At 40.3% G+C, this 71811-nt stretch overlaps 7 protein-coding genes and 1 long non-coding RNA gene across 8 annotated transcripts; 1 reads left to right on the top strand and 7 right to left on the bottom strand.

The window, feature by feature from the left end:
* Nucleotides 1–11318: 11318 nt before the first annotated feature.
* On the bottom strand, nt 11319–11852 carry LOC131255134 (major strawberry allergen Fra a 1.07-like). Its single transcript, XM_058255830.1, has 2 exons — nt 11735–11852; nt 11319–11620 (listed from the first exon to the last, which is right to left on the bottom strand). Exons 1-2 carry the CDS (start codon nt 11850–11852, stop codon nt 11319–11321), a joined length of 420 nt encoding a protein of 139 aa, XP_058111813.1.
* Nucleotides 11853–24900: 13048 nt separating this feature from the next.
* Nucleotides 24901–25574, bottom strand: LOC131256463 (pathogenesis-related protein STH-2-like). The gene is made up of 2 exons (XM_058257349.1): nt 25391–25574; nt 24901–25286 (listed from the first exon to the last, which is right to left on the bottom strand). Exons 1-2 carry the CDS (start codon nt 25572–25574, stop codon nt 24985–24987), a joined length of 486 nt encoding a protein of 161 aa, XP_058113332.1. The 3' UTR covers nt 24901–24984.
* A 12190-nt stretch (nt 25575–37764) lies between these two features.
* On the bottom strand, nt 37765–38376 carry LOC131255133 (pathogenesis-related protein STH-2-like). Its single transcript, XM_058255829.1, has 2 exons — nt 38193–38376; nt 37765–38066 (listed from the first exon to the last, which is right to left on the bottom strand). The coding sequence occupies exons 1-2, from the start codon at nt 38374–38376 to the stop codon at nt 37765–37767; spliced, it is 486 nt and encodes a 161-aa protein (XP_058111812.1).
* Nucleotides 38377–39129: 753 nt separating this feature from the next.
* LOC131256462 (uncharacterized) lies at nt 39130–39676 on the bottom strand. Its single transcript, XM_058257348.1, has one exon. The coding sequence runs from the start codon at nt 39639–39641 to the stop codon at nt 39372–39374; it is 270 nt and encodes an 89-aa protein (XP_058113331.1). The 5' UTR covers nt 39642–39676; the 3' UTR covers nt 39130–39371.
* Nucleotides 39677–42348: 2672 nt separating this feature from the next.
* LOC131255132 (uncharacterized) lies at nt 42349–42798 on the bottom strand. Its single transcript, XM_058255828.1, has one exon. It carries the CDS (start codon nt 42796–42798, stop codon nt 42349–42351), a length of 450 nt encoding a protein of 149 aa, XP_058111811.1.
* A 9871-nt stretch (nt 42799–52669) lies between these two features.
* On the top strand, nt 52670–53345 carry LOC131256461 (uncharacterized). The gene is made up of 2 exons (XR_009176829.1): nt 52670–52853; nt 52973–53345. It is a non-coding gene; the product is annotated as an uncharacterized LOC131256461 (long non-coding RNA).
* A 3888-nt stretch (nt 53346–57233) lies between these two features.
* On the bottom strand, nt 57234–58332 carry LOC131256459 (pathogenesis-related protein STH-2-like). Its single transcript, XM_058257346.1, has 2 exons — nt 58149–58332; nt 57234–58009 (listed from the first exon to the last, which is right to left on the bottom strand). The coding sequence occupies exons 1-2, from the start codon at nt 58330–58332 to the stop codon at nt 57708–57710; spliced, it is 486 nt and encodes a 161-aa protein (XP_058113329.1). The 3' UTR covers nt 57234–57707.
* Nucleotides 58333–65294: 6962 nt separating this feature from the next.
* LOC131255131 (pathogenesis-related protein STH-2-like) lies at nt 65295–65903 on the bottom strand. The gene is made up of 2 exons (XM_058255827.1): nt 65720–65903; nt 65295–65596 (listed from the first exon to the last, which is right to left on the bottom strand). Exons 1-2 carry the CDS (start codon nt 65901–65903, stop codon nt 65295–65297), a joined length of 486 nt encoding a protein of 161 aa, XP_058111810.1.
* Nucleotides 65904–71811: the final 5908 nt, after the last annotated feature.

Here is a 71811-nt window from a genome sequence, read left to right as displayed (position 1 = left end):
TCCCTTTTAATACATGCCCCTTTTACAAAGCTTTAATTTTTTGTTGTTGTTTCTATTAATTGAAATATTTTTACATTATTTGCTTGCATTAGTTTTATTTTAATGATCAGTTTTATTTTAAAAAAGTGCCCACTTTTTTGGAAGAAGTTTATGCATTTTTTCATGATTCTAAATTATAATGTTTTGTTGGTTTAATATTTTTTTAAAATGAAAGACAAAAATAAAAATAAAAACTGTTACTGATTTTTTTTCCTTTTTTTTATTTATGATGTTAAACTTATATGTATTTATGCGTGAGTGAATGTAACGTGGATAAGATTGTTTGTTTTTGGATGGATGTAGTTTATGTTTGGATGAATGTAATTTATGTTGGATTTACATAGTTTGGGTTTAGATGGATGTGAATGTGAATATGATGAAATATATTATATAACAGGTGTATATCAGGAAGAATACGATGAAATATATCGTAACAGGTGTATATTGACCCTCTCAAATTTGAAAGTGTGCTTTGAAGGCTCGTAAGGGACGGTCCATGACAGTCCTTTTTAAGGACGGTCCATGGCCGTCCTTTAAAGGCTCATAAGAGATGGTCCATGACAGTCCTTTTTAAGGACGGTTCATGACCGTGCTTTTAAAGGACGGTCTATGGCCGTCCTTTGAAGGCTCATCAGAGATGGTCCATGACAGTCCTTTTTAAGGACGGTCTATGACCGTCCTTTTAAAGGACGGTTGATAGCCGTCCTTTGAAGGCTCATACGAAACGGTCCATGACCATTCTTTTTTTGTGAATAAGAATGACGATTTTCGACCATCCTTTAAGTAATACGACACGTCAAAATTTGACGGCACATGCGACGGTCCATGACCATCCTTTTTGGTCATTTGAGATGGTTTTGGACTATCCTTTTTTCGCTGTTTTGGCATAGTGTGATCTTTGCATTCCACAACTTTTACGGTCAGGTTTCCAATATTGTTGTAGAAGCCCAATCGATGGTAGATGACCTCCAACTACGTAGGGACATGGGGCTCTCCAACATCATTGTGGAGACGGATTCTCGAGTGATTTACAAAGCGATTCTCAATCCCATGTCGCCCCTGCTGTTAGAAAGTTTGGTACAATCTGGGTAAGATTCATCAGCTTGTTCAGCCCATGCACATCCAATTCTCCCACACCCTGCGGGAGGGCAACTCAGTAGCCGATGGCCTCGCTAAATTAGCCAGTAAAGGGTCCCCCAATGCGTTTTTCCTAGCTCTGGCCGACCTCCCCAAGCCCATTAGAGGCTCTCTCTTGTTGGACAAAGCCTCCATGGGCATTTTCAGGTGCTCCAGGCAAAAAAAAAAAAAAAGGCATAGGCTAATTGGGCTTCTCCCTTAGCCTAGCAGGGCCTGTCGTTAACTCCTTGGCAGGGGCTGTGCAGCTCGTTTCCTCCCCATCAGGAGGGTCAAGGTTCCTTCGGGGCCTTTTTCCTACGTTTCCTTCGCCCTCTCCCATGTAGGCCCCGCTTGCTCTTCTTAAGCGCTCCTTTCCAGCTCTGTTTTCTTCACTGCTTCCCTTTTCTCCTCAGTTTGGTTTTTCTAGATTGTAGCTTACGATAGGTGTGGTCCCGTTCCTTTTTGTAGGGGCCCACCTAAATGGTTGTACATGCTCTTGATTTATGTAATTCAGTGGCAAGAGTCCACTTTAAAAAAAAAAAAAAAAAAAAAGTTCTTGTTGTAAAGGAGAAGGTTCTAACTTTTTCTTCTTCTTTTTTTCAAAAAGGAGCTGCCATAAATATCGTACAATTACAGCTTAGGATCTTCGGGAGGGAAACAGGGAAAAATTTCCTACCCCGCCTATCATATGCTATACAACAAGGGTCCCTATCACCCCGCAAACCACAGCCAGCAATCCCAACAGAAGAGAATAGAAAAGAGGGGCTAGGAAGAAAGGACTAAAAAGGAGGCTAGGGTGCATGATCTCTGATGGCCCCAAGGCCGGCTTTGTCTAGGAGAATCTGCCCTCTCGTGACACGGGGCAAGGAGGAAAGGCTCACATAGCGGCTGTTGATCTGCTACTTACTACTAAGCTTCGCCAAGCTGTCAGCTGGACCATTAGCTTCCCGAAAAACATGAGTTATACGAAAGGAGCCCCTACCCAAAAGAGAACCAATTCTGGATAGCCAATACACCCACTTCCAGGATGGGGACACAATTCATCTGAAGACAACGCACGACCTAAGCAGAGTCAGACTCCAGGATAACATTTTGAAGGTCTCTTTCCACACAAATATAGATACCATCGTGGTCTGCCCTCTCGTGACACGAGGCAAGGAGGAAAGGCTCACATAGCGGCTGTTGATCTGCTACTTACTACCAAGCTTCGCCAAGCTGTCAGCTGGACCATTAGCTTCCCGAAAAACATGAGTTATACAAAAGGAGCCCCTACCCAAAAGAGAACCAATTCTGGATAGCCAATACGCCCACTTCCAGGATGGGGGCACAATTCATCTGAAGACAACGCACGACCTAAGTAGAGTCAGACTCCAGGATAACATTCTGAAGGTCTCTTTCCACACAAAGATAGATACCATCGTGGACGGCCCTTAATTCGGCCAAATTATTAGAGGCATTACCATACCCGATGGCGAAGGCAAATATCATATTGCCCTGGTGGTCACGACAGATTTCGCCACCACCAGCAGGACCAAGATTGGACATATCTGATCCATCAACGTTAAGCTTGAGGAAGCCCTCTTTGGGCCTAATCCATCTGACTACGGAGACCGCGTGATCGGGCATAGGAGATCTGAGAGGAGACGATATCATGGGCTTAGCCTAGGCCGGAGGATGCATATATCTATAGAAGCCCGGGAATATGGTGAGCAAGCCATCATTTCATGCTCAAAAGCAGAACAGAATCAAAAGGTAGCTTATTGTCGAACCTAGCCGTATTTCTCGCTTTCTAATTCTCCCATAAAATGAACATCGGGGTTAGCTGAAATTTCCTACTGCTGATGGAATGAGGGAGGGAACGGAACCACCACCAGTTCAGGAGATCTTGAATGGACGAGTGTCGATACAATGATACCCCAAAGAGGGTCGTAGCTTGGTTCCAGAGGCAAGTAGCCACCGCGTTCTCCAAGAAAAGATGGCTGGGGGACTCTAGACGAGGGCCAAACATATGATCATCTGGATAGCAGGTGTATTTTGAAGCCAAATGGACCCCCTTCTGCTGGATGAGGACGTCGACGGGAAGGGAGTGGCTCTGGAGCTTCCAAACCAGAAGAGACAGCATAGGGGGAATCTTCGAATGCCAGACAAAATTCGACCAAGGGAGGACCATATCTCTCTCATGGATGATGTTCCAAACAGATTTAACCGAAAAATTCCCCGCATGGTCTAACGGCCAGACGAGTCTGTCTTCACCGTCGGTGGTGCAGAAACCTCCTTGGACTATAACCTCCCGTAACCATCTAGGAAGAGGGTCAGGGGTGACCAGCTTCAGCCCGTTGGAATCCAAGAACTCGGCAACACTTCTATCAGCCGAAAACTCTGGGATGTCGATGGAGTGTAAGGAGGCCAGTGGCCCTAAGCTAGACCAGTTGTTGCGCCACATGCTACAGGACCCGCGGCCAATCAGCAGCTGGGCATGGGTGTCCAGAATGGGGAAAAGACGCTGCAACGACTTCCAGAAAGGGGAAGACTGACCAGACCTGCTGGGAGAGTTGTCGCCAAACGGGACCGGTAGGCATTTCGAATGCATGAACCTGCCTCAAGGACTTGAACTGAAATCACCTTGTGTCTATGAAACTGAAATCACCTGCCCTCAAGGACTTGAACTCCTAATTAAGTTCAAGGAAACTGGCATTCATGGGTAGCACGATTCAAGACTAGCATTGTGATTGTGGGCCCAATTCAATAAATCACTAAATGCGGACTACATGTTTCATGTTCCAATGGTTTGAACTGTACATCACATGGGCTATCCCAAGTGGTCACAACCCAATGATTTTCTTAGGATACTATTCAAATGGGATCGATGGTCAGGATTATTCAATTGTTTCATTTTTTGTTGCACGGCCCATACAAAGCAGTGCCCACCAGATTGACAGTTCGTCTAATTTTTTATTTTATTTTTGTACTAAGTAAATGATGCGCAGAGAGTTTCTATCATAGTGTAAATTTAGTAAACGGTGCATCCATGCCATCCGCCTAGTGTAGTGATCTTTGTTGTGGAAGGCCCAAGCTAAAAAATATATAAAACCCCATTCCCAGAATCTATCAACACGTCCGGATGATTGGCACCCTTCGAGAATCTATCAATGTCCCTCTAATTTGACGTAAGCCGCATATAAAATATCTAAGATCATCAGGTCCATGTTATTTTTTAAGTGTATGCATGACCCACTAAGTGGAAGGCGTTGATTACGATGGAAGCAGGACCACTATCATATTATGATGAGAAATACTTGATGCTCTGGCGGAGTGTGTTAAATGATACTCAGGCACTTAGAAATTATTTGGAATTGGCACCCAAGTGATTGCTCAACCAATCTAATTTTGGGAGCTAAAGTGATTCCACAGTTAAGTAGGTTTAGCTTGAGTCAATGTATGTCAGGTTTGCAATTTTTGAGTTAACTGCGTATCAACCCTCATGCTCAGCCAGAGTATGAAAGGAACCGCTAATAACCCCAAGCTTGCTTCCCTCTCTGCTGGAAAAGGAATCATCGAGGCCCTCAATTCACAAACGGCAGAACTCGTAGTCCTAGGTATTTTTTACCACTGGCCTGTTTGGTTTTCCAATTACAATGGTAAATAGTTGTAAATGAGTCATGTTTATTTACTCAGTGATGTCACTTATATTTCTCTACAACGATAATTTTATTACATTGCTTGTTTCACCCGTAAATTACCGTAAAATCGGTAGATTTATAGTATGAAAATGTAATGATTTTACCTACTTCGATTTATGAGCCATAATTCCTGTTTAAACAAACACCTGTAAAATGAAAATGATGGCTGCTTACTTTACATTTCATGGAAAATTGGAAAAACAAACAGGCCCGGTTTCTATCTCGGGCCAGCCCTACTCCCTATTACCATAGAGATGCTGATTGGGCAGTTAATCAACATGTAGGGCTGCCAATGGGCTAGGCTAGTATATTGAGGTTTCATACTCGACCTACTTTAATATGGGCTTGGGTTGAAATACTACGCACGGGGTTGGACCTTGTCTTAAAAGCTGTCTATTAATTGGGCTGGGCTCCTGCTTTCTCTACGAGTCATCAGCCCAGCCCAAATTCAACTCAACCCGGCCCATTTAAAGTTTCAAGGATATTTTCATCGATATCATGCATGATTGGGCACAACTAATGAACAGCTCACACAAAAGAGGGTGGTTGGTCTGGAATCGGGCCAGCCTCAGACCTGGGCATACATAATCATCATGGTCCAAGCTCAGGCTGAGTGTTTTTTACTTTGTGGTCAAACTTGCACAGATGTCAGGCCAGCCCATTGGTAGGGGATTCGAGGCAGCTAATCGAAAGAGGTGATTCATGCAATTATCTATGGGCAACATCAAGGGAAGCGAAGAACCTGAAGTACTGATATGGAAGTCAGATGAGTTTTGTTGGTTGAAAGTTAGTGTGGAACGCTCTACGATAGCACGGCATTGAGGTATCGGCGGCAGACGGTGGCTTGACAAAACAAATCACCTTTGGTAAGCATTGTGCATTTGTTGAAGATTCTGGTGATTGGGAGGTGGTGATGACAAAATGGTGCAACCCATTTGACAGCTTTGGTTAATCTTTTACTAAGATAGAGATGAGAGGATTGTGACAAAATGATATCAAGAACAGGTAGGAAGAGTTCGATGTCAAATACAAGGACAATGCTGACAAATGTAGGAAGAATATTTTCATTCGTTGTGCTTATTTTCTTCTAATTCTTGTGTTTTTATTGTGCAAATTTTTTTGGCTATTTATTGAAATATTCTTATTTTTTACCTTTGTTTTTCTCTTAATGGTTATTAGTGAATACAACACTTTTTTTTTTTTTTCCATCCAATAGGATCCTGGCAGATCTGCACCAGAGTATAAAAACTATTTCCATTAATTTTATTTTTTTTCTTTTCAAGAGATCGGCCACAATTGATTTGAATACTATTTCTTGTTACTAGATTAACTGAGGAGGGTTTTGTATTACTCAATAAGAAAACAAGTCAGAGACATTTAATTTTAATACTATTCATATACAATCATCATAAGTGGTCTAAAAAGTCCAAATTAGCATCACATAAACTGATTGACACAAAGTCAATACAGTCATATCATTAATCTGGCCTAAAATTTCATTTACTGGATTAGGCGTAGCAGAAATAATAAAAGTTGATAGGACAATAAATGAATTCCTATATAGCAATAGTCAGGTAACACCCATAATAAATATGCTACATATAAAAAATTTTAATAGCTTCTTATATATATTAAAATAATGTTGTTAGGCTCGTGTGCTGCAGAGACAATCTTATGTCACAAAAATATGAATGTGGCATCTACTTAATATTACCATGTGGTACAAACTTTTGTGTAAGATGATGAAAAGGTCGACAACCCATTTCATTGTTCTCTCACTGCCAAAAAAATGACCAAAACCAATGGCCGTGTGGTGGTTTCTCCGACGGCCGTGTAAGATCTTGTTGAAATCATGTTGAAGGCCACTCTCATACCACTGATGGACGCATGCAGATAGTCACTCGGATACCACTGAAGGACTCATGCAGATAGTCACTCTGATCCCACTGATGGACGCATGCAGATAGCATGCATGGTACGTTGTATTATATTAGTATTAATATTATTATTATTATTTATGGAATGACATGATTATATGACCAAGACAAGGAGCAGAAACATGGAATTTTAGTGGCCCACTCAAATCACCTCCCGGGTCTAAGAACATGGTCTTGGTCAAATTAATGCAAATGGATGGCCCCAAATTACACGTCGCATTTCTTTCTTCTCTCACATCTTAGTGAAAGAGGGGCAAGCAAGTGGTCTACCAAATGGAGATAGGAGTACATAGCTCAACTAGACAAAGTTATAATTGAATAGTCCTTTGAGCAGGCGTGTCATGGCGGGTTGGGAAACGTCTCTCCCTAGTCTCTCTCTAACTTTCCGTTCCTTCTCTTTCGGAGTGGAGCACTCCTTTCTTGGCTTGGTACGTGTTCTGAGTGAGCCTTTGCATGATGCCTCTCTTACGTGTACAACTATATGCCCCGTACATACGGTGATGCATGTTAAAGCCTAGTCTCTCCTATGTCTTTTAAAGTGCTCTCTCAAATGGTGTAGTTTACATATAAAGAAGACCATTAGTAAATAGAGGTGATTCAATTCCATTTTATTCATCTTCTTTGTTATTCTTTGGTGTGGAATTCTTTATATGGGTGCGAGAGAGGTAAGCCTTATATTTTTATTCATCTTATTTCGAGAAAAGAACAAAGAAAGCTCTATTGTTATTCCATAGATTAGGCATATTTTTGAACCACGTAAATCATTATGTCTCTTATCCCTTAGTTTGGTTTAGCTCTTTTGGATTTTGTCTAGCCCTTTTTCTTTTGTATTTTGACCTCACTTACATTAATCAAGTGTCAATATTTTTTCGTAACAATTGGTATCAAGGCAAAAGGTTATGAAACTTTTTAGTACAAGATTGATGTTAGTTTTTATTTTGCAATTGTGTTTCAGATGGTTGGATCTAGTTTTATTAGATTCGATATGCCGAAGTTCGACGGATCCAATTACACATTATGGAAACTGAAGATGAACATGTTGTTGGTGAAGGAATGATGCACAATTACGATTAAAGGAAAAGAAAAGAAGTCTATGGAGATTAAAGACGGTGTATTTAAGAAGAAAATTTAATTAGTCAATGGTGGAACGCCCCTCCGCCGAATGGGACAACATCCACTCTGCACATGCTGGTCCCCTGTCTGATCCTGTGGGAAATTTGAAAGTCCAAGAACTCAGCTAGATTTGATGATGGGCCCCCTTTAGCTCTAGCAGTAATTGGTAAAGTGAGTAGGTGGCTGAATCTCTTGCATGATCAGCCTCCTCTTCATCCAAGGCAGTCCGGCGACGTGTCTAGTCCAGATTAGGGATGGGATGCTTCTCGCTCCACTCCATCCTCCTCTAAGATCGTGAAATGGGTTAGGCCTATACAAGGCTGGTCTAAGTTAAATGTTGACGGGTCGGCTAGGGGAAATCCAGGGTCGTCTGGAGGTGGGGGAGTCTGCAGAAGTGACAAAGGTGAATTTCTTTTTTTTGCTTTCTTAAAAGGTTACGAGATTAGTACAAACATCAATGTGGAATTTCGGGTGATTCATGACGGATTATTTATTTGTTTTACTGGAGGTCTCACCAAAGTGGTAGTGGAATCAGACTCTTAGCTTGTAATATCATTTTTGAATGGAAGTGTTTTTCCAAGTTGGAAATGGAGCTATTGGCTGGCCAGAATTGAGAGGATGAAGCTCAGGGGTCAGGTTTATTTTCTCCGATATCTTCAGGGAAGGTAATGCACCAGCCAATGGTATGGCCTATTTAGGTTACGAGTCTCAATCGTCCGTGTTGGTCCGTAGTCGCAGGGAGCTCCCGATCTAGGTTAGGGGTCTCCTTTTCCTGGATTCGGTGGGCCTGGGTGCTGTTAGGTTTATCTCTAGCTGAGGCAACCAATGACCGAGATGCGTTCTCAGTTTGCCTAGCCTTCGGATTTTCTATTTTCTTTTTCCTTCTCTGTTCATCCTTCATTTCTTCTTCGTTCTCCTGTTAGCTCATGATAGGCTTCGTACAGGTCCTTTTTTCTTGGGCTAGCCTGAATGTCTAAATCCATGTAAATTTTGCTTCGACGTTGAATGAAGATTTCATTTTAAAAAAATTTAAAAAAAATAGTCATGGCAGGCTTTCTTCTTACTATAGATTATTTAGTTTTGTTCAGCATGTCCAATCAAACCTCTGCAAAATGATTATGCGAGAAATTGCTAAACCGATATGAAAGAAAATCGATGTCAAACAAGATATTTATCCGATGGCAACTGTACAACTTGAAAATAAAGGAAGAGTCATCTTTATAAGAACACTTTAATCGGTTTAACACCCTGATTAGTAGATTGGCGATAATCAATGTAAAGATTAACGTCAATGAAGAAAAGATCACACTCCTACTCTATTCGATGACAGATTCTTGAGACGGTTTGATTATAAATCTCAACAATAGTCCAAATCTCTTTTTTTTTAAAAAAAAAAAAAAAAAAAAAAAAAAAAAAAAAACAGCTTTATATATCATAAGGGAGGAAAATATACAAAATATGGACATTCGGGCACCCCAGAGGTAAAATAGAACGGGGGCACCTATCATGAAAGCGGCCCCCAGCAGCCACCAATAGCCATCGAGCAGCAATGGTCTGAATCTCACTATAGAGTTAGTCATGTCCAATTGATTATTAAAGATTGACGTAAAAAAGTACATGAAGAATCTACTGGTGATGTTATGATGGTAAGAGGAAGATCTATAGAGAAGGGTACTGGTGAGAGAGATAAGACAAGATTCAAGTCGAAATGGTACAAAACGGATAAGTGTTGGACTTGCTAAAAAAAAAAATGACCACTTATGTAAAAATTATAAACTCAAGAAAGAAAACCAGGAAAATTATAAACATGATTTGCATTATCAAGCATCAAATTTAAAGGGTTCTCAAATAAATCTAGTTAAGAAAGACAATTCATCCAAAGATGGGGAAGTGTTATCTGTAATGATTCCATGAGAGAATCTAAGTCATCAGTGGATCTTAAATTCAGGTGCTTTGTTATATATGATTCCACATAGAAATTACTTTTATACATATCAGTCATGTGATGGTGGCACAATACAAGTGTGATGATAGAACATGTAAAACCGTAGGGATTGAAGATGCTAGAATTATCATGTCTAATGTTATCACATGTACAATTTCTAGTGTGCCGCATGTAGTACCGAACCTGTTGAAGAGTCTTATGTCATTGAGAAATCTCGATGAAAATGTCTATAAATTTTCTGGTGAAAAGAGTCGATTGAAGATTGTTAAAATGGTGATGGTGACGGCGAAATGAGAGTTAATGGGTAGTTTATATCATTTGATTGGAGATACTGCGATCGATGATGTTATTATTGATAATGTCAAGACAAACTCTGTTATAATCTAGCATAGGCAGTTGGGTCACATGAGCAAGTAAGGACTAAAGGTACTTAATCAAAATTTACTTCCTGATTTAAAGTCCATTATTTTATATTTTAGTGAGAATTGCTTATTTGGAAAACTCTATATAACTTGTTGTCCTTCATCCACGACCACAAGTAAGAACGTTTTAAATTTAATTCATCCTAATACTTAAGAAGGTCCAGATGAATCTTTAGAAGGTTCAAAGTATTTTATTTCTTTTAGTGATGATTTTTCCGAAAAAAGTATGGGTTTATATGTTGAAAAGGAAAAGTAACACATTTACTTATTTTAATAATTTTAAAGCATTAATTGAAAATCAAAAGAAAAAAATTAGGTGTCTGATAACTAATAATAAATGAGAATACACCGTAAAAGAATTTAAATTTTTTTAAAATGAGCATGGCATTAACAGGCACTACACAATCCCTAGTATACCACAACAGAACAGCCTAGTAGTTAAGCCCAAGCCCAAGTTAAATATGCCAATTATAAAAGCATGAAAAATTAACCCATCACATTTACAGCCCTATCTATTGGTTAACCGTCCAATCATCATCTATATTGTAATAGGGAGTCGGGCTTGCCAGCCATAGAAGCCCGAGTGAGGACTTCCTTAGATCCATTGAGAGGTAGAGAATACCTGGGACTAAGAAAAAAGCTAGGCACTATGCAAACGGAAATTGAAATCGTCTATTTGAATTGAAGGTGGTAGTGCATGGTTTCTTTCGCAGTATATAGGGAAGCACACGATGGATGGATGAATTTCATGCACACATCATAGTGGATGCCACACATTGTGTCGTAGGTTAAGATTAACCTAAAAGCTTTGTAGTGGATCCAACCTCAAATCACTAATAAAGAAAACAACAACGTGACAACCTCTTTAAGACACTTTTAGTTTTATATGGATGTACCGATACAATTACAATATAAATGAACAAAGATTATTATTATGATAGCAAGACATTTACTACTGAAAACAAACTGTAGAGCTTCCTATTCCCATGAAATCACAGTCAAAGGATATGGAACTTATTCAACAATCAACCAAAATCAAACGTGGAAGCCTCATAATCAACCAAAGCTATACGTATGCATTTGGATTTTCAAGGAGATATCCTTCGACTGCCTTGAACATTCCTGCCATGTTTCCCATCATCTCCTTGGTTTCATCTTCTTTCGGCAGGTTACCTTCAATCGTCTCAAACTCCCCGTGAAACTTGCATTTGCTTCCACCATTGACACCGTCTTTGAACTCCAGCGTAAATGTAGTTGATTTCACTTTCTTCCCAAGTAGGCCACCTTCAATAACCGAGTACTTGAATAAACGGTTATTGTCATCGATCTCATCTATGTGGTCCTTCCAGTAGCTGAAGTCCTTGATGGCTGCACATTAACAAAACAAACACATTTTTTTTGTAATTGAAGTATAATGCTGTTATCAAACTTATTTAAAAGCATATTAAGTATTAAAAAAGAAAAAGAAATTATGTTAGTTACCATCAGTGAAGTTGGACTGTCTGATCGTGCCAACCCCACCATCACCTTCGAGAATAACAATGCTTGATATGATTTCAGGCATGAGCTTGGGCATGAGGTTGTGGGAGTCCTTCACCATTGCCTTCCAGAGTCTCGATGGTGAGATTGGAGACAAGATTTCGTGACCCACCGTTCCAGCAACCATGATTTCAATACTATTAATGGATATAAACGTCTATGGTTGTGGTTTTTGAGTAAGTGGGTGGGGTTGAGGTTGTGAAAAGATGAGAAAATGCATGAAGATTTATAGATACTGATGGTAGAAGAGGAGTGGGAGAAGTGAGTTGTCTTTCATAGGATTTAGCTCCATCGAATACATTGAAAACACTCTTATATTCCAATCTTAGGTGTTGTATGTAGGTTCGAGACAAATGATAACGAAAACTGCAGAGATCCCTCGCTTTGTATTCTAGTGAGAGGATATTGAGCTTTGATGAGTGCACACACGTGTGGAATAAGATCATGTACATGTTACATACGTGCCAGCATGGCATATACTTGTGAGATCAATCCTTCCATCAGGTTTTTCTGCACTCTTACACGTTTTCCCAAAAGTAAAATCTGGTCCAATCACACGTGTGCTACAATATTGGAAACCGGTGGATCAACTGGAGTCTTTGGGGGCATCAAAATAGTGGTGTTTTTCTGATGGACGGACTGGATCCCGGACCTATCGTGCCCTGCAGGCACGTGTCGCGTGTACATCAGCTTCATTTCAAGCCTGTAACCTTTGCAAAGGTCTCAAATGTTCTAACTTTTAGATAATCTTACGAAAAGGTCACATTTTTTTAACGGTTGGTTGCTTTTACGCGTGCCATCAAATGAGTTGGCTGCTTGAGTAGGCCCACCAATATGTTCATGTAAAATTCACCACTGATCTAGGTGGATTACTTGATGTGTATAGGACAACCATATATCGCCCACCAAATTGTTTACCTTGGTATGGCCCACCTAAATCATGCATGGATGGGCCTGATTTAGAAGATGAGCTTTGCCTTTTACACTATTTCCAATCATTTGATCCATTGGAATTACTTATGGGGCTTATTGTTGGGTGCTGGGCCTACCATGGGATTACATATTGGATGGTTGAGGTGGATTTCACATTAAGGCCCACGTGAGCTGGCCACCCCTTTTCTTCTTTTCTATTTCTGAAAAGAAGTCCAACCAACTGGACTCCGAGACAAACCTGATGGATGGATTAGATCTCACATGTAAGTGCCATGCTAGCACTTGTGTGGCATGTACACGAGCTTTATTGCACATGTTAATTTGTGCGCTCATATCAATGCCCAATAATCCCTCATTACAATACAAACTAAGGGATTTTGTCTCAACCAACATACAATGCCAAAGAATGGTATATATGAGAATTTTCAATGTATTCAATGGAGCTAAATCCTATGATAGAGAACTCATTTCCCCCACCTCCTTTTCTACCATCAGCATGTATAAATCTTCATGCATCTTCTCATCTAATTTTCACAAGCTCAAGCCTACTTCCTCAAAAACCACAGCCATAGACATTTATACTCATTAATAGTATTGAAATCATGGTCTCTGGTACGGTGGGTCATGAAATCTTTTCTCCAATCTCACCATCGAGACTCTGGAAGGCTATGGTGAAGGACTCCCATAACCTCATGCCCAAGCTTATGCCTGAAATCATATCAAGTATTGTTGTCCTAGAAGGTGATGGTGGGGTTGGCACGATCAGACAGTCCAACTTCACTAATGGTAACTAACATAATTTTATTTTATTTTATATGCTTCGTATGCCTTTATAAACAAGTTCAAAAACAGCATTATACTTCAATTAAAAAAATGTGTTTGTTTTGTTAATGTACAGCCATCAAGGACACTACCAAAAAAAGTTCAAAGGCTACGGACTATGATATCTTTTAGCTACGGATATAGACCGTAGCTATATTACAACGGGTTAAATCCGTAGTTAAAAATAATCGAACCGTAGCTAAAAGATAACAGCTCCACTCATACCTACAACCTAACATGGCCCCATAAGGGAGTATATGATACACATTAAAATATGTGTGCTCCATCTAATACGTCTATTCACTTTGAAAGAGCATTTTTGGGCAAGAGCCTAGAAAAGGAAGTAGTTCGAAGGCTCAAGTGGACCACACAGTAGGAAATAGTGGAGATTAAATACCTACCATTGATCAATGGTGTGGTTCAAGTTGACCTTCGAATTTCCTATATTTAAGGGTCAATCTTTATTAAAAAAAAATTAAAAAATTAATGGATGGAGTGGATATATGAAATGTATCATGATGGATCCCACAAAGCTGCCCTTGAAAGGGTCGTTTGTCCATGACCGTCAAAACTATATGCAGGATGTGCATTAAACTGCTACGGTCCATGTCTTTTAGCTACGAATTAAAACCGTAGAGAGACCGTAGTGGGTAAAAATGCGAAAACTCTTACCGTACAGCCCTTTTTCTTTTCCCCCCTTGCACGAAATCTTTCATCTCCCTCCACGCCAAACCCATTCCGCGTCCATCTCACGAAACCTCTCATTTCCCTCTACTCCAAACCCATTCCGCGTCCATCTCTCTCTCTCTCTCTCTCTCTCTCTCTCTCTCTCTCTCTCTCTCTCTCTCTCTCTCTCCCTTTCTCTCTCTCGATCTCCCCTCTCACGAACCCCTCTTTTCTCTCTCTCGATCTCCCCTCTCACGAACCCCTCTCACAGCCTTCCTATATGCTTGAAAAGAAGAAACTACATGAAACTCACAAGAAAAAAGTGAAAATAATTGAACAGTAGCCTCTAATAGGTGATATGTAGGAGCGTATCAGGACTGACACAAGCTCGTATCGTGTTGCTGGGCAGGAAGGTTTCATCTATTAATGCCTATATCAGCCAATAAGGGACAATTTTTCAATCCTTTCTTGGTCCACTTGTGGGCCGCCATGTATGTCTTAGTTAGGGACTTCTGCAAGGCTTATTGTTCCTTTCATTAGGAATTCTAGAATAGGTAGTATAAATGACTGAGATTAGTTTTAAATCAAGGGCTGAAATACAGTTTAGATCCTTGGGTTATCAGTAGTGTTATTATCCTTGGGCCATAAAAGACTCGAGCAGGGTCTTTTTGGTTTTTCATGTAATCATCAACATATGGCTGATTGAATTAAAGCATCCTAGATGTAGTTCATAATTCAGAAAACTTGGAATACAAATACAGTCGTGGTTGTATTTTCAAGCTTGTGGAAATGGACAGATGAGAGTGGGAGGAATAGTATAATGCCAACTTAGAAATTGTGATGATTTTTTCTATATGCTGCAGGCACAAGTTGATTTGCTCTCATTCAATTAGTCAAGAAAACCTCATAAGTCGAAGCTTCTCAAGGATTTGATTGTTCAGGTAGTTTGTCTATTTGTATTCTGATTTTAAGAAGTTCTGAGCATGATCATTACTGCCATTTTTATTTATACTTTAGGTATATCGACATGATGATAATAACATGGAAAGCATGAGAATTCATGGATTGTTGGCTCCATTAAAGCCTTTTGGGTAAGTAGTTTCAGACCTTTTCTATGCTGTTTTCTTGCTCATGTTTGAAAAAATGAAATAAATCATCGGGTTTCCTTATTCAGATACATTGTAGAAGCCCTGGAGATGCTATTGATGTCCATGGCAAAAGATGGTATTGAGGCTCTTGGGCTCAATGGGAAATGATGCTCCTTTGGCTGTGATGTCCAACAGAGAGAAACTTACATTTGAGTATTTCAAGCGGATGTTTGCTCAGGTAACAAACCCACCGATTGATCCAATCCGAGAGAAAATTGTCACGTGGAAGGGGACCTTACTGAAACAGTTCATGTGGAAGGCTATGTGGCAGTTTGTTTGTTTTGAAAACTTTCAATAGACCATTAATTGTTTTGTTGGTATTGTGCTGATTGTTGTCTTGATGGATGTTAAATGGGTGAAACATGCACAGGTTCAATGATTGGTTGATTATAATATTGTTAGCTTTTGTTGATAGAAACTAGATTTAGCCTCGATTATTGATAAATGAGGTTAAAAATTGAATTTAACCTCACTTGATGCCAACAAAGGCTAAATCTATCTTTAGTCTTAGTTTTGCCTCAATTACCTAAATTGAGACTTCAACTCCCGTGGTTAAAGGCTTTAGCCTCGGTTGTTGAGAACCGAGGTTAAAAATATATTTAGCTTCAATTGGAGGCAACTGAGGCTAAAATTTAGATTTAGCATCATTTTGAGAAAACTGAAGCTAAAAAGGTTCTTTTAGCCTCACTTGAAGAACCGAGGCTATAAAAGTCATTTTAGCCTCGGTTGCTAAAACTGACGCTAAAGCCTTTAGCCACGGGGGTTTCAACCTTGGTTTGGATAACTGAGGCAAAGCTAAGGCTAAAGGCTTTAGCCTCAGTTTTTAACCTTTTTAGCCACAGTTTTGAACCGAGGCTAATGCCCCCTTTTCCTGTAGTGGTTACAAACTTGAGATTTAAAACTTTCTGAAAGAAAGTTGATAATTGAATACTATCTGTTTTGGAGACTATGTATTGCTGATTTTGTTCAGGCCATGACTGTCTAATAGGTTTGAGGCACCTATGGATCTAAAGAAAGAGTGGGAAAGATTAATATTTGAACAAAAGTATGGGGAAGCATTCACTTCAGCCCATGAATTGTTGGATGTTTATTTGGTTTTTAGATAATGCAGATTTTGCTTAGTTTTTCAGAGTTTATAATTGAGAAGATATGCATGTGCTCTTGAAGTATTGTCTCCCTCTTTTTTATGACATCGCATCCTTATCTTTTTCTATATTTTTAGTTCTTCAATTTTGTGCATAACTTTTCTGTATGATGATATTCGTTGTAGGAAGCTATTCATTGGGGTACTGATTATCTTCTCAAAGCTACTGCTCATCCAAACACCATATATGTGCAGGTTTCTTTTTCTTTTTCTCTAATTCTTTTTGGGGTTCGATTTGCTTTCTTTTTCTTTTTTCCTCATGTGGGATCTCTGTTTCTTTTTAGAAAAAAGCTGTTTAATTTGTATTTATTAGCTACGAAAACGTTCGTAGGTAAACGTTTTAACACAGTTTGTACCTGCGAAACATGTCGTAGGGAAAAGCCTTAACAAAGTTTGTAGCTACGAAAACGTTCGTAGGTAAAAGTCTTAACACCATTTGCACCTACGAATAAAAGTTTTAACAAAGTTTATAGCTACGGAAACATTCGTAGGTGAAGGTGTTAATACAGTTTGTACCTACGAAACATGTCGTAGGGAAACGTTTTTATAAAGTTTGTAGCTACGAAAATGTTCGTAGGTAAAAGTCTAAGCACCGTTTGTACCTACGAAACAATTCATAGGTAAAAGTTTTAAAAAAGTTTTTAGCTACGGAAAATGTTTGTAGGTAAAAGTTTTAACAAAGTTTTTAACAACGAAAAATGTTTGCAGGTAAAAGTTTTAACAAAGTTTTTAGCTACGAAAACGTTCGTAGGTAAAAGTCTTAACACTTTCTCAACAACGTTTTTAATTTCGTTGGTAAAAGTCTTACCATTACCGACGATGACATTTTTTCGTTGGTAAAAGTCTTTAGCCACGGCTTTTTACCAACGAATTTACTGACGAAATATTTCGTAGGTAAAACTCTTTGCCTACGAAATAATATCATTTACCTACGAAATGTTTCGTAGGTAAAAGTGAAATTTCTTGTAGTGTGAAGATCGTCCACAGACTGTTTGTACTGTCGTAGGCTAAATTCCAAGTCATTCTTAGACGCAATGCCTCCATCATTTCATCTAACCTTCTGATACCCAGCCCGCCTTCCAAGGTAGTAGCCGCAATCTTCTTCCATTTGATCCAGTGCAGCTTCCTTTTGCCGTTCGCCCATCCCCAGAAAAAATTGGTGAAACATTTTTCCATATCCCCCAAATTCTACGATGGGATGACCGTGGCAGCCATCATATGCAAAGGGATACCTCCCAGGACATGCTTGATGAGGGTGGCACGACCTGCCTGTGAAAGAATCCTAGCCTTCCACCCATCAATTCTGGCTGCAATTTTATCTAAAAGAGATTTGAACACAGCTCTGCAGCGCCACCCGCTGAGGATAGGAACACCCAAATAAGATGCACCCGGACTCACTTTGGACATGTGCAACTTCTGCTCGTGGATCGGACTCGTCCATTGGTCAGTTTGGAAGAGAAGAAAAAGAAACTCTTGGACCGATTAATCTTTTGACCCGAAATGTTCTGATACTGGCCCACAAAATCGTTGATAGCTGATAAAGAAGAGGAGCTTCCATTTGCAAAAATCAGAGTATCATCTGCATAGAGCAGATGGGATATGAGAGGACAACCCACTTTTAGCTTGAAGGGCTGACAAAGGCCCTAGCTGAAAAGATTTTTTATGCCCTCTCTAAAAACTTCTGAGGCTAGAATGAATAGGCTGGGGGAAATAGGATCTCCTTGTCTGAGCCCACAAGAGGATTTGAAGTTACCCTGCGCCTCCCCATTAATGAGAATGGAAAACCAGTAGTTGCTCTAACATTTTTCCACCATGGCTACCCAGGTAGACGAAAAGCCTAGTCGGAGGAAAACAAGCTTCAGAAAATCCTAATTAACACGATCATATGCTTTCTCCATATCAAACTTGATGGTAATGTTACCCCACGGAATTTTTTATTAATCTCCCTAAAAATTTCCTGGGCAAGCGCCACATTTTCCGTAATTGCCCGGCCTTGGATGAAAGCTCCCTATTCGGGGGAGATGAGTTTGGGAAGGACAGTAGCAAGCCTGGCCACAATTATCTTAGAGAAGATCTTATAGCTACAGTTACATAGACTGATGGGCCTGAATTGGTCAAAGGATGTAGAGGTTGTAGACTTGGGGATGAGGCATATCAGGTTTGAGGTAAAGGCTTTAGGAATTTCACCCCCATTGAACATGAAAATGGCAACTCTGTGTAAGTCTGGCCCCATAATATCCCAATAGCCGGTGAAAAAAGCTCCCCTGAAACTGTCAGGGCCAGGAGCGGCATCAGGCGGAACGGAGAAGACTGCCTATCTTACTTCCTCAAGAGAAGAAGGGCGCAATAGGTACAGGTTATCATTATCTAACAGGAGGTGGGGGATGAGATTTTTCACCATATTCGAGGTCTGGAAAGGCTCAGCTGATAGAAGTCGAGAGAAGAAAAGGATAGCTTTCGCTTTGATTTCGTCAGGATCTGATATCATAGAACTCGTCTGTACACAAATTTCACGAATTTCAGCTTTTCTAACCCGATTCATTGCAGCCAGATGTAAAAATTTCGTGTTCTTGTCGCCCTCGACCAACCAGTTATTTCTGGCCTTCTGCTTCTAAAAAGTTTCTTCCACTAGCTCCCACTGCGTTAGCCGATTCTTTACTCTAACAAAGTTGCCGATGTGACATAATTTGCAAAGGACTGCGTGCTGGCTTTAGCTTGCTCAAATGCTAATTCTGCCTGCTTCCTTTTGGTGAAAATATCACCAAAAATCGATCTGTTCCATGCCTTGACAATGAGCTTTATCTTTCTAAGTTTCAGCAGCAGATTTACCATAGGCGATCCTTGGAATTCCCCTATCCATGCATCCTTGATTATCTGCAAGAAACCCTCATAGAGGAACCACATGCGTTGAAATCTGAACGGCCTAGCAAGCCCTTTTGTTGAGGCAGGGAAGTTAAGCAACAATGGAGCATGATCGGAATTAACTCAGGGAAGATACACCACATGGAACCTAGGAAAGCACCTGATCCATTCGTCATTACACAGAGATCTGTCCATCCTATCCCAAATCCGAGAATTACCATCTTGGTTATTACTCTAGGTGAGCCTGTTGCCAGAGAAACCAACATCCATCAGCCCCGCATCGTTAATCGCATTCGCAAATTCATTGTCCCCTGGATTTGACTGTTTTCTCGTCCCGAACCTTTCTGTGGAGTTGGCCACTGCATTGAAATCCCCAGCCACTGCCCAAGGACCTGTAATGGAGTTGCTGATGGAGATAAGCTCGTTCTATAGAATTCGCCTAAGTATTCTTGAACACTTAGCATACAACACTGAAAATGTAATGGGGGCCTGCAAAAACTGCAGAGTTATGCTAATGGATAAAACTTAGTTAGACATCGAATGAAGAGTAACACTAGAAGAGGAGTTGTAAAAAATCTAAAATTTTACCTCCATCTTTTCCGTTTGATAAGGAAGAGTGGAAGCCTAGTCTTAAACCAGTTGCCACTCTTCTCTCCTCCCTAATTATCGGCTCAAGGATAGTGACGACAAGCGGCTTATATAGTGCGATTAACTGCCTTGCTGTCCTGATGGTAGGGGCATTTCCTATTTCGCGAGAATTCCACACAAGAATGCTATTCATCAGTGATACATCCTAAGTAAACAGCTCGTCACTGCAGCCTTCTGAGTCTACCTCGCTATTCAGCAGGACAAGGAGTCCTGATTGGGAGGCCTTTAGATCGTGTAGTGGTCTTGGTTGTGCCTCTTTTAGCTCTTCGGTCCGTTGCTCTCTGAATAGATAATGATCTCTCCGTCTCTATATGCCTTGGGCAGACCTCGACAACCATTTCCTCCCCTACAACAGTCAGAGATGAAGAGAGAGCCGCAACCTGCCCTGTATCCTGGATCTAATCGGCTAACATTGTGCTCGAGGAGTCACAAGCAACATGAGGGGTCACAAGCTTCACAAGTCTGTCTGAAAGTTGAATGGGGACTATAAAAGGGGACAGGTCCACCATAAGATGGATCTCGCCAAGGTGGGAGCCTGCCTCCATGGGATTCTGCCCAGGGTCAGGCACGCCAGGCCAAGGAGCAAATGACACTAATTTTCAGATTTGTCCTACTAATTCTGAATCACTGTCATTCCTTGGAGATAAAGGCGAACATCCAACTGATCTTGCTTTTCTCTTCTCCTTCTAGTCAGGGTTGATACACCCGATAGGGTGGATAGATGTTGGGGAGTAATCAGTGTTAATGGGAGAACCTAGACAATGTTTTATAGGTGATCCAGCTGCGTTCATTGGGTAAGAATCAGACAGAGGAAGAGGATGTTCTGCATCACTGTTCCCATCTAAATCACTACCTGATCCAGCAACGTTCATTGAGTAGGGGTCAGATTGTTGCCGGGGCTGATCTGCATCGCTATTAACATCTTCCCGGACTTGCATCACCTTATCTGCATCCAAGGTATTAATATCGACTGGCACACCTGAATCTTCCTTCGTATACTCTGTTGATGGGGAGCTCCCCACAACATCAGCATTCACCCCTACAGGGTCAGTTATAGGGGCTAAATCTAAATTTTCACGAGGTAGAATATTGGATGTATCCCGACCAATTGCTACCGAATCACAACAGCTCTTGGTGTCCACAAGCTATGGCATTTGGTATGACAAGGGTAGGACGGTCCCCATTTGTTCCTTTAAAGAAAGACATAAGATGTTCTCCAGGGAGTTTCTACAAACAGAGGGGATGTGTTCCTCGAAAGTCAAGGCCAGCACATTATCACGGGAATTTCTACAAACAGGGGGCAGGCCTTCTTGTCCCATGTTACCATCTAGTACAAATATACGTTCCACCCAATTCTTTGTGCTCTCTACATTTGTATGGGGTTCCTTGCCCAAACTGGGAGGGGGCTGAATTCTGAAAGATTCCAATTCCATTACAACGTTGAACAACTTCCCATCTACCATCAGATTCTGTGACTAACTTTGGATGCCACCATGTCTCAAAAGGACTTTGACACGGGAAAATGCCTGAAAGATGCCAAACAAGCTATTGTTATCAATCTGAAACATATTCCATATCTGCTACCCAGGGCACGAAAGACCTGTTCATCCCAGGCATGGGGAGGAATTCCAAAGAATCAGATCCAATGGTTGTCAAAAGTCGGGGTAGCATCTGGTGACCAAGGTAACACTTCTGAAAGGCCCATGGTTCTGTGTAAATCTTGATCTGAAGCAAAATCTTCCAGTTCACAGGTAGATTTGAAAATGAGGAGGAAGGAACCCATGGAGATGCGAGAGATGTCCACCGCCGAGGCTCTCAACCTGGATGCTCTAATCCTGTCCCATAGCCAGAGAATGGATGAAGAAGGATGATATGCTCTGCCGATCAAACCCTTGCGCAGTTCTTCCAGCTTTCTACTAACCAGGAGAGGGTCAGCCTGAATATACTCGGCATTCGCGGGGGGAGATGGAATAGATGGATTGGGAGGAGTTGATCGACTGTTTTGCAGGGTAGGGTTAGATCGCGCCCCATGTTTCACAGAAGGGGAGGAGGGTCTTCTATTTTCCCCTGGACCGGCAACAGCCTTAGGCTTTTGCCGATCTGAGTGAGCTGTCTAGACTGTCACAACCCTGCCTTCTATTCTTCTACCATGAAGAACGCCGATGACTGCCCTAGCGTCATCCTCATATTGGAATCGCACAAACGCGAATCCGCGGGATCTGGTCGTCCCCGAAAATGTATGGATGAAGGCGTCAACAACCCTACCATATTTCTAAAATATCTAGAATAAATCTACAATGGAGCACGAGAACGGAAGGTTCCCGACGAAGAGATTGTGTGTACCGCTTGACGCCACTGTCGGGCAAGATTTGTTCTCAAGATATTGCGTTCTTCGGGTCGGCGAGCGGCCTATTCTCTGTCTGCAAATACTAGCATACCGGTGCCATAGATCTCCCATTGACGGAGCCCGACTTCTTCTCCGCCTGTCCCCTTCTCGGTGGGACCAAACCCTAGGCATTTTTTAATTGGAAGTTAGCGTTGTTGATAGGTCATGATGGGCCATTCAGCTAGGAAGATTTCAATCTCAAATTGAAACCCACCTATTTAGGTAATAAGTGGGCTGGGCTTGTCCCAGGCTCATTCCGGGTAGGAAAAAAAAATCGTAAAACCTAGGCTCGAACCCAATCCATTTGTCACTTGGCCTTAAGGGCGTGTTTGGATTCGCGTATAGTATTGTATTGCGATGTAATACTGTAAAATGCCTATACTCTGGACATTGTATACTGTATTCATGAGTATTATGATTGATTAGTAAAATGTTTGGTATGGAGTGACCTTGGAAATGTAATCAACGGTTATACCGAATTCAATGTTTGTTCAAGGAACGGACTCCCTAGTGTGAAAAGTCCATAACAGAGACCACATGTTTGGTATGGAGTGACCTTGGAAATGTAATCTATCCCAGGCTCAACCACAGGCCCATATCAATGGCCAAGCCCAATAAAAAAAACTTGGGAGTAGATTGCTTTGTGGCGTGCTCCACTTGAGATTTTGATCCGCCTCATATTTTTGGCCCATTCCCTAAAATTATCTCGCAAAATGGATGGATAGTGTGGGTATAATACATACATCATGGTGGGCCCATAGAACCCAGGGACATCAACTCACCATTGCACACCAAGCAATCTGCTTTCCCTTGGACCTTACTTTGTTTGTACCATTTTAAGGCCTGTTTGGATACCACAAAATAAAATACTTTTTCTACTTACAGCAGTAGATAAGTAACTCATTTCATATAAGTTTGGTTTATAATTAGTTATAATATATATATATTTTTTTAAAAAAACTTAAAAGTACTTAATCACTATACTTAATTTTTTTAGCTTTCTACTTTTCATAAGTTGATGAAGAGAGGCATAGGAGAGATTAAAGAGAGAGAGGAGAAGCTGATAAGTAGTTTGTTTACCAAACATACTTATCTTCTTAATGAGTAAAAACTAAGATAAGTTTCTTGTGATATAAGTAACTTATCTTAAGCAACTTACAATCCAAACGTGCCCTTAGCAACTATGACTGGGGATGGGGCAAGCTGGTCCATCAGGCGTGTTGGCACAGCTCACCATGGTCGGTCTGGATTATTATTTTGGGCTTGTGGGCTGTGTGAGTGGGTCTTGTGACGGACCTTCTGCTAAACTTGGGCCTAGTTACTATCCTTTCATGGCCCAAGTTTATTATAATGATGATGAATGGGCTTGATATGGGTCCACACCAATATAATAAACACCTTTCAAAGGTGAACATGTGTAGAGGTGTGGATGCTTTGATGTGAAAATCATGAGGTGGGCCGAACATGAGTGGATGGAATGAAAATCATCCACGGCCCATGTTCAATGGTTCATGCATGGATCGACCGATGAGTGGACCAGACTAGACTTTGGGGTGGCAATATCACATAGAGCACCACTTGGGACATTGCCGCATCTCACACAGGTGGGGCGTGTTGGTGCATTGCATGATGATCTGAGTGGAATCGATTCGAACCGAGTCAAGTTCAAGTCAAGTTCCGAGCCATGTCAAGTCAAGCTCCGACTCGGCTCGAATTTTTTTTGAGCTAAAAAAATCAGCTCAACTTTGGTTGAACCCAATTTCGAGACAAGTCAAGTCAAGCTTTTTTTAGTCAAGTCGAGCAAGTTAATTAACTGAGTTCCCGTACAGCTCTAGTCCTATATTATGCATGATGGGTCACACTTAATGGGTCAGAAAAGTGGATGGGTGGGGTTGTGATTGGGCCCGTTTTCTTTGGCCGATCATGTGATATAGGATGGCCAGATCTAGATATTATATCCTATTAGGCCCCATGTAGATGCTTATCTAGTTGGCTAGTCAGGGGCTGTACTCTGGTAATTATATTATGGATTGGGCTTTCATAGTTTCACAAGACAGGAACTAGCCCAACCCAGCCCATTCACACCCCAACTGTAACTACATCGGTCTACTATAGATCAAGACACGGTATATTGACCTTTTCAAACCAACCAATCCGTCTTAAGGGTGGCAATGGGCTGGAATTGGGCTAGGCTACGGGCCTAGCCCGGCCACCACTATTCTCAAATAAGCCCAATTTAAGGCACAGGTAGGGCACATCGTGTAAATACATTACCCAAACGCTCTAAAATCAGTATAGCCTACCTGAGTTTTGAAGTGATTTTTTTTTAAAATGCTGCATTATCCTGGTGGGGCATATCTTCTAAATGGATTGGATGGTATGTACAAAACATAACCTCTTTTAAGACTCTCTTCACTTCATATGGATGTTCCACTACAATCACAATATAGAGGAACAAATATTACTACTGTAGCAATACATTAATACCATTTGAAAACAATCCCATGCTAACACAGTCCAAGGAAATGGAACTTATTCAACAATCAACCAAAATCAAAGGTGAAGGCCTCACAATCAACCAAAGCTATACGTATGCATTTGGATTTTCAAGGAGATATCCTTCTACTGCTTTGAACATTCCCGCCATGTTTCCCATCATCTCCTTGGTTTCTTCTTCTTTCGGCAGGTTACCTTCAACCGTCTCAAACTCCCCATGAAACTTGCATACGCTTCCGCCATCAATGCCGTCTTTGAACTCGAGAATAAATGTGGTCGATTTCACTTTCTTCCCGAGTAGGCCACCTTCAATCACTGAGTACTTGAATAAACGGTTATTGTCGTCGATCTCATCTATGCGGTCCTTCCAGTAGCTGAAGTCCTTGATGGCTGCATATTAAGAAAATAAATACATTTTTTTTATTGAAGTATAATGCTGTTATTGAACTTGCTTAAAGCCATATGAAGTACTAAAAAAAAAATATTTTAGTTACCATCAGTGAAGTTGGACTGTCTGATCGTGCCGATCCCACCGTCACCTCCGAGAATGACGATGCTTGATATGATTTCAGGCATGAGCTTGGGCATGAGGTTGTGGGAGTCCTTCACCATCGCCTTCCAGAGTCTCGATGGTGAGATTGGTGACAAGATTTCGTGACCCACTGTACCGGCAACCATGATTTCAATACTAATATTAATGAGTAGATATGTTTATGGTTGTGGTTTTTTAGCAAGTAGGTGGGCTCGAGCTTGTGAAAAGATGAGAAAATGCATGAAGATTTATAGATACTGATGGTAGAATGGGAGGTGGGAGAAGTGAGTTCTCTTTCATAGGATTTAGCTCCATTGAGTACATTGAAAATTCTAATATATTCCAATATTAGGCGTTGTATGTAGGCTGAGACAAATGATAATAAAAAATGAGGAGATCCCTTGCTTTGTGTTGTAGTGAGGTGGGCTACAATATTGGAAACAGGTGGATGGGTTGGTCCACCTTACTGGTGGATCAAATGGATTCTTGGCCCAAGGTATCAAAATAGGGAAGCCTGATATACCAGCGCCCAGGGCTGTGTGGGGTCCACAGAAATGTACGTGACAAATCCACTCTGTCCATCTGTTTTGAAAGACCACAATAGGACAGAATTCTAAAAATCATGCAGATCCAATATTTAAGTGGGCTACACCAACGAAACAGTGTGAGCGGAAACGTCCACCGTTGAAACCTTCCTGGAGCTGACCATGATGTTTATACCCTATTACCACTCAGATAAACTGTAGGCACAAATATCGTCCTGATACAAAACTTCTGTCACCGACAAGCGTTCAATCCCCACCGATTCGTGTGGTATGGCCCACATGAGTTTTTTATCTGCCTGATTTTTAGAATCCGTGGTCTTGCCAAAAAGATGATGTGGCCCCACAGCCCTGGGCCTGCGCCCGGTGTCACAAGCAATCCATTTTCTCAAAATAGTGGTGCCATTCTGATGGATGGACTGGATGAATGTGATATTTGGCACTTTGGCCTACTACAAGGTGGCCCACCTGGAGGTCAGGGCTACATAAATATCACGGTGGGGCCCACCCAAGTAGCCGATCCATTTTCTGGTACGCCCACCCAATCACCACGTGAGGCCACATGCACTATTCCAGCGAATTTTAGAAAAAAGTAGAAAAAAAAAAACGAGTAGACGAGGGTTGGATCATTTCATCCCTTGAAAAGGGATGCTTACCAAAAGAATTCAGTCACTTTCTGATTAAATCCAAATTGCTGAGTAATTCTGCGGCAAAGAATTCTTAATATTAAGGAGGGGTAGCCAAACCGAGTCTATCTATCAAACCTATATAAATCTATATTAATATCCCAAGTACGTACGCCTCCACCACTTGTCAAAGGAAATCTCTCTCTCTCTCTCTCTCTCTCTCTCTCTCTCTCTCTCTCTCTTACAAGTTAGGATTTGGGTTTTCTTGCAATCTTCTGCTGGGGTTTTCTATTAAGGTTTGAATGGAGAGGAATAGCTCGTATGGAACGTCGTGGGCTGATCAATGGGACTACAGCGATTCAGTCGACCCAGTTGCAGACAGGAATAAAGAAAGTGCGAAGAGCAGAAATGGAAGGAAGGTTGGAGATGGGTTGGAGAAGACAAAGGCGGTTGCTGCCTCTGGCATTAAGAAGGTTAAGGAAGGAACATTTTTTAGCCTCGACTGGATCAAAGACAAGTATAAGAAGAGGACCCACAAGCCCTAGTTCCACATCCATTTTATCTTTTTTCTTTCTCTTCCTTTTTGTTTTTTACCCATCTGTACTAGAATTTCTTTCTTTGTTTTATTACTGTGAATGGGAGAGATTTACATATGTTCTCTAATTGAAATTATTTTCCTATTTGGTTATCAGGAGTAGATCTAAATTTGCCTGCCTTTGTTGCCTCTTTAAAAATCAAAGATTTTGGTTTGTGTGTGTTTGGTTGCATAAGTTAGACTGATTATGAAATAATATTTAGAACTTAAATAAGAATATACTCAGGGGCTGTTTGGGGTGAGGGATTTCGTTCCAGGATTTGTGAAATTTTTGGATTTCAAATCTCTCTCTCTCTCTCTCTCTCTCTCTCTCTTTGAAGATTTGTCAAATTAATGAATTTTCCAATATGAACCTTCAAAAATCTTTGATTTAGGGCAAATCCAAATATCTAGAAAAACTAAAAACCTTGCATATCCACAAAATGAAGAATTTGAAGCTTCTTTTTTTTTTTTTTTTTTTTTTGACGCTTCATTTCAAAACGATGGTCTTTGTGATTTGTCAATTCAAATTCAATGCAAATCTATGAATTTGAAAAGTTCATGATAAAATCCATAGTTTCATTTCCTTAATCTCAAGAGGGCCTTAATATTACTGTCGAATGAGCCCATAAAAGTGTTACATGTGATTAAAAAAATAGGCTCTACCTAAAAGATGGTTGGACGCAGAAATCAGGTGCATTCTTCTTCAAGTGGGCCACCTCATAGAAAACAATGGACATCAGGTGCATTTACTCAGTATACATGTGGGCCCACTTGATGAATCGATTGGTCCGATAGGCAGGTCCACCTTTTCAATGACAATGTCATAGGTCATGGTTGCTCATAAGGTGGACCAATGTGTATATATGGTGGCTTAAAATTGTTGGTTTTGGACTAGTGGCAACCCCTAGTAGGGACCACCAACCCCAACACATGGCGGAATGGGAGGAGAGGGTAGAAGCGGTGGCCTCTTGATGTAGAGCGGGTCCCGGTTGACAACAGAAGTAATCTGAACTATCAAAACTTAAAACGGATGTAGGTCAAAATGAGCTATCTACCATATATGATTTTGGGGCAGGACAAACCTTCCTACACTGGGTTGTTCGCATCAAATTTGCGAATAGCATTTGATTGACGGTCCAATTTCGGTTTTGGGCTTTAGGAGTTGCGCACAACATGAAAAGTGCTTAGAATAATTAGGAGGACATCATGGTTTGGCCAAATAGATTAATATGGAGTGTCCTGAGATCGGGGAGGTGAATTGACTTGTTTTTTCATATGTGGTTTGATTTGAGCAGGAGGCTAAGTTCCATATTTCAGCTCTCAAACTTGGTCATGTAATTGTGTCATTCAATCAATCCATCATCAATAATAATAATAATAATAATAATCTAGAACATAACTTGACACACTATGTATGCATCCATCAGTTGTATCAGAGTGACGACCAACACGATCCTGATGAGAAAATGATGAAATAAGGTGTCGACCTCTTCATCGTCCTACAAAAAAGTTTATACTGCATGGTGATATTTGGTAGATGCAATATTTTCATTTTTCGTGACATATGAATGTCTCTGCAGGACATGCGTTTATAACGGAATTACATTAGCATATTGCAAAGCTGTTGAAATTTGTTATGTGGCATACTTATTGCAAGCGTCAACTTTAATTATTTTTGCTACATCTCATTTGGAAAGTAAATTTTTTGAGTTAGACAAGTAATGATTAATTGCCCTTATGTCAATTGATTAATGTGATGCTAATTTAATTTGAACTTTTTAGACTTTATAATGATTGTGTATGAATATTATTAAAATTATATTTGATGCATTTCCTAATCGAGAGATATAAAACTAGGGGTGTACACGAACCGAGCTAGTCGAGCTCGGCTAACTCACTCAACTCAACTCGAAAAAGCTCGATTCGACTCGGTTCGAAGCTGAGTTCAAGCCGAGTCGAGTTGATTTTTTGAGCTCGAAAATGAGTTCGAGCCGAGTTCGAGCAGGCCCTAGCTCGACTCAACTCGGATCGAATCCAGCTCGAATCAAACTCGAATTGAACCAGTTCGGTGACTCGATTACTTTGCCATTGATGTTGCTCACGAACTGTTTGATAAAATGACTTAATGAAATGTGGCTGGTAGCAAGGAATGTATGTACATGAAACAAATACCCTTTTTTCTCTTTGTTTTTCTTGGTTTTTTATGTTGCTTAGAAGGTGTTTGATAAAATACCTATAAAACTATTGCCTTTGTTTGTAAAACAGTGGGATTTTGAAGTTGTAGTTCAGGTGTTTGTGGAAATGCCTCAATGGCGAACTTCGCTTGAACTCGGCCCAAGTTGCTAACCGAATTGAGCCGAGCTGGGCAGTCAAGCTTGAGGACCGAGCGAGCCGAGTTCGAGCTGAGGTCAGCTCAACTCGATGTACACCCCTATATAAAACCCTCTCTCATCTAATTTAATGACAAAAAATAGCATTCAAATTAGTGTGGGTGATCTCTTAAAAGGAAAATAATACAAAAAATGATGAGAATAAATTTTATAATTAGAGCATTCCACACTAACTCTCGACCAGCCAGATTCATCCAACGTAACCCTTCGGATTTTTATAAAACTAGGGTTCCAAAAATCCTCTAAAAAAAATTTGGAAATAATTTTTTAATTAGATTATAAGCATGTAAAACTCTTATAACTTGCACGTACTAAAAATTGGAGCTTCAAACACAATAAACCTTGAATAACGTCCCATTACGATAATCCAACTGTACATTACTAGTCTCCGTACCCAGATCACAAAATCCACCGTCCATCAAAACCACAACTCACAGTAGGATGATTCAGGGCTTGATTACACTGATTGGACCGTCAGATATCGAAACTTACCCCCCAAAACCACGTAAACTAGCCTAGAAACACCTAGACATTCGAGGGAACTATCCAAACCAATTTGGAGGGAATCTGACCGTTAAAAACATTAAATCTACAATAAATGAATAAAGATATGCGATGTGCGGCCCACCTAGAAGTACGATCAACACCAGAAAAATCCCCTGGTACCGTACACGTCTGGGTCATGCAGTGGTCGGACCAGATTGTTCATTTGGTCCCTAGTGGACCCCACAAAAAAAGAAAAAAAAATAAAATAACTTAAAGTTCAACCTGGTCAGCGAGTGCTGGGTCAAACGCAATAAAACTCCCGCCATTCCCGCGCCCGGGAGTTTGAAACGGACGACTGTCCGTATGTTCGTCGGGTTATGGCCCACCATTGATCATTTTACAGATGATCTGAACTGTTCATCATGATCGTAACAGAGATACGACCACAATATCGTCAATATCACACGTTTTAACGCACATTCGTGCGCACGAGTTTGATCGCAAACCACTGTTTGCTCGTGAAAGAAGATTCCGAAAACGGAAGTAGTTCGCTCCGTTTCGAGTCGATCTGCGAGAGAATTTCACCCTGATCCTCAACCGTTGGATGCTTAGATCCTATCCATCCATCTCCAGTCACGCAGATCATCCCAACAACCGAAACCGGAAGCTGTGAATTGTTTCCTTCCCGCCAATAATCGCCGAATCGTTTCAGATCAAGATTGATCTGAACCGTTCGTATGCCTTCCAACTCATCAGAAACATTAAAAACGAATCTGAGAAAGCGTAAACAGCTGGAAATCCTAACGAACCACGCCCCATCACGTGTTCGATCAAAATGGAATGGACGGTGTATATACAAAACATGATGGGTCCCACAGAAAATCTGAAAGGTTTTTAATAATGGGCATTCCCATCCCAATTATTCTATTGTGTGCCCACCTGAATTTTGAATCGATCCAGATTTTGGGACCCAAGTAGAAATGAGGGTTATGATAGATGGATTGAATTTGATGCACACATCATGGTGAGTTGTAGTAGATCCGGCCTCAAATCACTGATAAAGAAAACAACAAAGTGACAATCTCTTTTTAAGACTCTTTTCACTTTCCGTGGATGTACCACTAAAATCACAATATAGAGGATCAAAGATTATTAGCTAGACATTAACTACTACTTTAAACAAACTCAAGAGATTATTCCTATTCCCATGAAAATACAGTTCAAGGAAACGGAACTTATTCAACAATCAAGCAAAATGAAAGGTGAAAGACATACAATCAACCAAAGCTAAATGTATGCATTTGGATTTTCAAGGAGATATCCTTCTACTGCCTTGAACATTCCCTCCATGTTTCCCATCATCTCCTTTGTTTCATCTTCTTTTGGCAGGTTACCTTCTACAGTCTCAAACTCTCCGTGAAACTTGCATACACTTCCACCATTGATGCCATCTTTGAACTCCAGTGTAAATGTAGTTGATTTCACTTTCTTCCCAAGTAGGCCACCTTCAATCACTGAGTACTTGAACAAACGGTTATTGTCATCGATCTCATCTATGCGGTCCTTCCAGTAGCTGAAGTCCTTGATGGCTGCACATTAACAAAACAAACACATTTTTTTTTTTTTTTTATTATTGACGTATAATGCTGTTATCAAACTTATTTAAAGGCATATTAAGTGTTAATATATATTTACCATCAGTGAAGTTGGACTGTCTGATTGTGCCGACCCCACCATCACCTTCGAGAACGACAATGCTTGATATGATTTCAGGCATGAGCTTGGGCATGAGGTTGTGGGAATCCTTCACCATTGCCTTCCAGAGTCTCGATGGTGAGACTGGAGACAAGATTTCATGACCCACAGTACCAGCGACCATGATTTCAATACTATTAATGAGTATAAAAGTCTATGACTGTGGTTTTTGAGTAGGTAGGTGGACTTGAGCTTGCGAAAAGATGAGAAGATGCATGTATATTTATAGATGGTGATGGTCGAAAGGGAGGTGGGAGAAGCGAGTTCTCTTTCATAGGATTTAGCTCCATTGAATACATTGAAAATTCTCATATATTCCAATCTTAGGCAATGCATGCAGGATGAGACAAATGATAATAAAAAATGCGGGGATCCCTTGCTTTGTACTGTAGCTGAGGCAATATTGAGCTTTGATAAGCGCATACATGCGACATAAAGCTTGTGTACATGCCACACACGTGAGCATGGCACATACTTGTTAGATCTAGTCCATCCATCGGTTTGCTGAGATCTGACATTGTTTCCCAAAAATAAAATCTGGTCTCACCAGGGCTACTATATATTGTAAACAATACTGTAAACAGGTGTAAAGGTAGACAAACACTTACACATGTATATTTGCAAGCTATGGTCCATCTGACGGGTGGATCAAGCGGATTCTTAAGCCCAGGCATCAAAATAGAGTGCCATTCTGATGGATGTACTAGTCCCAGACTTATAGTGCCCTACTGACACATGTGCCACATGTTCATAGGATGTTTGACATGCCACAAATGCATTCTTCGCACAATTGAACCAAAAGAAGTATAAATGAAAGTGAAAGTAATCCGTTAGATCTCTTCCAGTCCTACATAGAGCATAATATATTTGGGCCCAAGCACATTCAGATTGAAGAAATTCATTCAAGATAAGTAAAAATTGGCGTTCGAATAGTGGGTCGTAAATCATTCGTAACTTCTAATCTAGACATTGTCACAAATTGCACAACTATCGATGTTTATGTAACGATGGTTTTGGGGTCAATCGGCCTGCATGGAAGGTCACACACCCCCTTTTTACAGAAAACACACTCTTCCGGTTCAAAATTATAATTTTAGAAAATTTGATTATTTTTAGTAATTTGTATTTTTGTCGTATCTCCTTGATTTTTAGAGTTTTAGGATTTTTCATCTTTTTTAAAAATCACTTGTAATGATGTTAAGAATGTTCTAGTAAGCTTTATCTAGACATTTTTATTTTTGGCAACTTAAGCTTTAGAAAAGTTTGGCTTTGGAGTAATTTTTAAACTAATGGTATAATCGATAAATTATAAAAACATTATTCAATTAAATACTTGAATTTTCTTTCTTATTTTATAATGGACTCAAAAAATCTCCTTATGGATTCAATGTTTAATCACTTGTAGAAGAAGGTGATCTTTCTCTTATTGTGTCACACTCTTCTTTGTCATTATTAGCTTTATTTCACACGCCTGGTGAGATTGGCAAAGGTCTCAAATGTTAAATCTTTTTAGAGAAGTTTACAAAAAACTACATAATAACATGGAATTTACATTCCAATAACATTTTTTTTAACGCTCGGTTGGGTGCGCATGTGAGAAAATGGGTCCGCTGCTTGAGTCAACCACTGTGATGTTTGTGTAAAATCTATGCTGAGCACCGACTGCATTACCTCATATTATGTGAAGGGCCCAAAAATCACCCTAATCTATTATCCAAGTGGACTACTTATTTGGAAACATTGTACTGGGCAACCATGACCTTTCAAGTTGTTTCCCTTGGTACACATCCACCTGAATCATCGATGGTTCTGATTTTTAGGGCCCATGCCTAAATTTTGTGTGGAATCTAATGGTTTTAGTGGATTTCATATAATCATCTTATTGGAAGTTGTAAAAATCAAAGGTGGACTTTTCTCTAGAAACTGCTTTCTTTAGTGTGGCCCACTTGATGCAAAAGTCAGCATGATTCTTTTCTCTAGAAACACTAAGAGCTTATTTTTAACTATCCGAGTCTAGCACCCAAGTATATAACTTATATGCTCACAAATCATAATTCACGTTTTATTACGTAATATCAATTTATTAACTAAAATAAATATAAAGTTTTAAATCATATTGTTCAATCCTTCCTTTATTAAATTCTAAAAAGAGTAATAAATATATAATTTAAAATCTTAAAATCAGAAAAATTATCCTTGAAACCTTATAATTTTTTGAAAAGTGCATAATATATAGTGTAAGGAGACAGTCACACCTCGAAAATGGTGCCCAAGCCCATAGTTCTGCTCCTGAGATGCGATTTGGGGTTTGTTTTTTTTTTTTTTTTCAAACGACTGATTTGTTAGTGTCTCACCGAAGTAACACGCACAGTTCTTTTTAAAATAAGGGCTACTTTAATAAGCTCTTTTTATTTTAGCTCTTGTTTTATATATGCTCATTTGGTAAAATCATATTTTCAAAAAAAAAAAAAAAACTTCTTATATGAAATAAAAATGTTTGGTAAAATTTTCAAATAAGAACTTTTTCTTTATTTTTAAATATTACAACAGCTCTGTTATAAGAGTAATCCATACGATTGTTTTGGTGGATCACATTATAGATTGGCCATGTTCCAAATGGCAAAAGAATGAATAGGTGCAGCCTTCATGTTTTAAGACATTTAGGCTGTTTATTATGTCGAATGTTGGATGTCGAAGCTCTATTTAATGGAGCCCACCTTTGATGTGGATCGTCTGTCAGTTGAGCCAAACCTTCAAAGAGGTTGTCCATCATGCAAGGCTTGTCTTGGACGTAGACCATTCATCGTTAGAGGCTGACCTTTGATGTAGACAATCCATTATGTGGGGACCAGCTTGATGTTGGTAATCTATAATGTGGGGCCCACCATCAATGTTAATTGTCCTTTGTGTGGGGCCTCCCTCAATGTTCATTAGACACCACATGGAATCCACATTTGATGTGTCCATCTTGTGAGCCCCTTCCTTCGTAGTGGGTTGTCTATCATGTGGGGCTCACTTTTAATGTCCACCTTCCATCAGGTAGAGCAAACCTTCTATGTGGATCATCCATCATGTTGGGCCACTTTAGATATGGGCCGTCTATCATGCGGGACCTTGGATGAGGATCGTCCAATAGGTGGGGTCCACTTAATGTGGACTATCTATCATGAGGGGCACACTTTGATGTGTGTCATCCATCATGTATGGCACACTTTGTCCATTCTGTGGGCCACCTTGATGTGGACCATTCATTATGTGGAGACCCCTTCAATACATATTGTTCATCATGTGGGCCCACCGTTGATGTCAACTGCCCCTCACGTTGGCCACCTTTGATGTCCTTTTATCATTTGGTCCCACCTTCAATGTCCACCATCCATTTCGTGGGTCCCACCTTTGATGTAGGTCGTCCATCATGTGAGGCCACACTTTGATGTGGGGCATCCTTTATGTGAGGCCCACCTTTGATGTGGACCATTCATCATGTGGAGCCCCACCTTCAATATGGGTTGCTCATTGAGTGGGTTCACCTTAGAGAGCTTGTAAAGAGAAGGGAGGAGGGTAAGATGGTAATTAGTAATTACTTTAAAAAATAAGGACAAACTTATTCAAATATTAACGAAAAAATGTCTACCCGATTAAACCAAATAAGCTCTGAAGAAAAGTGACCTTCTCATCACTTAAAAAAAAAAAAAAAAAATTTAAATTTTAATTTTTAAATAAGCAAATAAACTCTTGTCAGCGTAAATGCCAAATGGCACCTTAGCTTGGTAAGCACGATTGTAAAAGTAACTTATGTGATAAAAGTTACTTCATCCCTTCAAGTTTTTTACTTTTTACTTTTCAACTTCAAACTTCCATCTCTCTCCATGTAATAAATGGTACATATCAAAAAAAGAAAAAAAAGAAAAAGAAAAAAAGAAGAAGAAGTGCCACATGATGGCAGTCCACATCAAAGTTGGGGCCCACATGATGGACGGTCCACATCAGAGGTGGGCTTCACATTATGGATGACCCACATCAAGGTGAGACCCCGTAATGTATTGTCCACATCAGTAGACCCCTAATGATGAATGACCCATATCAAAAGCAGGACTCGCATGATGGATGATCTACATTAAAGGTGGGAACTACAAATTATAGATGGTCCATATCAAAGGTGGGCTCCACATGAGAGGCAACGGATACTAAAGGTGGCCCCACATATGGACAATAACATTGAAGGTAGGCCCCACATGATGGATGACCCACATCAAGGTGGGCCTCACATAATGGAAGGTCCACATCAAAGGTGTCGATGATGAATGACCAACATCCAAGGTTAGCCCAGCATGATGGACGACCTACATCGAAGGTGGGTCCCACACAATGGACGGTCTGCATAAAAGGTAGGCCCTAGATAATGGACAATCTATTTTGATGGTAGGCCCCACATGATGGATAACCCACATCAAGGTAAGCATCAAATAATGGACGGTCTATATCAAAGGTGTTGATGATGAATCACCCACATCCAAGGTGGGCTAGCATGATCGATGACCTACATCAAAGGTGGTGCCCACATGATGGATGATCCACATCAAAGGTGAGCTCCACATAATTGGTTGTGGATATCAAAGGAGGGCCTCACATAATGGACAATAACATTGATGGTGGGCCCCACATGATAGATGACCCATATCAAGGTGGGCCTCACATGAGGACCATTCGCAGCAAAGGTTAGCCTTAACGATGAATGACTAACATCTAAGGCAGGCCTGCTTTATGGATGACCCACTTCGAAGTTGAGCCTTGCATGAAAGATGGTCTACATTAAAGGTTGGCCTCCATGATGGACAGTTCAATCCAAGGTGGGCGCTGCATGATGGATATCCTACATCGAAGGTCAGCCTTGCAAGGTGGATGGTCCATATTGAATGTAGGCCCATGTAATGGATGGTTTATATTGAAGACGGGGCTAAGGTGGACCCAACATAATGAACTGTCTATGTCAAAGGTTGGGCCCACATGATAGATAGTAGATATTGAGGGTAGACCGTGCAAACTTGAGGATAAGTACTAATCATACTTTTTTACTTTTTGGCTGCATGGAAAATGAGAATAAGCTACTTGAGGCATAAGTAGCTGATGGAAAGTAACTTACGATCCAACACCCCTGGATGATTGAGTTTAGGTCTATGTACTTTGAACCATGAGCAAGCCATCTCAGCCACAACCCATCCATTATAAGTCCTTTAACATGAATTGTAAGAATCATGTAGGTAAAGCCGAAGGAGGCTAGGCCCACTTGAAAACTTTGTAGATTAAGCTTAAAATACAATGGGATGTTTGCATGACATCCAATTGTCCATCTTGTGAGACTCATGTTCTCAAGTAAGACCCATCCAATGCTCAGGTGAGCCACACCATGTAAATACATACCTAAAGGTTCTAAAATCAGTGTAGCCTACCTGAGTTTTGAAGTGACCTATTGTATTTTATTTTTTACACATCTCATTATCCTAGTGGGGCACATCTTCAAAATGAATTGGATGGTATATCCAAAACACGATGGCCCCACAGACAATCTGAAATGTTTATAATAACCGGCATCCCCATCCCAATTATTCTATTGTGTGTCCACCTGAATTATGAATGGATCCAAATTTTGGGACCCAAGTGGAAAATGAGGGGCAACACTTGATGGATGGATTGAATTTCATGTACACATCATGGTGGGAGCCACACATTGTGTTGTAGGTTAAGCTCAACTTAAAAAGTTTAAGACTCTTTCACTTGATGTGATGTACCACTACAATCACAATATAGAGTAACAAAAATAATTATTTAGCAAGACATTAACTACTATTTGAAAACAAACTCTAAGGGCTTCCTATTCCCATGCAAACACAATCCAAAGAAATGGAACTTATTCAACAATCAATCAAAATCAAAGGTGAAAGCCTCACAATCAACCAAAGCTATATGTATGCATTTGGATTTTCAATGAGATATCCTTCTACTGCCTTGAACATTCCCTCCATGTTTCCCATCATCTCCTTAGTTTCATCTTCTTTAGGCAGGTTACCTTCTACCGTCTCAAACTCTCCGTGAAACTTGCATACACTTCCGCCATTGATGCCATCTTTGAACTCCAGAGTAAATGTAGTTGATTTCACTTTCTTCCCAAGTAGGCCACCTTCGATCACTGAGTACTTGAACAAACGGTTACTGTCGTCGATCTCATCGATGCGGTCCTTCCAGTAGCTGAAGTCCTTGATGGCTGCATATTAAGAAAACAAACACATTTTTTTCTAAAAAAAATAAAAAATAAAATTGAAGTCTAATGCGCTGTTATCGAACTTGTTTAAAGCCATATGAAGTTCTAAAAAAAATTTACGTTAGTTACCATCGGTGAAGTTGGACTGTCTGATTGTGCCGACCCCACCATCACCTTCTAGAACAACAATGCTTGATATGATTTCAGGCATGAGCTTGGGCATGAGGTTGTGGGAATCCTTCACCATTGCCTTCCAGAGTCTCGATGGTGAGATTGGAGACAAGATTTCGTGACCCACTGTACCAGCGACCATGATTTCAATACTATATATTAATGAGTATAAACGTCTATGGCTGTGGTTTTTGAGTAGGTAGGTGGGCTTGAGCTTGCATGCAAAAGATGAGAAGATGCATGAAGATTTATAGATGCTGATGGTAGAAAGGGAGGTGGGGGAAGTGAGTTGTCTTTCATAGGATTTAGCTCCATTGAATACATTGAAAATTCCCTTATATTCCAATCTTAGGCGTTGTATGTAGGTTGAGACAAATGATAATGAAAAATGAGGAGATCCCTTGCTTTGTGTTGTAGTGAGGGAATATTGAGCTTTGATAAGCGCACACACGTGCCAGAAAGCTCGCGTACATGACACACGTGTGAGCATGGCACACACTTGTGAGATCTAATCCATCCATCAGTTTGTCTGAGCTTTTATATGATTTCCCAAAAATAAAATTTGGTCCGATCAGCAGGTGGGCTATACAATATTGGAAAGAGGCAGATGGATTGGTCCACCTGATTGGTGGATCAAATGGATTCTTGGGTTGGATCATTCTGATGGATGAATTGGATGAGGATGGTTGGATCATCTCATCCCCTGAATATAATATTTTTGGTGTGTGGCCCACCAAAGTATTTAGTCCAAAGTAGTTCGATTGGGCCCAACTTAATGTGTGCATGTGTTCCATCCTATAAAATATCGGTTCCAATCAAAGCTTAGGTTTATTTATTTATTTATTTATTATTATTATCAATAACCTTTGATTCCATAGAGTGAGAGCAGAAAACATTCACCCAGAAAATGTTCTTGTAACCCAACTGAATACCATATTTATTCAGAAATGGAATTTAACCAGAGTCGGCGACCATAGAATGCGGGAAAAAGTTCAGAAATTGCCACCCACAATCAAGTACCTTGAAGTATCAAACTTTAACTACAGCCTGGACTGCATAATCAAGGCCGGAAGCTGTACATCTTCCAGTTCTTTAATACCCACAGCTATTTGTTCACACTTTCCCCTTAAGAGAAATTCATTTGGTGTTGGTGTCTTGGAGGAGATCGTCGTAGGGGTCACGACGGCCGGGGACCTGGCTGATCTGGGAGTCCCACGCGAGCTGGGAGTTGTGGCGCTCGAATGTCCAGAAACCGTACGGACGGATGGGAAGGCTCCACATCTCCTTGGTCTTGTTGCACCTCTCCTTCACCGCGTATACGTGCTCCCTCATCTTGCGGTCCCTCTCCTTCGGGTCCTCCATCAACCGACGGATCAGATTCTCCGCGAACTCCATCACAAATCCCATCTCTCTCTCTCTCTCTCTCTCTCTCTCTCTTAGGTAACATATATACATGTAAGACATGTAGACATGTAGACCGTTGGTTTTCATTTTTATAAATGTCTTTACTTAAGCATGTGCAGCCTTCCTAATCAACGGATGGATCAACAACACTTACCTTCACAAATGGGGATTTGATCAATTTATATGTCGAGCCTTCGTATGTATCTAAATCCAGTTACACGGGCCAAATCCAACCCAAAATAAGGCAGTAGCAAATAGAGGCATCAACGGTGAGGGGTGAGGTCTGTCCAAACCCTAGGCCCTACCTGGGCCCGTGATGGGCCAAAACAAATAGGGCCAATCCCAAGCCCACCCACCCACTTTTGTACAACATCTAACATCTGGGATGTTTAACTAAGCATGCCATATCCTACATGATATATGAGAGAAAATGTGCTGTAGGATACTGCACATATACATTCTTAGCAATATGGCTGGGCCAAAAGAGGCCAAACAAAAGTAGGAGTAATCCGTGGTATCAAGGCCCAGCCTTACATAGGGCATGATGTAATTGGGCTCTATGTGCATACCATTCGAAATTTAATTTGGATGGATAGAAATTGTTGTTTGAAGGGTTAACCGTAAATCGACTATAACTTTTGATCTAGGTATCATTACGGGATGCACGACTTATTGATCTTTATGTAGCGGACCATCTGGGTTCTCGCATTCATCTTTTTGTGTGGAAATATTGCACACTTCAAGTTCAAAAATCAGATTTTAGGGAAAATTTACTATCATTAATAATTCTAATTTTTGTTGTATTTCTTTAGAGTTTTAGATTTTCGTCTTTTTTAGATATTAATTGTAATCAAGCTGAAAATCTCTAGTAAGTTTAATTTATGATTTTCTATTTTTAACAAAATTTACTATTTCGGATAAGTTCTATTTTGGTTGAATTAGGACTTTTATTAGAATTAGAATTTTGTAAATTTTGGTAATTTCAAATTGGGGATTTTTTTTATATATAATTATTAGTGGTGTAATCAAGAGATGATATACATTATTGAAGACTAAAACTTTGAATTTTACTTTTTATCTTGTGAATTCAAGGTTTTGCATACTTGAGGTAGACAATGATCTTCCTACTCACACCATTCCCTATGTCAATTGGTATTAGAATGAGGCTTTTTCTCGTTTCAATGGCTTCTAACAATGGTGAGAAACAATCCCATTGACAGTGCTCCAAGAAACAAATACATGAGATCAGTGATGGAGCTCGCGGTCATCATGTTTATGGTGCGACATCAATGACAAATCGTAGGCCATCACTCGATAATGGTGAATCGCGGGCCATTACTTTGATCATGTGGAAGCTATTGTACACGCCAAAAGAGGAGATACATTTGCAGTGGTACAACATTTTCAAATGAGATACACTGTGAACTAAAAGGTCTATAATTTGATCATAGATGGTGGAAGTAGTGAGAACCTAGTATCGAAGACTATGGTAGAAAAGTTATAACTGAAGATAGAAAGGCACCCCTCTCCCTACATGATTGGATAGATCAAGGAGGTCAGTGAAACAAAGATAACTAAATAATGTCGTATTCTCGTTCTCTCTTGATAAATATTATAAGGATGAAGTAATGTGTGACAGGATCAAATGGAAATGAAAGTAATCTATTATATCCTACCCAGTACTACGGTATGACGCAATTGGCCCTAAGCACATTTAGTTCGAAGAAATTCAATTTGAATAGGAAGAAATTGTCATTTGAAGTGTGAAACATAAATAAGCCATAACTTTTGATCCTTGTATCACTATAGGACGCACGACCTATCGATCTTAATGCAGCGGGCCACGTCAACCGACCTACATGTAGGTCACATCCGTCCATTTCACAAGAAAACACACGCTTCTAGTTAAAAACAAAATTTTAGTTAAAAAAATTATTTTTAATAATTTCAATTTTTGTCGTGTTTCTTTAGAGTTTTTACATTTTCGTCTTTTTTAGATATTAATTGTAATCATGTTGAGAAACCTTGGTAAGTTTAATTTAGGACTTACTATTTCGGGTGCGCTCTATTTTAATTGAATTAGGACTTTTATTAGGTTTAAATTTTTTCTATTTTAGTAATTTCAAATTAGGATTTTTTTTCTCTTTATTAGTTGTGTAATCCTGTGATTTCAAGGTTTTTGCATACTTATGTTAGAAAGTGATCTTCCTTCTCACACCCTTCCTTGCATCAAAATGCCCTTGAAATTCAAAATGGGCCTGTCTAATCCATGCTAACGGATCATAAAGAAACCTGGCCCATTACATTTAATAAATGTGATTAAATTTTAGACCCAATCTGGCCAATCTGGACGGGCCAGGCTGGATCATTGAGAGCTTTAGGTAGAAGTGAATGGACGATTCTTAATCGGACTAAACATGATGGGCCATTTTTTTTTTTCAAAAACTTCGATTCATATCATATCATATCAGGAAAAAGCTGTTTACAGGGACTATACTTCGGGATGCCCATACATCCAAAAATTGACAATGGGTAGCCTATCATAAAAGCGCTATATATGGACCACCCTCCTAATGTTCCCAACTCCCACCTTATCTAAGACCACCCTACCCCGAATATCGTGGGGAAGGTCCTGAGTGGACGTGTAGATACAATGTGTCTGGGTCGAACTACCCGCTTTGGCCAAACCATCTGCAGGGCCATTGCCCTCTCATAAAATATGAGAAAAATGGAACGAACCGAGGTTGGTTAAGGTAGCAATACGGGCGAGCCAATGAGACCATTTCCAGCCCCCCTGCGAGACCCCGTTGATGAGATCCACTACCATTTTGGAATCTGACTCGACCAAAACCTGCCTTAGTCCCAAGCGCACACAAATGGAAAGACCCTTGTATATGGAGAAGAATTCTGCACTATTGTTGGACCCCTGCCCATACCCAGAAGAAAAGGCGAAAATCATATTGCCATCCTCCCTCCGACAGATGCCGCCGCCTCCACATGATCCTGGGTTGTTCAAGGCCGACCCATCGACGTTTAGTTTTACCCATTGGGAGTCCGGTCTCCCACATTTAACCACGTCGAGGCAAATGGCAGGGGGAGAAGATTCGGGGATCCCCAGGCTCATGAGGAGCATCCGATTCAGCCAAGATTTGGGCCTCATGTACGGGTTCCCTTTTTATGCCTAGGCTAGCCACCATTTGGTCCTGGAAATCACATCCCCAACGACAATCTTCTTGCCCTCAAATCTGGCAAAATTCCTAGCTCTCCAAATTTCCCAAATAAGGAAGACTGGAAGGAGACCACGGATAAGGATATTTGGAGACCCTTGGACCAACGCACCCCACCAGTGGTTCAACCTGTCAAGAATGGGCTGGTTGGACGCACCTGAGAAGTCCAACAGGCTGTAGAAGTGCCGCCATACCGAGACTGCTAGGTGGCCCGAAGAGAAGATGTGATCCAGCGTTTCCACATCAGGCCGAGGGTCGAGGGGATCACAGAGACACAGCATGAGGCGAGGACTGCACTTTTTCACTGAACTCTATCGTTAACCGGGATAGCACCTTCCATGAGCCGCCAGATGAAGACAGAAATCTTGGGTGGAATCTGCTGATGCCACACCCATCTAGACCAATGCCGAACATCACCTCTAATCTTGATCTCCGCCCAGGCTGTTTTAACTGAGAAGTCCCCTGACGGGGTCAGGGGCCAAATACATTGATCCTCCTCACTTGTGGTACAAAAACCCCTATAAAAATATGCTGAATAGTTTCCTGTGGGAGGTAGGCAAAAAACAGAAGAAGGGGGCAGGGGGGCCCTGATGCCCAATGAAGTCCCTGACCTGTAATTCCTTCAGGTTGAGAGGAACTTCCCTTGTAGCCACATTAATGAGCAGGCCTTGGCCTGTCCAATCGTTAGCCCAGAGGTTGCGATCACCTGTTCCAATCAGCCAGCGCACTCTGGATGAGAGGTGAGGGATGACGGATATAATTAATCTTCTTCCAAAGGGGGGATGTCATTGCACTGCGAAGCCTGTTGTCTGACGAGGGAGGATTGGATGGAAGCTCTCCGTATTTGGCCTTCATGAAGATCGTCCACAGACTGTTTGTGCTGTCGTAGGCTAAATTCCAAGCCATTCTTAGACGCAATGCCTCCATCATTTCATCTAACCTTCCGATACCCTGCCCGCTTTCCGAGGTAGGAGCCGTAATCTTCTTCCATTTGATCCAGTGCAGCTTCTTTTTGCCATTCGCCCATCCCCAGAAAAAATTGGTGAAACATTTTTCCATATCCCCCAAAATTTGCGATGGGATGACCGTGGCAGCCATCATATGCAGAGGGATACCTCCCAGGACATGCTTGATGAGGGTGGCACGACCCGCTTGTGAAAGAATCCTAGCCTTCCACCCATCAATTCTGGCTGCAATTTTATCTAGAAGAGGTTTGAATGCAGCTCTGCAGCGCCGCCCGCTGAGGATAGGAACGCCCAAATAAGATGCACCTGGACTCGCTTTGGACATGTGCAACTTCTGCTCGTGGATCGGACACGTCCATTAGTTAGTTTGGAAGAGCAGAAAAAGAAACTCTTGAACCGTTTAATCTTCTGACTCGAAATGTTCTGATACTCGCCCATGAAATCATTGATAGCTAATAAAGAAGAGGAGCTTCCATTAATTTGCAAAAATCAGAGTATCATCTGCATAGAGCAGATGGGATATGAGAGGACAACCCACTTTTAGCTTGAAGGGCTGACAGAGGCCCTGGCTGAAAAGATTTTTTATGCCCCTGCTGAAAACTTTTGAGGTTAGATTGAACAGGCTGGGGGAAATAGGATCTCCTTGTCTGACCCCACGAGAGGATTTGAAGTAACCCTGCGCCTCCCCATTAATGAGAACAGAAAACCAGCAATTGCTCCAACATTTTTCCACCATGGCTACCCATGTAGGCGAAAAGCCTAGTCGGAAGAGAACAAGCTTCAGGAAATCCCAATTAACACGATCATATGCTTTCTCCATGTAAAACTTGATGGCAATATTACCCCATGGACTTTTTTTTAATCTCCCTAAAAATTTCCTGGGCAAGCGCCACATTTTTCGTAATTGCCGGGCCTTGGATGAAAGCTCCCTATTCGGGGGAAATGAGTTTGTGAAGGACAGTAGCAAGCCTGGCCACAATTATCTTAGAGAAGATCTTATAGCTACAGTTACACAGACTGATGGGCCTGAATTGGTCAAAGGATGTAGAGGTTGTAGACTTGGGGATGAGGCATATCAGGTTTGAGGTAAAGGCTCTAGGAATTTCACCCCCATTGAACATGAAAATGGCAACTCTGTGTAAGTCTGGCCCCACAATATCCCAACAACCGGTGAAAAAAGCTCCCCCGAAACCGTCAGGGCCATGAGCGGCATCAGGCGGAACGGAGAAGACTGCCTGTCTTACTTCCTCAAGAGAAGGAGGGCGCATTAGGGATAGGTTATCATCATCTAACAGGAGGTGGGGGATGAGATTTTCCACCATATTCGAGGTCTGGCAAGGCTCAGTTGATAGAAGTCGACAGAAGAAAAAGACCACTTCCGCTTTCATTTCTTCAGGATCTGATATCATGGAACCCGTCTGTGCACAAATTTCATGAATTTTAGCTTTTCTAACCCGATTCATCGCAGCCAGATGGAAAATTTTCGTGTTCTTGTCGCCCTCGGCCAACCAGTTATTTCTAGCCTTCTGCTTCCAAAAGGTTTCTTCCGCTAGCTCCCATTGCGTTAGCCGATTCTTTACCTCTAACAAAGGTACCGATGCGACAAAATTTGTAGAGGACTGCGCGCTGGCTTTAGCTTGCTTAAACGCTAATTCTGCCTGCTTCCTTTTGGTGAAAATATCACAAAAAACTGATCTGTTCCATGCCTTGACAACGAGCTTTGTCTTTCTAAGTTTCAGCAGCAGATTTACCATAGGCGATCCTTGGAATTCCCCTGTCCACGCATTCTTGATTATCTGCAAGAAACTCTCGTGGAGGAACCACATGTGTTGAAATTTGAACGGCCTAGCAAGCCCTTTCGTTGGGGCAGGGAAGTTAAGCAACAATGGAGCATGATCGAAATTAACTGAGGGAAGATGCACCACTGAAACCTAGGAAAACACCTGATCCATTCGTCATTACACAGAGATCTATTCAGCCTAGCCCAAATTCGAGAATTACCATCTTGGTTATTACTCCAGGTGAGCCTGTTGCCAGAGAAACCAAAAATGTAATGGGGGCCTGCAAAAACTGCAGAGTTATGCTAATGGATAAAACTTGGTTAGACATCAAATGAAGAGCAATACTAGAAGGGGAGTTGTAAAAAATCTAAAATTTGCCTCCATCGTTTCCATTTGATAAGGAAGAGTGGAAGCCTAGTCTTATACCAATTGCCACTCCTCTCTCCTCCCTGATTATCGGCTCAAGGATAGCGACGACAAGCGGCTTATATAGTGCGATTAACCGCCTTGCTGTCCTGATGGTAGGGGCATTCCCTATCCCGCGAGCATTCCACACAAGAATGCTATTCATCAGTGATACATCCTGAGTAAACAGCCCGTCGCTGCAGCCTTCTGAGCCTGCCTTGCCATTCAGCAGGACAAGGAGTCCTGATTGGGAGGCCTTTAGATCGCGCAGTGGTCTTGGTTGTGCCTCTTTTAGCTCTTCGATCCGTTGCTCTCTGAACAGATAATGATCTCTCTGTCTCCGTACACCTTGGGTAGACCTCGGCAACCATTTCCTCCCCTGCAACAGTCAGAGATGAAGAGAGAGCCGCAACCTTCCCTGTATCCCGGATCTGATTGGCCAACATTGTGCTTGAGGAGTCACAAGCAACATGAGGGGTCACAGGCTTCGCAGGTCTATCTGAAAGTTGAATGGGGACTTTAAAAGGGGACAGGTCCACCATAAGATGGATCTCGCCATGGTGGGAGCCTGCCTCCGTGGGATTCTACCCAGGGTCAGGCACGCCAAGCCGATGAGCAAATGAGATTGATTTCCATATTTGTCCTGCTGATTCTGAATCACTATCATTCCTTGGAGATAAAGGCGAACATCCAACTGATCTTGCTTTTCTCTTCTCCTTCCAGTCTGGGTTGATACACCCGATAGGGTGGATAGATGTTGGGGAGTAAGCGGTGTTAACGGGAGAACCTAGACAATGTTTTATAGGTGATCCAGCTGCGTTCATTGGGTAAGAATCAGACAGAGGAAGAGGATGTTCTGCATCGCTATTCCCATCTAAATCACTACCTGATCTAGCAACGTTCATTGAGTAGGGATCAGATTGTTGCCGGGGCTGATCTGCACGCTGTTAACGTCTTCCCAGACTTGCATCACCTTATCCGCATCCAAGGTATTAATATTGACTGACACACCTGAATCTTTCTTTGTATACTCTGCTGATGGGGAGCTCCCCACAACATCAGCATTCACCCCTGTAGGGTCAGTTATAGGGGCTAAATCTGAATTTTCACGAGGCGGAATATTAGATGTATCCCGACTAATAGCTACCGAATCACAACAGCTCCTAGTGTCCACAAGCTATGGCATTTGGTATGACAGGGGTGGGACAGTCCCCGTTTGTTCCTCGAAAGAAAGACATAGCATCTTCTCCGGGGAGTTTCTACAAATAGAGGGGATGCGTTCCTCGAAAGTCAGGGCCAGCACATTATCAGGGGAATTTCTACAAACAGGGGACAGGCCTTCTTGTCCCACGTTACCATCTGGCATAAATATACGTTCCACCCAATTCTTTGTGCTCTCTACATTTGTATGGGGTTCCTTGCCCAAACTGGGAGGGGGCTGAATTCTGAAAGATTCCAATTCCATTGCAACATTGAACAGCTTCCCATTTACCATTAGATTCTGTGACCAACTTTGGACGCCACCATGTCTCAAAAGGACTTTGACACAGGAAAATACCTGAAAGATGCCAAACAAGCTGTTGTTATCAATCTGAAGCATATTTCCATATCTGCTACCTAGGGCACGAAAGACCTGTTCATCCCAGGCATGGGGAGGAATTCCAAAGAATCAAATCCAATGGCCGTCAAAAGTCGGGGTAGCATCTGGTGACAAAGGTAACACTTCCGAAAGGCCCATGGTTCTATGTATATCTTGATCTGAAGCAAAATCTTCCAGTTCATAGGTAGATTTGAAAATGAGGAGGAAGGAACCCTTGGAGATGCGAGAGATGTCCACCGCCGAGGCTCTGAACCTGGATGCTCTAATCCCGTCCCATAGCCGGAGAATGGATGTAGAAGGATGATACGCTCTGTCGATCAAACCCTTGCGCAGTTCTTCCAGCTTCCTACTAACCAGGAGAGGGTCAGCCTGAATATACCTGGCATTCGCGGGGGGAGATGGAATCGATGGATTGGGAGGAGTTGATCGACTGTCTTGCGGGGTAGGGTTAGATCGCGCCCCATGTGTCACAGAAGGGGAGGAGGGTCTTCTGTTTTCCCCTGAACCGGCAGCAGCCTTAGGCTTTCACCGATCTGAGTGAGCTGCCTAGACTGTCACAACCCTGCCATCTATTCTTCTACCATGAAGAACGCCGATGGCTGCCCTAGCGTCATCCTCATATTAGAATCGCACAAACGCGAATCCGCGGGATCTGGCCGCCCCCGGAAATGTAGGGATGAAGGCGTCAACAACCGTACCATATTTCTGAAATATCTGGAACAAATCTACAGTGGAACACGAGAACGGAAGGTTCCCGACAAAGAGATTGTGTGTACCGCTTGACGCCACGGTCGGGCGAGATTTGTTCTTAGGATTTTGTGTTCTTCGGGTCGGCGAGTGGCCTATCCTCTGTCTACAAATACTAGCATACTGGTGCCGTAGATCTCCCCTTGACGGAGCTCGACTTCTTCTCCGCCTGTCCCATTCTCGGTGGGACCAAACCCTAGGCATTTTTTAATTGGAAGTTAGCGTTGTTGATAGGTCATGATGGGTCATTCAGCTAGGAAGATTTCAATCTCAAATTGAAACCCACCTATTTAGGTAATAAGTGGGCTGCGCTTGTCCCAGGCTCATTCCGAGTAGGAAAAAAAAATTCGCAAAACCTAGGCTCGAACCCAATCCATTTGTCACTTTGGCCTTAAGGGCGTGTTTGGATTCGCGTATAGTATTGTATTGCGATGTAATACTATACAACGCCTATACTCTAGACATTGTATGCTGTATTCATGAGTATTATCATTGATCAGTAGAATGTTTGGTATGGAGTGACCTTGGAAATGTAATCAGCGGATATACCGAATTCAATGTTTGTTCAAGGAACGGACTCCCTAGTGCGAAAAGTCCATAACACAGACCACATGTTTGGTATGGAGTGACCTTGGAAATGTAATCTATCCCAGGCTCAACCACAGGCCCATATTAATGGCCAAGCCCAATTAAAAAAAAAAACTTGGGAGTGGATTGCTTTGTGGCATGCTCCACTTGAGATTTTGATCCGCCTCATATTTTTGGCCCATTCCCTAAAATTATCTCGCAAAATGATGGATAGTGTGGGTATAACACATACATCATGGTGGGCCCATAGAACCCAGGGACATCAACACACCACGGCACACCAAGCAATCTGCTTTCCCTCGGACCTTGCTTTGTTTGTAACGTTTTAAGGCCCGTTTGGATACCACAAAATAAATTACTTTTTCTACTTACAGCAGTAGATAAGTAACTCATTTCTTATAAGTTTGGATTATGATTAGTTATAAGATTTTTTTAAAAAAAATAAAAATAAAAAATCTTAAAAGTACTTAATCACTACACTTAATTTTTTTAGCTTTCTACTTTTCATAAGTTGATGAAGAGAGGCATAGGAGAGATTAAAGAGAGAGAGGAGAAGCTGATAAGTAGGTTGTTTACCAAACATACTTATCTTCTTAATGAGTAAAAACTAAGATAAGTTTCTTGTGATATAAGTAACTTATCTTAAGCAACTTACAATCCAAACGTGCCCTTAGTAACTATGAGTGGGGATGGGGCAAGCTGGTCCATCAGGCATGTCGGCACAGCTCACCATGGTCGGTCTGGATTATTATTTTGGGCTTGTGGGCTGTGTGAGTGGGTCTTGTGACGGACCTTCTGCTAAACTTGGGCCTAGTTAATATCCTTTCATGGCCCAAGTTTATGTATAATGATGATGAATGGGCTTGATATGGGTCCACACTGATATAATAAACACCCTTCAAAGGTGACCATGTGTAGAGGTGTGGATGCTTTGATGTGAAAATCATGAGGTGGGCCAGAACATGAGTGGATGGAATGAAAATCATCGACGGCCCATGTTCAATGGTTCATGCATGGATCGACCGATGAGTGGACCAGACTAGACTTTGGGGTGGTAATATCACACAGAGCACCACTTGGGACAACTACATTACCTCATCTCACATAGGTGGGGCGTGTTGGTGCATTGCATGATGATATGAGTCGAATCGATTCGAACCGAGTCAAGTTCAAGTCAAGTTCCGAGCCATGTCAAGTCAAGCTCCGACTCGGCTCGAAATTTTTTTGAGCTAAAAAAATCAGCTCAACTTTGGTTGAACCCAATTTCGAGACAAGTCAAGTCAAGCTTTTTCTAGTCGAGTCGAGCAAGTTAATTAACTGAGTTCCCGTACAGCTCTAGTCCTATATTATGCATGATGGGTCACACTTAATGGGTCAGAAAAGTGGATGGGTGGGGTTGTGATTGGGCCCGTTTTCTTTGGCACATCATGTGATATAGGATGGCCAGATCTAGATATTATATCCTATTAGGCCCCATGTAGATGCTTATCTAGTTGGCTAGTCAGGGGCTGTACTCTGGTAATTATATTATGGATTGGGCTTTCATAGTTTCACAAGACAGGAACTAGCCCAACCCAGCCCATTCACACCCCAACTGTAACTACACCGGTCTACTATAGATCAAGACACGGTATATTGACCTTTTCAAACCAACCAATCCGTCTTAAGGGTGGCAATGGGCTGGAATTGGGCTAGGCTAGGGCCTAGCCTGGCCACCACTATTCTCAAATAAGCCCAATTTAAGGCACAGGTAGGGCACATCGTGTATATACATTACCCAAACGCTCTAAAATCAGTATTGCCTACCTGAGTTTTGAAGTGATTTTCTTTTTTTAAAATGCTGCATTATCCTGGTGGGGCATATCTTCTAAATGGAATGGATGGTATGTACAAAAAATAACCTCTTTTAAGACTCTCTTCACTTCATATGGATGTTCCACTACAATCACAATATAGAGGAACAAATATTACTACTGTAGCAATACATTAATACCATTTGAAAACAATCCCATGCTAACACAGTCCAAGGAAATGGAACTTATTCAACAATCAACCAAAATCAAAGGTGAAGGCCTCACAATCAACCAAAGCTATACGTATGCATTTGGATTTTCAAGGAGATATCCTTCTACTGCTTTGAACATTCCTGCCATGTTTCCCATCATCTCCTTGGTTTCTTCTTCTTTCGGCAGGTTACCTTCAACCGTCTCAAACTCCCCATGAAACTTGCATACGCTTCCGCCATCAATTCCGTCTTTGAACTCGAGAATAAATGTGGTCGATTTCACTTTCTTCCCGAGTAGGCCACCTTCAATCACTGAGTACTTGAATAAACGGTTGTTGTCGTCGATCTCATCTATGCGGTCCTTCCAGTAGCTGAAGTCCTTGATGGCTGCATATTAAGAAAATAAATACATTTTTTTTAATTGAAGTATAATGCTGTTATTGAACTTGCTTAAAGCCATATGAAGTAGTAAAAAAAAAATATTTTAGTTACCATCAGTGAAGTTGGACTGTCTGATCGTGCCGATCCCACCGTCACCTTCGAGAATGACGATGCTTGATATGATTTCAGGCATGAGCTTGGGCATGAGGTTGTGGGAGTCCTTCACCATCGCCTTCCAGAGTCTCGATGGTGAGATTGGTGACAAGATTTCGTGACCCACTGTACCGGCAACCATGATTTCAATACTAATATTAATGAGTAGATATGTTTATGGTTGTGGTTTTTTAGCAAGTAGGTGGGATCGAGCTTGTGAAAAGATGAGAAAATGCATGAAGATTTATAGATACTGATGGTAGAATGGGAGGTGGGAGAAGTGAGTTCTCTTTCATAGGATTTAGCTCCATTGAGTACATTGAAAATTCTAATATATTCCAATATTAGGCGTTGTATGTAGGCTGAGACAAATGATAATAAAAAATGAGGAGATCCCTTGCTTTGTGTTGTAGTGAGGTGGGCTACAATATTGGAAACAGGTGGATGGGTTGGTCCACCTTACTGGTGGATCAAATGGATTCTTGGCCCAAGGTATCAAAATAGGGAAGCCTGATATACCTGCGCCCAGGGCTGTGTGGGGTCCACAGAAATGTACATGACAAATCCACTCTGTCCATCTGTTTTGAAAGACCACAATAGGACAGAATTCTAAAAATCATGCAGATCCAATATTTAAGTAGGCTCAAAAATCATGCAGATCCAATATTTAAGTGGGCTACACCAACGAAACAGTGTGAGCGGAAACGTCCACCGTTGAAACCTTCCTGGAGCTGACCATGATGTTTATACCCTATTACCACTCACATAAACTGTAGGCACAAATATCGTCCTGATACAAAACTTCTGTCACCGACAAGCGTTCAATCCCCACCGATTCGTGTGGTATGGCTCACATGAGTTTTTTATCTGCCTGATTTTTAGAATCCGTGGTCTTGCCAAAAAGATGATGTGGCCCCACAGCCCTGGGCCTGCGCCCGGTGTCACAAGCAATCCATTTTCTCAAAATAGTGGTGCCATTCTGATGGATGGACTGGATGAATGTGATATTTGGCACTTTGGCCTACTACAAGGTGGCCCACCTGGAGGTCAGGGCTACATAAATATCACGGTGGGGCCCACCCAAGTAGCCGATCCAGTTTCTGGTACGCCCACCCAATCACCACGTTAGGCCACATGCACTATTCCAGCGAATTTTAGAATAAAGAACAAGAAAAAAAAAAAGTAGACGAGGGTTTGATCATTTCATCCCTTGAAAAGGGATGCTTACCAAAAGAATTCAGTCACTTTCTGATTAAATCCAAATTGCTGAGTAATTCTGCGGCAAAGAATTCTTAATATTAAGGAGGGGTAGCCAAACCGAGTCTATCTATCAAACCTATATAAATCTATATTAATATCCCAAGTACGTACGCCTCCACCACTTGTCAAAGGAAATCTCTCTCTCTCTCTCTCTCTCTCTCTCTCTCTTACAAGTTAGGATTTGGGTTTTCTTGCAATCTTCTGCTGGGGTTTTCTATTAAGGTTTGAATGGAGAGGAATAGCTCGTATGGAACGTCGTGGGCTGATCAATGGGACTACAGCGATTCAGTCGACCCAGTTGCAGACAGGAATAAAGAAAGTGCGAAGAGCAGAAATGGAAGGAAGGTTGGAGATGGGTTGGAGAAGACAAAGGTGGTTGCTGCCTCTGGCATTAAGAAGGTTAAGGAAGGAACATTTTTTAGCCTCGACTGGATCAAAGACAAGTATAAGAAGAGGACCCACAAGCCCTAGTTCCACATCCATTTTATCTTTTTTCTTTCTCTTCCTTTTTGTTTTTTACCCATCTGTACTAGAATTTCTTTCTTTGTTTTATTACTGTGAATGGGAGAGATTTACATATGTTCTCTAATTGAAATTATTTTCTTATTTGGTTATCAGGAGTAGATCTAAATTTGCCTGCCTTTGTTGCCTCTTTAAAAATCAAAGATTTTGGTTTGTGTGTGTTTGGTTGCATAAGTTAGACTGGTTATGAAATAATATTTAGAACTTAAATAAGAATATACTCAGGGGCTGTTTGGGGTGAGGGATTTCGTTCCAAGATTTGTGAAATTTTTGGATTTCAAATGTCTCTCTCTCTCTCTCTCTCTCTCTCTCTCTCTCTCTCTCTTTGAAGATTTGTCAAATTAATGAATTTTCCAATATGAACCTTCAAAAATATTTGATTTAGGGCAAATCCAAATATCTAGAAAAACTAAAAACCTTGCATATCCACAAAATGAAGAATTTGAAACTTCTTTTTTTTTTTTTTGACGCTTCATTTCAAAACGATGGTCTTTGTGATTTGTCAATTCAAATTCAATGCAAATCTATGAATTTGAAAAGTTCATGATAAAATCCATAGTTTCATTTCCTTAATCTCAAGAGGGCCTTAATATTACTGTCGAATGAGCCCATAAAAGTGTTACATGTGATTAAAAAAATAGGCCCTTCCTAAAAGATGGTTGGACGCAGAAATCAGGTGCATTCTTCTTCAAGTGGGCCACCTCATAGAAAACAATGGACATCAGGTGCATTTACTCAGTATACATGTGGGCCAACTTGATGAATCGATTGGTCCGATAGGCAGGTCCACCTTTTCAATGACAATGTCATAGGTCATGGTTGCTCATAAGGTGGACCAATGTGTATATATGGTGGCTTAAAATTGTTGGTTTTGGACTAGCGGCAACCCCTAGTAGGGCCCACCAACCCCAACACATGGCGGAATGGGAGGAGAGGGTAGAAGCGGTGGCCTCTTGATGTAGAGCGGGTCCCGGTTGACAACAGAAGGTATCCGAACTATCAAAACTTAAAACGGACGTAGGTCAAAATGAGCTATCTACCATATATGATTTTGGGGCAGGACGAACCTTGCTACACTGGGTTGTCCGCATCAAATTTGCGAATACCATCTGATTGAGGGTCCAATTTCGGTTTTGGGCTTTAGGAGTTGCGCACAACATGAGAAGTGCTTAAAATAATTAGGAGGACATCCTGGTTTGGCCAAATAGATTAATATGGAGTGTCCTGAGATCGGGGAGGTGAATTGACTTGTTTTTTCATATGTGGTTTGATTTGAGCAGGAGGCTAAGTTCCATATTTCAGCTCTCAAACTTGGTCATGTAATTGTGTCATTCAATCAATCCATCATCATCAATAATAATAATAATAATCTAGAACATAACTTGACACACTATGTATGCATCCATCAGTTGTATCAGAGTGACGACCAACACGATCCTGATGAGAAAATGATGAAATAAGGTGTCGACCTCTTCATCGTCCTACAAAAAAGTTTATACTGCATGGTGATATTTGGCAGATGCAATATTTTCATTTTTCGTGACATATGAATGTCTCTGCAGGACATGCGTTTATAACGGAATTACATTAGCATATTGCAAAGGTGTTGAAATTTGTTATGTGGCATACTTATTGCAAGCGTCAACTTTAATTATTTTTGCTACATCTCATTTGGAAAGTAAATTTTTTGAGTTAGACAAGTAATGATTAATTGCCCTTATGTCAATTGATTAATGTGATGCTAATTTAATTTGAACTTTTTAGACTTTATAATGATTGTGTATGAATAATATTAAAATTATATTTGATGCATTTCCTAATCGAGAGATATAAAACTAGGGGTGTACACGAACCGAGCTAGTCGAGCTCGGCTAACTCACTCGACTCGACTCGAAAAAACTCGACTCGACTCGGTTCGAAGCTGAGTTCAAGCCAAGTCGAGTTGATTTTTTGAGCTCGAAAATGAGTTCGAGCCGAGTTCGAGCAGGCCCTAGCTCGACTCAACTCGGATCGAATCCAGTTCGGTGACTCGATTACTTTGCCATTGATGTTGCTCACGAACTGTTTGATAAAATGACTTAATGAAATGTGGCTGGTAGCAAAGAATGTATGTACATGAAACAAATACCCTTTTTTCTCTTTGTTTTTCTTGGTTTTTTATGTTGCTTAGAAGGTGTTTGATAAAATACCTATAAAACTATTGCCTTTGTTTGTAAAACAGTGGGATTTTGAAGTTGTAGTTCAGGTGTTTGTGGAAATGCCTCAATGGCGAACTTCGCTTGAACTCGGCCCAAGTTGCTAACCGAATTGAGCCGAGCTGGGTAGTCAAGCTTGAGGACCGAGCGAGCTGAGTTCGAGCTGAGGTCAGCTCAACTCGATGTACACCCCTATATAAAACCCTCTCTCATCTAATTTAATGACAAAAAATAGCATTCAAATTAGTGTGGGTGATCTCTTAAAAGGAAAATAATACAAAAAATGATGAGAATAAATTTTATAATTAGAGCATTCCACACTAACTCTCGACCAGCCAGATTCATCCAACGTAACCCTTCGGATTTTTATAAAACTAGGGTTCCAAAAATCCTCTAAAAAAAATTTGGAAATAATTTTTTAATTAGATTATAAGCATGTAAAACTCTTATAACTTGCACGTACTAAAAATTGGAGCTTCAAACACAATAAACCTTGAATAACGTCCCATTACGATAATCCAACTGTACATTACTAGTCTCGGTACCCAGATCACAAAATCCACCGTCCATCAAAACCGCAACTCACAGTAGGATGATTCAGGGCTTGATTACACTGATTGGACCGTCAGATATCGAAACTTAGCCCCCAAAAGTACGTAAACTAGCCTAGAAACACCTAGACATTCGAGGGAACTATCTAGATCAATTTGGAGGGAATCTGACCGTTAAAAACATTAAATCTACAATAAATGAATAAAGATATGCGATGTGCGGCCCACCTAGAAGTACGATCAACACCAGAAAAATCCCCTGGTACCGTACACGTCTGGGTCATGCAGTGGTCGGACCAGATTGTTCATTTGGTCCCTAGTGGACCCCACAAAAAAGAAAAAAAAATAAAATAACTTAAAGTTCAACCTGGTCAGCGAGTGCTGGGTCAAACGCAATAAAACTCCCGCCATTCCCGCGCCCGGGAGTTTGAAACGGACGACTGTCCGTATGTTCGTCGGGTTATGGCCCACCATTGATCATTTTACAAATGATCTGAACCGTTCATCATGATCGTAACAGAGATACGACCACAATATCGTCAATATCACACGTTTTAACGCACATGCGTGCGCACGAGTTTGATCGCAAACCACTGTTTGCTCGTGAAAGAAGATTCCGAAAACGGAAGTAGTTCGCTCCGTTTCGAGTCGATCTGCCACAGAATTTCCATCTCCAGTCACGCAGATCATCCCAACAACCGAAACCGGAAGCTGTGAATTTTTTCCTTCCCGCCAATAATCGCCGAATCGTTTCAGATCAAGATTGATCTGAACCGTTCGTATGCCTTCCAACTCATCAGAAACATTAAAAACGAATCTGAGAAAGCGTAAACAGCTGGAAATCCTAACGAACCACGCCTGTTCGATCAAAACACGTAAGAAACGTGCGGAATTGCGAAAACAGGGAAACCACCGACTTTTCAATCTTTCCGTCCGGAAAACTGGGTCCCACAATCTCCACGGGACCCATCTAAACCACCCAGTGAAACCAGATCGAAGAAAGAACCGTTTATTTGTGATTTTCCATTAGTTCTAAGGTCCTAGAACAGTATACGGCCCTCTTTCGACCATGTTCTTAGATCCTGAACGCCGATTCTTAATAGCCTTGCATCCCCGGAACAATCCTAGCCTTCAAAACTCAAGAAACTCCACTCACTTGGATTGAAACGGCCGAACCCGCTTTTTCTTCTTCTTCTTCTTTTTTGTGCCCATTGTCCTGGTGCGGCACATCTTCAAAATGGAATGGACGGTGTATATACAAAACATGATGGGTCCCACAGAAAATCTGAAAGGTTTTTAATAATGGGCATTCCCATCCCAATTATTCTATTGTGTGCCCACCTGAATTTTGAATCGATCCAGATTTTGGGACCCAAGTAGAAATGAGGGTTATGATAGATGGATTGAATTTGATGCACACATCATGGTGAGTTGTAGTAGATCCGGCCTCAAATCACTGATAAAGAAAACAACAAAGTGACAATCTCTTTTTAAGACTCTTTTCACTTTACGTGGATGTACCACTAAAATCACAATATAGAGGATCAAAGATTATTAGCTAGACATTAACTACTACTTTAAACAAACTCAAGAGATTATTCCTATTCCCATGAAAATACAGTTCAAGGAAACGGAACTTATTCAACAATCAAGCAAAATGAAAGGTGAAAGACATACAATCAACCAAAGCTAAATGTATGCATTTGGATTTTCAAGGAGATATCCTTCTACTGCCTTGAACATTCCCTCCATGTTTCCCATCATCTCCTTTGTTTCATCTTCTTTTGGCAGGTTACCTTCTACAGTCTCAAACTCTCCGTGAAACTTGCATACACTTCCACCATTGATGCCATCTTTGAACTCCAGTGTAAATGTAGTTGATTTCACTTTCTTCCCAAGTAGGCCACCTTCAATCACTGAGTACTTGAACAAACGGTTATTGTCATCGATCTCATCTATGCGGTCCTTCCAGTAGCTGAAGTCCTTGATGGCTGCACATTAACAAAACAAACACATTTTTTTTATTGAAGTATAATGCTGTTATCAAACTTATTTAAAGGCATATTAAGTGTTATATATATATATATATATATATATATATATATATATATATATATATATGTTAGTTACCATCAGTGAAGTTGGACTGTCTGATTGTGCCGACCCCACCATCACCTTCGAGAACGACAATGCTTGATATGATTGCAGGCATGAGCTTGGGCATGAGGTTGTGGGAATCCTTCACCATTGCCTTCCAGAGTCTCGATGGTGAGACTGGAGACAAGATTTCATGACCCACAGTACCAGCGACCATGATTTCAATACTATTAATGAGTATAAAAGTCTATGACTGTGGTTTTTGAGTAGGTAGGTGGATTTGAGCTTGCTAAAAGATGAGAAGATGCATGTATATTTATAGATGGTGATGGTAGAAAGGGAGGTAGGAGAAGCGAGTTCTCTTTCATAGGATTTAGCTCCACTGAATACATTGAAAATTCTCATATATTCCAATCTTAGGCAATGCATGCAGGATGAGACAAATGATAATAAAAAAAGCGGGGATCCCTTGCTTTGTAGTGTAGCTGAGGCAATATTGAGCTTTGATAAGCGCATACATGCGACATAAAGCTTGCGTACATGCCACACACGTGAGCATGGCACATACATGTTAGATCTAGTCCATCCATCGGTTTGTTGAGATCTTACATTGTTTCCCAAAAATAAAATCTGGTCTAACCAGGGCTACTATATATTGTAAACAATACTGTAAACAGGTGTATATGTAGACAAACACTTACACATGTATATTTGCAAGCTATGGTCCATCTGACGGGTGGATCAAGCGGATTCTTAAGCCCAGGCATCAAAATAGAGTGCCATTCTGATGGATGTACTAGATCCCAGACTTATAGAGCCCTAATGACACATGTGGCACATGTTCATAGGATGTTTGACATGTCACAAATGCATTCTTCGCACAATTGAACCAAAAGATGTATAAATGAAAGTGAAAGTAATCCGTTAGATCTCTTCCAATCCTACATAGAGCATAATATATTTGGGCCCAAGCACATTCAGATTGAAGAAATTCATTCAAGATAAGTAAAAATTGGCGTTCAAATAGTGGGTCGTAAATCATTCGTAACTTCTAATCTAGACATTGTCACAAATTGCACAACTATCAATGTTTATGTAACGTTGGTTTTGGGGTCAATCGACCTGTATGGAAGGTCACACACCCCCTTTTTACAGAAAACACACTCTTCCAGTTCAAAATTATAATTTTAGAAAATTTGATTATTTTTAGTAATTTGTATTTTCGTTGTATCTCCTTGATTTTTAGAGTTTTAGGATTTTTCATCTTTTTAAAAAATCATTTGTAATAATGTTAAGAATGTTCTAGTAAGCTTTATCTAGACATTTTTATTTTTGGCAACTTAAGCTTTAGAAAAGTTTTGCTTTGGAGTAACTTTTAAACTAATGGTATAATCGATAAATTATAAAAACATTATTCAATAAAATACTTGAATTTTCTTTCTTATTTTATAATGGACTCAAAAAATCTCCTTATGGATTCAATGTTTAATCACTTGTAGAAGAAGGTGATCTTTCTCTTATTGTGTCACACTCTTCTTTGTCATTATTAGCTTTATTTCACACGCCTGGTGAGATTGGCAAAGGTCTCAAATGTTAAAACTTTTTAGAGAAGTTTACAAAAAACTACATAATAACATGGAATTTACATTCCAATAACATTTTTTTAACGCTCGGTTGGGTGCGCATGTGAGAAAATGGGTCCGCTACTTGAGTCAACCATTGTGATGTTTGTGTAAAATCTACGCTCAGCGCCAACTGCATTGCCTCATATTATGTGAAGGGCCCAAAAATCACCCTAATCTATTATCCAAGTGGACTACTTATTTGGAAACATTGTACCGGGCAACCATGACCTTCCAAGTTGTTTCCCTTGGTACGCATCCACCTGAATCATCGATGGTTCTGATTTTTAGGGCCCATGCCCAAATTTTGTGTGGACTCTAATGGTTTTAGTGGATTTCATATAATCATCTTATTGGAAGTTGTAAAAATCAAAGGTGGACTTTTCTCTAGAAACTGCTTTCTTTGGTGTAGCCCACTTGATGCAAAAGTTAGCATGATTCTTTTCTCTAGAAACACTAAGAGCTTATTTTTAACGATCCGAGTCTAGCACCCAAGTATATAACTTATATGCTCACAAATCATAATTCACATTTTATTACATGATATCAATTTATTAACTAAAATAAATATAAAGTTTTAAATCATATTGTTCAATCCTTTATTAAATTCTAAAAAGAGTAATAAATATATAATTTAAAATCTTAAAATCAGAAAAATTATCCTTGAAACCTTATAATTTTTTGAAAAGTGCATAATATATAGTGTAAGGAGACAGTCACACCTTGAAAATGGTGCCCAAGTCCATAGCTATGCTCTTGAGATGTGATTTGGGGTTTTTTTTTTTTTTTTTTCAAACGACTGATTTGTTAGTGTCTCACCGAAGTAACATGCACAGTTCTTTTTAAAATAAGAGCTGCTTTAATAAGCTCTTTTTATTTTAGCTCTTGTTTTAAATAAGCTCATTTGGTAAAATCATATTTTCAAAAAAAAAAAAAAAAACTTCTTATATGAAATAAAAATGTTTGGTAAAATTTTCAAATAAGAACTTTTTCTTTATTTTTAAATATTACAACAGCTCTGTTATAAGAGTAATCCATACGATTGTTTTGGTGGATCTCATTATAGATTGGCCATGTTCCAAATGGCAAAAGAATGAATAGGTGCAACCTTCATGTTTTAAGACATTTAGGCTGTTTATTATGTCGAATGTTGGATGTCGAAGCTCTATTTAATGGAGCCCACCTTTGATGTGGATCGTCTGTCAGTTGAGCCAAACCTTCAAAGTGGCTGTCCATCATGCAAGGCTTGTCTTGGACGTAGACCATTCATCGTTAGAGGCTGACCTTTGATGTAGACAATCCATTATGTGGGGACCACCTTGATGTTGGTCATCTATAATGTGGGGCCCACCATCAATGTTAATTGTCCTTTGTGTGGGGCCTCCCTCAATGTTCATTAGACACCACATGGAATCCACATTTGATGTGTCCATCTTGTGAGCCCCTCCCTTCGTAGTGGGTTGTCTATCATGTGGGGCTCACTTTTAATGTCCACCTTCCATCAGGTAGAGCAAACCTTCTATGTGGATCATCCATCATGTTGGGCCACTTTAGATATGGGCCGTCTATCATGCGGGACCTTGGATGAGGATCGTCCAATAGGTGGGGTCCACTTAATGTGGACTATCTATCATGAGGGGCACACTTTGATGTGTGTCATCCATCATGTATGGCACACTTTGTCCATTCTGTGGGCCACCTTGATGTGGACCATTCATTATGTGGGGATCCCTTCAATGCATATTGTTCATCATGTGGGCCCACCATTGATGTCAACTGGCCATCACGTTAGCCACCTTTGATGTCCTTTTATCATTTGGTCCGACCTTCAATGTCCACCATCCATTTCGTGGTTCCCACCTTTGATGTAGGTCGTCCATCATGTGCGGCCACACTTTGATGTGGGGCATCCTTTATATGAGGCCCACCTTTGATGTGGACCATTCATCATGTGGAGCCCCACCTTCAATATGGGTTGCTCATTGAGTGGGTTCACCTTAGAGAGCTTGTAAAGAGAAGGGAGGAGGGTAAGATGGTAATTAGTAATTACTTTAAAAAATAAGGACAAACTTATTCAAATATTAACAAAAAAATGTCTACCTGATTAAACCAAATAAGCTCTAAAGAAAAGTGACCTTCTCATCACTTTTTTTTTTTTTTTTTTTTAAATAATTTTAATTTTAATTTTTAAATAAGCAAATAAACTCTTATCAGCGTAAATGCCAAACGGCACCTTAGCTTGGTAAGCACGGTTGTAAAAGTAACTTATGTGATAAAAGTTACTTCATCCCTTCAAGTTTTTAACTTTTTACTTTTCAACTTCAAACTTCCATTTCTCTCCATGTAATAAATGGTACATATCAAAAAAAGAAAAAAAAGAAAAAGAAAAAGAAGAAGAAGAAGTGCCACATGATGGCAGTCCACATCAAAGTTGGGACCAGCTTGATGTTGGTAATCTATAATGTGGGGCCCATCATCAATGTTAATTGTCCTTTGTGTGGGGCCTCCCTCAATGTTCATTAGACACCACATGGAATCTACATTTGATGTGTCCATCTCGTGAGCCCTTCCCTTCGTAGTGGGTTGTCTATCATGTGGGGCTCACTTTTAATGTCCACCTTCCATCAGGTAGAGCAAACCTTCTGTGTGGATCATCCATCATGTTGGGCCACTTTAGATATGGGTCATCTATCATGCGGGACCTTGGATGAGGATCGTCCAATAGGTGGGGTCCACTTAATGTGGACTATCTATCATGAGGGGCACACTTTGATGTGTGTCATCCATCATGTATGGCACACTTTGTCCATTCTGTGGGCCACGTTGATGTGGACCATTCATTATGTGGGGACCCCTTCAATACATATTGTTCATCATGTGGGCCCACTGTTAATGTCAACTACCCATCACGTTGGCCACCTTTGATGTCCTTTTATCATTTGGTCCCACCTTCAATGTCCATCATCCATTTCGTGGGTCCCACCTTTGATGTAGGTCGTCCATCATGTGAGGCCGCACTTTAATGTGGGGCATCCTTTATGTGAGGCCCACCTTTGATGTAGACCATTCATCATGTGGAGCCCCACCTTCAATATGGGTTGCTCATTGAGTGGGTTCACCTTAGAGAGCTTGTAAAGAGAAGGGAGGAGGGTAAGATGGTAATTAGTAATTACTTTAAAAAATAAGGACAAACTTATTCAAATATTAACAAAAAAATGTCTACCCAATTAAACCAAATAAGCTATGAAGAAAAGTGACCTTCTCATCACTTTTTTTTTTTTTTTAAATAATAATAAAAATTAAATTTTAATTTTTAAATAAGCAAATAAACTCTTATCAGCATAAATGCCAAATGGCCCCTTAGCTTGGTAAGCACGATTGTAAAAGTAACTTATGTGATAAAAGTTACTTCATCCCTTCAAGTTTTTACTTTTTACTTTTCAACTTCAAACTTCCATCTCTCTCCATGTGATAAATGGTACATATCAAAAAAAGAAAAAAAAAGAAAAAGAAAAAAAGAAAAAGAAGTGCCACGTGATGGCAGTCCACATCAAAGTTGGGGCCCACATGATGGACGGTCCACATCAGAGGTGGGCTTCACATTATGGATGACCACATCAAGGTGAGACCACGTAATGTATTGTCCACGTCAGTAGACCCCTAATGATGAATGACCCATATCAAAAGCAGGACCCGCATGATGGACGATCTACATTAAAGGTAGGAACTACAAATTATAGATGGTCCATATCAAAGGTGGGCTCCACATGAGAGGCAACGGATACTAAAGGTGGCCCCCCATATGGACAATAACATTGAAGGTAGGCCCCACATGATGGATGACCCACATCAAGGTGGGCCTCACATAATGGAAGGTCCACATCAAAGGTGTCGATGATGAATGACCAACATCCAAGGTTAGCCCAGCATGATGGATGACCTACATCGAAGGTGGGTCCCACACAATGGACGGTCTGCATAAAAGGTGGGCCCTAGATAATGGACAATCTATTTTGATGGTAGGCCCCACATGATGGACAACCCACATCAAGGTAAGCATCAAATAATGGACGGTCTATATCAAAGGTGTTGATGATGAATCACCCACATCCAAGGTGGGCCAGCATGATCGATGACCTACATCAAAGGTGGTGCCTACATGATGGATGATCCACATCAAAGGTGAGCTCCACATAATTGGCTGTGGATATCAAAGGAGGGCCTCACATAATGGACAATAACATTGATGGTGGGCCCCACATGATAGATGACCCATATCAAGGTGGGCCTCACATGAGGACCATTCACATCAAAGGTTAGCCTTAACGATGAATGACTAACATCTAAGGCAGGCCTGCTTTATGGATGACCTACTTCGAAGTTGAGCCTTGCATGATAGATGGTCTACATTAAAGGTCGGCCTGCATGATGGACAGTTCAATCCAAGGTGGGCCCTGCATAATGGATATCCTACATCGAAGGTCAGCCTTGCAAGGTGGATGGTCCATATTGAATGTAGGCCCATGTAATGGATGGTTTACATTGAAGACAGGGCTAAGGTGGACCCAACATAATGAACTGTCTATGTCAAAGGTTGGGCCCACATGATAGATAGTAGATATTGAGGGTAGACTGTACAAACTTGAGGATAAGTACTAATCATACTTTTTTACTTTTTTGCTGCATGGAAAATGAGAATAAGCTACTTGAGGCATAAGTAGCTGATGGAAAGTAACATACGATCCAACACCCCTGGATGATTGAGTTTAGGTCTATGTACTTCGAACCATGAGCAAGCCATCTCAGCCACAACCCATCCATTATAAGTCCTTTAACATGAATTGTAAGAATCATGTAGGTAAAGCCGAAGGAGGCCAGGCCCACTTGAAAACTTTGTAGATTAAGCTTAAAATACAATGGGATGTTTGCATGACATCTAATTGTCCATCTTGTGAGACTCATGTTCTCAAGTAAGACCCATCCAATGCTCAGGTGAGCCACACCATGTAAATACATACCTAAAGGTTCTAAAATCAGTGTAGCCTACCTGAGTTTTGAAGTGACCTATTGTATTTTATTTTTTACACATCTCATTATCCTAGTGGGGCACATCTTCAAAATGAATTGGATGGTATATCCAAAACACGATGGCCCCACAGACAATCTGAAAGGTTTATAATAACTGGCATCCCCATCCCAATTATTCTATTGTGTGTCCACCTGAATTTTGAATGGATCCAAATTTTGGGACCCAAGTGGAAAATGAGGGGCAACACTTGATGGATGGATTGAATTTCATGTACACATCATGGTGGGAGCCACACATTGTGTTGTAGGTTAAGCTCAACTTAAAAAGTTTAAGACTCTTTCACTTGATGTGATGTACCACTACAATCACAATATAGAGTAACAAAAATAATTATTTAGCAAGACATTAACTACTATTTGAAAACAAACTCTAAGGGCTTCCTATTCCCATGCAAACACAGTCCAAAGAAATGGAACTTATTCAACAATCAATCAAAATCAAAGGTGAAAGCCTCACAATCAACCAAAGCTATATGTATGCATTTGGATTTTCAAAGAGATATCCTTCTACTGCCTTGAACATTCCCTCCATGTTTCCCATCATCTCCTTAGTTTCATCTTCTTTAGGCAGGTTACCTTCTACCGTCTCAAACTCTCCGTGAAACTTGCATACACTTCCGCCATTGATGCCATCTTTGAACTCTAGAGTAAATGTAGTTGATTTCACTTTCTTCCCAAGTAGGCCACCTTCGATCACCGAGTACTTGAACAAACGGTTACTGTCGTCGATCTCATCAATGCGGTCCTTCCAGTAGCTGAAGTCCTTGATTGCTACATATTAAGAAAACAAACACATTTAAAAAATAAATAAATAAATAAAATTGAAGTCTAATGCACTGTTATCGAACTTGTTTAAAGCCATATGAAGTACTAAAATTTTTTTACGTTAGTTACCATCGGTGAAGTTGGACTGTCTGATTGTGCCGACCCCACCATCACCTTCTAGAACAACAATGCTCGATATGATTTCAGGCATGAGCTTGGGCATGAGGTTGTGGGAATCCTTCACCATTGCCTTCCAGAGTCTCGATGGTGAGATCGGAGACAAGATTTCGTGACCCAGTGTACCGGCGACCATGATTTCAATACTATATATTAATGAGTATAAACGTCTATGGCTGTGGTTTTTGAGTAGGTAGGTGAGCTTGAGCTTGCATGCAAAAGATGAGAAGATGCATGAAGATTTATAGATGCTGATGGTAGAAAGGGAGGTGGGGGAAGTGAGTTGTCTTTCATAGGATTTAGCTCCATTGAATACATTGAAAATTCCCTTATATTCCAATCTTCGGCGTTGTATGTAGGTTGAGACAAATGATAATGAAAAATGAGGAGATCCCTTGCTTTGTGTTGTAGTGAGGGAATATTGAGCTTTGATATGCGCACACACGTGCCAGAAAGCTCTCGTACATGACACATGTGTGAGCATGGCACACACTTGTGAGATCTAATCCATCCATCAGTTTGTCTGAGCTTTTATATGATTTCCCAAAAATAAAATTTGGTCCGATCAGCAGGTGGGCTATCACTACGTGAAAAATGGAAAAAAAGGACGGATTTAGAGACGGTTCTGGACCGTCTCTAAAATTGCTTGGTTTAAAGACGCTTTAGAGACGGCCGTAAACCGTCTCTAAAATTTTAGACGGCCCCTGACCGTCCTTAATATTGTCTTAAAAATTTAAACGTCCACAAATCATTTAAGACGGTCATTGACCGTCTTATATGGGTCATCTGAGACGGTCATTGGCCGTCCGCATTAGAGACGGTCCTTGACCGTCTTATGTGCGGTCATCTGAGACGGTCATTGGCCGTCTGCATTAGAGACGGTCATTGGCCGTCTTTTACTTGCAATCTGAGACTGTCAAAGACCGTCTCTATTAGAGACGGTCCTTAGCCGTCTTACAGCCCTATCAAAGACCATCTCTAATAGAGACGGTCTAGGGCCGTCTCTGTTGGAGACTGTCAACGACCGTCTCTATTAGAGACGGTCCTAATCCGTCTCTAATGCTCAATTAACCTCCTCTAACAAAGTATGAATTTCGAAAAAAAAAATAGTTAAGAAACTTAGAAAAATAATTAACAATGTTTAAGAAAAATTTAAATTTTGAAAAAAAAATTGTTGATAATTTTGAAAAAAAAAAATTTCGATAAAAAATTGATATTTTGAAAAAGAAAATTTAAAAAATTAAACAAAATTGTGAAAATTTTGACAAATTGAAAAAAATATATTTTTTAAAAAAGAAAACTAAATTTTGTATTTTGACAAGAAAAATTGAAAAGTTATATATAACAAAAGTGAGATTAAAAAAATGATATTTTAAAAAAGAAAATTTAAGAAATTAAACAAAATTGTGAAAAAATTGACAAATTGTAAATATATATATATATATATATATATATTTTAAAAAAGAAAACTAAATTTTTTATTTTGATAAGAAAAATTGAAAAGTTAGATAACAAAAGTGAGATTTCGATAAAAAAAAATGATATTTTGAAAAAGAAAAAATAAAAAAATAAACAAAATTGTGAAAAAATTGTCAAATTGTAAAAAAATATATTTTTTAAAAAAGAAAAGTAGATTTTGTATTTTGACAAGAAAAATTGAAAAGTTATATAACAAAAGTGAGATTTTGATGATGTGTTGTATATCCTTGCTGCCCATACATTTCTCCAACCCATTTTTTGGCTAGGTATAAACAATTGTGTAGATTTAAATCTTAAGTGGACTACACCACTAGAAAGAATGATAATATAATACCTCGCCATTAAAAATTATAAAGAGCCCATCGTAAGGTTTTAGTAATGTTTATTTGCAATCCAACTTGTTGATAATGTAAAGAAGATGTACATAAAGGTAAACTACAAAGATCAAATTGATCCAAAGCTTTCTTGGCCTTCAAAAGGTTTTTAATGGTTATTCATCATATTATTTTGATTGGTATGACCCACCTAAGATTATTTAGTTCTTATGATTTAAAATCACATCGTAAAATATGATGGAAAAATATATGGACGGTGTCGATATACATAAAATATATCAAGGTGGGCCCTACAGGATTAGAGTAACACCTATGAAAGAGTTACCTAAAATAGTGAAATGATACTGTAAGGTCACCTCATGGGAACTTCCCATGAGGTTAATCTCTGTGTGCCCCACCATGATGTGTGTAGAACATCAACACCATGCATTTGATATGTCCCATTTAAGTTCAAAAATCTGTCATATACGAAACTCAGGTGGGCCATAGCATCTAAAACTATGTGAAGACATCCCTAAAACATATAAAAGCATTTGGTAGGGCTCACATGAGTTTTGGATGTGTGTGAAACTTGGTCTAACTCCTCATCCAAGTGGGACACACATAATGAATGGGTTGGATCTATGAACCACATCTAGGTGGGCCCAATAAATGATTATGAATGTTTTAATGGGAGGGTAACCCTTTCAACTATAGTATGTGGTGTGGCCCACCCAAGTCATGAATTGACTTTATTTTTAAGCTTGTGGCCCACCATGGAATGGTGCATTTGATTGACGGGGTATATCCAAAGTTCAAGTGGACTCACCATAGAAAAGAGTGGGATAGTGACACCCACTATTGAAACCTTCTTAGGGCCCGTTGCGATGTTTATTTGAGCTCCAATCTGTTTATAAGTTAATACAGACATGGATGCGGTTAAAACTTGGTCTGATATCCCTCATCCAAGTGGGACACACATAATGAGTGGATTGGATATGTGAATCACATTCAGGCAGGCCCAATATATGATTATGAATGTTTTAAGGAAACCCTTCTCCACTACATTTAGGTGAGTTACTCGTTACTTTTACCAGAGTAAACTCTGTGGGGTCCACTGTTATTTATTTGTTTTATCCATTCCATTCATCCATGTTAACAGATAAATTGAAGTCTAAAGAACAAAATGGAAGCATATCCAAAACTCAAGTGGACCACACCACAGGAAATAGCTAGTGTGATTGAACCTCTACCATTTAAAATTTCTTGGAGGCCATAGAAGTTTTGGATCAAGCTGATGTTCGTGTTTTCTATTCATTCATATAGTTTTGATATAATGAACAACCTTTAACCGTTTTTGGACAATCTGATCAGTTCAGATTGAAAAGTAAATAACTTCAGATGTTTAAATCAAAATTCACTCAAATTGTTGATCAATCTTGTTTGCCCAATATCTCTCTCATATGTAGCATGATCGGGGCGAGTAACTAGTCAATTTGAGGGTAATGAACAGTAAATTAGAGTGAATGGACCAGACATGTAAAATGGGCCAAATATTCTGGTCAAAATTGCGACCCAATTTATTGACCTCGTGAGAACCTGTTATTTATTTATTTTATCCACTCCGTTAATCTATGTTAACGGATAATTTTAGGGCGTGATCCGAAAAATGAAGAAAATTAAAATCTCAAGTAGACCACAGCACAGGAAACAGTTTGATTGAACATCTACCATTGAAAATTTTTTGGAGGCCAAAGAAGTTTTGGATCAAGCTGATGTTTGTGCTTTCTCTTCATCCATGTCTTTGTGATCATATTAACAAGTTGGATGACAAATAAAAATTACTTTAGACCCTAGGAAGGTTTCAATAGTGGAAATCACTATTCCACACTGTTTCCTATGTAATGGTCCAATTGAGCTTTGGATCTACTTTAATTTTGGGATCAACCCCTAAAGTTAGCATTAAAAAGGTAATATTTTATATATAATTAAAATGTAATATTTAAATGATTTAAAATATCTATATATATATATATATATATATAATTAAAAGGTAATATTTATATGATTTAAAATGTTATATGAAAAAGAATATTGAAAAGTTTAGAAATTTTAACTATGTTTGAGAAAAATTTTGAGAACAAAATGATGCTTCTGAAGAAAAAAATCGAAATTTTGAAATTTTTGAGAAAAAATTTAAATATGAGAAATTTTTTGAGATTTTAAAAATAAAAATTCAAAATTTGTATTTTAATTTTTTTAAAATATTTTATAATAAAAATGATATTTTTAAGGTCGTGGCCCACCATAGAATGGTGCATCTGACTGACAGGCAGATCCAAAGTTCAAGTGGACCCACCATAGAAAAGAGTGGAATAGTGACACCTGCTATTGAAACCTTCTTAGGGCCCGCCACGATGTTTATTTGAGATCCAACCTATTTATAAGTTAATACAGACATGGCATAAGGTGGGACATACACATAGTTTTGATGTGTCCCCTTTTGCTTATGAGATATCTCAAAAATCATCCGTATACGAAACTCAGGTGGGCCATACCATCTAAAACTATGTGAAGACATCTAAAAAAATATAAAAGCACTTGGTGGGGCTCACATGAGTTTTGAATGCAGCTGAAACTGGGTCTAACCCCTCATCCAAGTGGGACACACATAATGAGCTTGATCCGAAACTTCTCCAGCTCCCAAGAAGTTTTTAATGGTGGAAGTGCAATGCCCAATTTGTAGTCCACTCAAGCCTTGTTCCTGCCTAATGTTTTGCATGATACCTTATAATGATCTGAGAAAAAAAGATTAGGTTATAGGGCTCTACAGGGCCTACAAAAATATATGTTTTATATCGAAGCTGTCAATCTATTTTGAAATATTATTACAGGGCTCTATAGGGCCTACAAAAATATATGTTTTATATCTAAGCCGTCCATCTATTTTGAAATATTGTTATAGATCATGAAACTAAAAATCAGGTATATTGAAGGCTAAAGTGGACCGCACAGTAGGAAACATGGAGATTAAATCACATGTGCTTCCTATGGTGTGGTCCTCTTGGGCTTTCAATCTACTTTATTTTTGGTATCATGTACTAAAATTATTTATTAAAATTAATGGATGGAATAGATAAACAAAATACATTATGGTGGGTCCCATAAAGCTCCGGACAGGACATCCATGTCCGTCTTACCCCATCCACGGCTAAAATCGAAAAACGAATTGGCTACTCTCACAGCCATCGGCCCCGTGGCTGGTGGTCGGTGCTCTGTGGGCCCCACCATGATGTATGTGTTTCATCCATTTTGTTCATCCATTTTTAAAGATCATTTTACTGTTGGATCCTAAAAATGAGAGGGATATAAATATAAGGTGGACCACATCATATGAAAACAATAGTGATTGGATATCCACCATTAAAATCCTCCTACGGCCCATTGTACTGTTTATTTGACATCCAACATGTTGATTAGGTCATACAGGCCTAGATGAAGGGAAAAAATAAAAATCAGCTTGATCTAAAACTTTTATGGCCCCCAGAATATTTTTAATGGTCAACGCTCATTCAACACTGTTTCCTGTAATGTGGTCCACTTGAGATCGGGATATACCCCATTTTTGGTCTTATACCATAAAATGATCTGTAAAAAGAGATGGATGGCATGGATGCAACACATACATCATGGTGGGTCCCACGAAGCCCCTGTCAGGACCGTCCACGGTCCGTCTCACAAAACGTCGCCCAATTTTGGGCGCGCGCTCAAAACAGAGCTACGCCCAAAACGAGTTCTCCCTCTCTCTCTCTCTCTCTCCCTCCGTTTTCCAATCCTCTCTCTTCTTCCTTGTCTCTGCTCCATCTCTTTCATTCTCCTCCATCTCTCCCTCCCTCTCCCTCTAATAGCGCATGCATCTCCCTCTCCCTCAAACAACCCACTCATCTCCCTCTCCCTAGGGTTTTGGTGAACCACTTACCTAGGGTTTTCTCATTCTAGCTCGCGGCTGGAAGGAGGGGCAACCACTCTAGTTTATTCCTCAGCTGGGAGGTAGCAACAATGGTAATGTTCAGGCCGTTGATTCGAAAGCGAAAGGTTGATATATTTGGGGGTTTTCGAATTTGGAGGTTTTTTTGGATTTAGGGGTTTTCAAATTTGGGGGTTTTCGAATTTGGAGGTTTTTGGATTTAGGGGTTTCCAAATTTGGGGGTTTTCGAATTTAGAGGTTTTTGGATTTAGAGGTTTCCAAAT

This window comes from Magnolia sinica, chromosome 9 (assembly GCF_029962835.1).
Source record: "Magnolia sinica isolate HGM2019 chromosome 9, MsV1, whole genome shotgun sequence".
NCBI classification, from domain to species: domain Eukaryota; kingdom Viridiplantae; phylum Streptophyta; class Magnoliopsida; order Magnoliales; family Magnoliaceae; genus Magnolia; species Magnolia sinica.
Note: the sequence above shows the minus strand (reverse complement) of the source record. Positions and strands in the feature narration are given on the sequence as shown.

Coding starts and splice junctions, on each gene's coding strand:
- LOC131255133 (XM_058255829.1), bottom strand. CDS start 38,376: ATGGTCGCTGGTACAGTGGGTCACGAAATCTTGTCTCCAATCTCACCA. Junction 38,067..38,192: donor ACAGTCCAACTTCACCGATG/GTAACTAACGTA, acceptor CTTAATATGCAG/CCATCAAGGACTTCAGCTAC.
- LOC131256463 (XM_058257349.1), bottom strand. CDS start 25,574: ATGGTTGCCGGTACAGTGGGTCACGAAATCTTGTCACCAATCTCACCA. Junction 25,287..25,390: donor ACAGTCCAACTTCACTGATG/GTAACTAAAATA, acceptor CTTAATATGCAG/CCATCAAGGACTTCAGCTAC.
- LOC131256459 (XM_058257346.1), bottom strand. CDS start 58,332: ATGGTCGCTGGTACTGTGGGTCATGAAATCTTGTCTCCAGTCTCACCA. Junction 58,010..58,148: donor ACAGTCCAACTTCACTGATG/GTAACTAACATA, acceptor GTTAATGTGCAG/CCATCAAGGACTTCAGCTAC.
- LOC131255131 (XM_058255827.1), bottom strand. CDS start 65,903: ATGGTCGCCGGTACACTGGGTCACGAAATCTTGTCTCCGATCTCACCA. Junction 65,597..65,719: donor ACAGTCCAACTTCACCGATG/GTAACTAACGTA, acceptor CTTAATATGTAG/CAATCAAGGACTTCAGCTAC.
- LOC131255134 (XM_058255830.1), bottom strand. CDS start 11,852: ATGGTGAAGGACTCCCACAACCTCATGCCCAAGCTCATGCCTGAAATC. Junction 11,621..11,734: donor ACAGTCCAACTTCACTGATG/GTAACTAACATA, acceptor GTTAATGTGCAG/CCATCAAGGACTTCAGCTAC.
- LOC131255132 (XM_058255828.1), bottom strand. CDS start 42,798: ATGAGGCCCAAATCTTGGCTGAATCGGATGCTCCTCATGAGCCTGGGG.
- LOC131256462 (XM_058257348.1), bottom strand. CDS start 39,641: ATGGGATTTGTGATGGAGTTCGCGGAGAATCTGATCCGTCGGTTGATG.